Genomic DNA, 62,724 nt, shown 5'->3' with positions numbered 1-62,724 from the left:
CACACTCTCAGCTGCTGCTGCTGCCCCAAAAAGCACTGGCTGGCTTTGCTCACACAATCACAGTTGTGGTGGCATTTCTACCACACCACAGGACAGCGATGTTTTCCCTCTTCTCCTGGAAATACCTACAGCACTTGTGGGTAGCAAGGCAAACATGAGCCTCTTTTAGTGGCCCTTGAAATTGGACATGTGAAATGAGGCACACAAAGCCACAGGCCAGCTGAACCTGGCATCTCTGAATGGGTCTTTACATTCTTCCCAGGAAGATGAATGGCAATCACTATTTTGGCAGGGAGGAAAGTGCATCAGCTAGCAATTTGCTGTAGAAAATGTGCTTTCTGCTCCTCTCACAGCCAAAACTCCTACCCATTTCTTGGAAGTCCTTCTTAGATAAGGACCGTGTTCAGCTGAGTGACAGTGAAGCCAAATGGCAATGCCGCAATCAATTGTCCTGTACACAATCTCCTTCATCCACGTGGAAGGTTACTCACGGGCACACAAGAGGACGGAAGAAACCCAAATGCATCGTTGGACATAATAAAGTCAGACGTGTTGAGGGATGAAGAAATCTTGCAGAGATATGGAAAGCTGCCCTGAAAACCCAGTTCGGGGAGAGCCTGAGCTCTTTTGTGCTTCTAGGCCTGAAGATGCTCAGCAGCTTTCCCAGATGCTCAGCAGGCAGTAGGATTGTGCCTGAATCTGGCTCTGGAAATGCCAGTGCCTCAACTGAGAGCTGTGGCAAGGATTTCCATTGCATGGAGAGGGGCCACAAGAGTCCTGCAAGAGTCTTTCAGCAGAGCAAACAGCAGCCTGGAGGGTGGGCAATGCTGCATCTGGACCACTGCATGCTCATCCTTCACCACAATGCAGAGCTGCCATGGATCACTTTTTCCATTTGTCCTGTTGGATATGTTTTGGACAAGTTGTTCTAGGTGGCTTTGGATGGTGATCCAAGTAGGAAGCAGCCATTCGCCTGCTGTGATATCCTTACAACTAGTCCTAACTTCTCATTGCCTTTGGTTTGATTGGGGGTGTTTTATCTGTTTGTTTGATTGGTTTCTTTGGGTTGGTTTCTTTGTGTTTTTCTCTCTTTTGCTTGGAGTTTCTTTTCCTTTTTTAGAAATGACTGGTGAAGTTGGCACAAGCAAACTCCAGAAAACGTAAAGCAGGCTTGACTTTCCAGAAATTGCTTTTGGCTGGCTTTAGCTGCATTCCCCAGGATCACGATCAGCAGTAGATATTTGCAGGTTTTGCTCTGCATCCTCAGCCTGCCCAGGTGTTGTTCAGTGTTTCAGCAGTGGAGAAGACGATGGATATTTTGCTAAACCTCCTTTCAAACAACAGAACTTGGGTTAGCACGACAGAAAAGAAGAAAAGAAAATCTTCGCCAGTTAGAACAGAGCCAGAGTCCCACCATTTCCCCCTCCACTTCTCTTTCTTTTCTACATTTAGAGGTAAAGCTTCCATCTCCAAAAGCTTCCATCTCTCACTTCCTGATGTAGCCATTTGCTACCCTTTAGCCTTGACTGCCACGCATCGGACTGCTGTCCGTGTGGGGCTGGGGATGCTCAGCCTGGAAAGAGAAGGGGGCTGGCGAGGCCTCCCTGCAGCTCTAGGAAAGATGGGCACAGGGAGGAGAAGCCTTTCAACTGCAGGAGTGAGCTTGAAGTTGGATCTAATGAAGCTGCTCTTTTCCACTCCGGCTGCTGGGCCACTGGCCCAGGCTGTGCACAGAGGCTGGGGATGCTCCATCCTTGGCAACATCCAAGGCCAGCTGGGAGCGGGGCTCTGAGCAACCTATTCTAGGGGAAGATCGCTCCGCTTGGAACAAGATGGTCTTTAGGGTCCCTTCCAAGCCCAAGCACCCAGGGATTCCATCATTCATTCTACGGTCTCCGTTGTCCACTTCAGCCTGGGCCTGAACTCCTGGCGGTGATGTCACAGTGCACGCTCCAGCTAGAACTTCCAGCATCCAGCAACGGCCACAACACAACCCTTGGCTCCTTGTGCCAGCACGCTCTTCATTCACCCTGCTCCAAGCCTACCCCTGTCACCTTGTTGCCACCTGCTCCCTGATTCCCCCAGCAGTCCCCAAAGCTCCCCATCGCTTGGATTTTGCTCTCCATCCCTGCAGGATGTCTGCATTTGTTCCAAAAGAGCTATGGTACTATTCCACGGAGGCGGACACCCCGCAGCTGCCTGGCTGGGCTGGAGCTCTGTGGGACAGGCTGGGAAATTTTGCTACCTCTGCAGGCTGGCACAGACGGAGAGGAGGAGACGGACGTCGATACACAGACTGATAGAGAAGAAGCCATGGAAGTGGACGGAGAGGATACTGGAGAGGAAGAGATGGATGTGGATATGTACGAGACAGAGGAAGAGATGGAGGTGGAAACGAAAGATTATGTTGAAGAGATGGATATTGATCTAAAAGACAAGGAGGAAGACATGGTCTTGGGATGAAGACCGATGCCAGCAGCAGAACAGGCAGGTGCTCCCCACAGGCAGAGTGGGGCCCCTGCTGCCAGCCTGGGGCCGGGCTGGGCACTTCTTGCTCAGGGACACGCTAGCCCATGCACTGGATTCTGCTGGCCATCCCTGGCCTGGCCTGGGCTTGCTGTGGGCCACACAAGCCCTGTTCCAGTGCCTGGGCCACAGCCCCCAGCCAGGCTCCCTTCTGGCAGCAGAGTCCCACTGGGCCAGTGTCCCAGCCCGGCAGCACATGGAACACCCTTCCGTGCCTGACTGCACTGACCGTGCTACTTGTTTTTCTTGCAGGACTTAGGGACATCACAGACACAGATGCCACCCTGCTGTACATACGTTTTACAGTTGTTGTGTTCAGGATAGAGGTTTTAGAGTTTGTTTAAGTTGTCTGTAAATACGTTTCATAGAGTTTTGTTAGATCTCTTCTCAGGTAAATAGGTTCTATAGTTTGTTGTTGTTGTTGTGGTTGTTGTTGTTGTTACCAATATTCTTACAGTGTAAATATGTGGTGTAGTTCATTCTTGTTCCTTTTCTTCTACAGATAAACAGTCTTTGATTTTCACACCCCAGTTCTCTTTGCATTTTCTTCGGGCACATTTGCAAAGCTGTGGGTTGTTTCGGGAACAATGTTTGCAGGACTCTAAAAAGAGTATCACAACCGCTCTGCCACACTCTCAGCTGCTGCTGCTGCCCCAAAAAGCACTGGCTGGCTTTGCTCACACAATCACAGTTGTGGTGGCATTTCTACCACACCACAGGACAGCGATGTTTTCCCTCTTCTCCTGGAAATACCTACAGCACTTGTGGGTAGCAAGGCAAACATGAGCCTCTTTTAGTGGCCCTTGAAATTGGACATGTGAAATGAGGCACACAAAGCCACAGGCCAGCTGAACCTGGCATCTCTGAATGGGTCTTTACATTCTTCCCAGGAAGATGAATGGCAATCACTATTTTGGCAGGGAGGAAAGTGCATCAGCTAGCAATTTGCTGTAGAAAATGTGCTTTCTGCTCCTCTCACAGCCAAAACTCCAACCTATTTCTTGGAAGTCCTTCTTAGATAAGGACCGTGTTCAGCTGAGTGACAGTGAAGCCAAATGGCAATGCCGCAATCAATTGTCCTGTACACAATCTCCTTCATCCACGTGGAAGGTTACTCACGGGCACACAAGAGGACGGAAGAAACCCAAATGCATCGTTGGACATAATAAAGTCAGACGTGTTGGGGGATGAAGAAATCTTGCAGAGATATGGAAAGCTGCCCTGAAAACCCAGTTCGGGGAGAGCCTGAGCTCTTTTGTGCTTCTAGGCCTGAAGATGCTCAGCAGCTTTCCCAGATGCTCAGCAGGCAGTAGGATTGTGCCTGAATCTGGCTCTGGAAATGCCAGTGCCTCAACTGAGAGCTGTGGCAAGGATTTCCATTGCATGGAGAGGGGCCACAAGAGTCCTGCAAGAGTCTTTCAGCAGAGCAAACAGCAGCCTGGAGGGTGAGCAATGCTGCATCTGGACCACTGCATGCTCATCCTTCACCACAATGCAGAGCTGCCATGGATCACTTTTTCCATTTCTGCTGTTGGATATGTTTTGGACAAGTTGTTCTAGGTGGCTTTGGATGGTGATCCAAGTAGGAAGCAGCCATTCGCCTGCTGTGATATCCTTACAACTAGTCCTAACTTCTCATTGCCTTTGGTTTGATTGGGGGTGTTTTATCTGTTTGTTTGATTGGTTTCTTTGGGTTGGTTTCTTTGTGTTTTTCTCTGTTTTGCTTGGAGTTTCTTTTCCTTTTTTAGAAATGACTGGTGAAGTTGGCACAAGCAAACTCCAGAAAACGTAAAGCAGGCTTGACTTTCCAGAAATTGCTTTTGGCTGGCTTTAGCTGCATTCCCCAGGATCACGATCAGCAGTAGATATTTGCAGGTTTTGCTCTGCATCCTCAGCCTGCCCAGGTGTTGTTCAGTGTTTCAGCAGTGGAGAAGACGATGGATATTTTGCTAAACCTCCTTTCAAACAACAGAACTTGGGTTAGCACGACAGAAAAGAAGAAAAGAAAATCTTCGCCAGTTAGAACAGAGCCAGAGTCCCACCATTTCCCCCTCCACTTCTCTTTCTTTTCTACATTTAGAGGTAAAGCTTCCATCTCCAAAAGCTTCCATCTCTCACTTCCTGATGTAGCCATTTGCTACCCTTTAGCCTTGACTGCCACGCATCGGACTGCTGTCCGTGTGGGGCTGGGGATGCTCAGCCTGGAAAGAGAAGGGGGCTGGCGAGGCCTCCCTGCAGCTCTAGGAAAGATGGGCACAGGGAGGAGAAGCCTTTCAACTGCAGGAGTGAGCTTGAAGTTGGATCTAATGAAGCTGCTCTTTTCCACTCCGGCTGCTGGGCCACTGGCCCAGGCTGTGCACAGAGGCTGGGGATGCTCCATCCTTGGCAACATCCAAGGCCAGCTGGGAGCGGGGCTCTGAGCAACCTATTCTAGGGGAAGATCGCTCCGCTTGGAACAAGATGGTCTTTAGGGTCCCTTCCAAGCCCAAGCACCCAGGGATTCCATCATTCATTCTACGGTCTCCGTTGTCCACTTCAGCCTGGGCCTGAACTCCTGGCGGTGATGTCACAGTGCACGCTCCAGCTAGAACTTCCAGCATCCAGCAACGGCCACAACACAACCCTTGGCTCCTTGTGCCAGCACGCTCTTCATTCACCCTGCTCCAAGCCTACCCCTGTCACCTTGTTGCCACCTGCTCCCTGATTCCCCCAGCAGTCCCCAAAGCTCCCCATCGCTTGGATTTTGCTCTCCATCCCTGCAGGATGTCTGCATTTGTTCCAAAAGAGGTATGGTACTATTCCACGGAGGCGGACACCCCGCAGCTGCCTGGCTGGGCTGGAGCTCTGTGGGACAGGCTGGGAAATTTTGCTACCTCTGCAGGCTGGCACAGACGGAGAGGAGGAGACGGACGTCGATACACAGACTGATAGAGAAGAAGCCATGGAAGTGGACGGAGAGGATACTGGAGAGGAAGAGATGGATGTGGATATGTACGAGACAGAGGAAGAGATGGAGGTGGAAACGAAAGATTATGTTGAAGAGATGGATATTGATCTAAAAGACAAGGAGGAAGACATGGTCTTGGGATGAAGACCGATGCCAGCAGCAGAACAGGCAGGTGCTCCCCACAGGCAGAGTGGGGCCCCTGCTGCCAGCCTGGGGCCGGGCTGGGCACTTCTTGCTCAGGGACACGCTAGCCCATGCACTGGATTCTGCTGGCCATCCCTGGCCTGGCCTGGGCTTGCTGTGGGCCACACAAGCCCTGTTCCAGTGCCTGGGCCACAGCCCCCAGCCAGGCTCCCTTCTGGCAGCAGAGTCCCACTGGGCCAGTGTCCCAGCCCGGCAGCACATGGAACACCCTTCCGTGCCTGACTGCACTGACCGTGCTACTTGTTTTTCTTGCAGGACTTAGGGACATCACAGACACAGATGCCACCCTGCTGTACATACGTTTTACAGTTGTTGTGTTCAGGATAGAGGTTTTAGAGTTTGTTTAAGTTGTCTGTAAATACGTTTCATAGAGTTTTGTTAGATCTCTTCTCAGGTAAATAGGTTCTATAGTTTGTTGTTGTTGTTGTGGTTGTTGTTGTTGTTACCAATATTCTTACAGTGTAAATATGTGGTGTAGTTCATTCTTGTTCCTTTTCTTCTACAGATAAACAGTCTTTGATTTTCACACCCCAGTTCTCTTTGCATTTTCTTCGGGCACATTTGCAAAGCTGTGGGTTGTTTCGGGAACAATGTTTGCAGGACTCTAAAAAGAGTATCACAACCGCTCTGCCACACTCTCAGCTGCTGCTGCTGCCCCAAAAAGCACTGGCTGGCTTTGCTCACACAATCACAGTTGTGGTGGCATTTCTACCACACCACAGGACAGCGATGTTTTCCCTCTTCTCCTGGAAATACCTACAGCACTTGTGGGTAGCAAGGCAAACATGAGCCTCTTTTAGTGGCCCTTGAAATTGGACATGTGAAATGAGGCACACAAAGCCACAGGCCAGCTGAACCTGGCATCTCTGAATGGGTCTTTACATTCTTCCCAGGAAGATGAATGGCAATCACTATTTTGGCAGGGAGGAAAGTGCATCAGCTAGCAATTTGCTGTAGAAAATGTGCTTTCTGCTCCTCTCACAGCCAAAACTCCAACCTATTTCTTGGAAGTCCTTCTTAGATAAGGACCGTGTTCAGCTGAGTGACAGTGAAGCCAAATGGCAATGCCGCAATCAATTGTCCTGTACACAATCTCCTTCATCCACGTGGAAGGTTACTCACGGGCACACAAGAGGACGGAAGAAACCCAAATGCATCGTTGGACATAATAAAGTCAGACGTGTTGGGGGATGAAGAAATCTTGCAGAGATATGGAAAGCTGCCCTGAAAACCCAGTTCGGGGAGAGCCTGAGCTCTTTTGTGCTTCTAGGCCTGAAGATGCTCAGCAGCTTTCCCAGATGCTCAGCAGGCAGTAGGATTGTGCCTGAATCTGGCTCTGGAAATGCCAGTGCCTCAACTGAGAGCTGTGGCAAGGATTTCCATTGCATGGAGAGGGGCCACAAGAGTCCTGCAAGAGTCTTTCAGCAGAGCAAACAGCAGCCTGGAGGGTGAGCAATGCTGCATCTGGACCACTGCATGCTCATCCTTCACCACAATGCAGAGCTGCCATGGATCACTTTTTCCATTTCTGCTGTTGGATATGTTTTGGACAAGTTGTTCTAGGTGGCTTTGGATGGTGATCCAAGTAGGAAGCAGCCATTCGCCTGCTGTGATATCCTTACAACTAGTCCTAACTTCTCATTGCCTTTGGTTTGATTGGGGGTGTTTTATCTGTTTGTTTGATTGGTTTCTTTGGGTTGGTTTCTTTGTGTTTTTCTCTCTTTTGCTTGGAGTTTCTTTTCCTTTTTTAGAAATGACTGGTGAAGTTGGCACAAGCAAACTCCAGAAAACGTAAAGCAGGCTTGACTTTCCAGAAATTGCTTTTGGCTGGCTTTAGCTGCATTCCCCAGGATCACGATCAGCAGTAGATATTTGCAGGTTTTGCTCTGCATCCTCAGCCTGCCCAGGTGTTGTTCAGTGTTTCAGCAGTGGAGAAGACGATGGATATTTTGCTAAACCTCCTTTCAAACAACAGAACTTGGGTTAGCACGACAGAAAAGAAGAAAAGAAAATCTTCGCCAGTTAGAACAGAGCCAGAGTCCCACCATTTCCCCCTCCACTTCTCTTTCTTTTCTACATTTAGAGGTAAAGCTTCCATCTCCAAAAGCTTCCATCTCTCACTTCCTGATGTAGCCATTTGCTACCCTTTAGCCTTGACTGCCACGCATCGGACTGCTGTCCGTGTGGGGCTGGGGATGCTCAGCCTGGAAAGAGAAGGGGGCTGGCGAGGCCTCCCTGCAGCTCTAGGAAAGATGGGCACAGGGAGGAGAAGCCTTTCAACTGCAGGAGTGAGCTTGAAGTTGGATCTAATGAAGCTGCTCTTTTCCACTCCGGCTGCTGGGCCACTGGCCCAGGCTGTGCACAGAGGCTGGGGATGCTCCATCCTTGGCAACATCCAAGGCCAGCTGGGAGCGGGGCTCTGAGCAACCTATTCTAGGGGAAGATCGCTCCGCTTGGAACAAGATGGTCTTTAGGGTCCCTTCCAAGCCCAAGCACCCAGGGATTCCATCATTCATTCTACGGTCTCCGTTGTCCACTTCAGCCTGGGCCTGAACTCCTGGCGGTGATGTCACAGTGCACGCTCCAGCTAGAACTTCCAGCATCCAGCAACGGCCACAACACAACCCTTGGCTCCTTGTGCCAGCACGCTCTTCATTCACCCTGCTCCAAGCCTACCCCTGTCACCTTGTTGCCACCTGCTCCCTGATTCCCCCAGCAGTCCCCAAAGCTCCCCATCGCTTGGATTTTGCTCTCCATCCCTGCAGGATGTCTGCATTTGTTCCAAAAGAGCTATGGTACTATTCCACGGAGGCGGACACCCCGCAGCTGCCTGGCTGGGCTGGAGCTCTGTGGGACAGGCTGGGAAATTTTGCTACCTCTGCAGGCTGGCACAGACGGAGAGGAGGAGACGGACGTCGATACACAGACTGATAGAGAAGAAGCCATGGAAGTGGACGGAGAGGATACTGGAGAGGAAGAGATGGATGTGGATATGTACGAGACAGAGGAAGAGATGGAGGTGGAAACGAAAGATTATGTTGAAGAGATGGATATTGATCTAAAAGACAAGGAGGAAGACATGGTCTTGGGATGAAGACCGATGCCAGCAGCAGAACAGGCAGGTGCTCCCCACAGGCAGAGTGGGGCCCCTGCTGCCAGCCTGGGGCCGGGCTGGGCACTTCCTGCTCAGGGACACGCTAGCCCATGCACTGGATTCTGCTGGCCATCCCTGGCCTGGCCTGGGCTTGCTGTGGGCCACACAAGCCCTGTTCCAGTGCCTGGGCCACAGCCCCCAGCCAGGCTCCCTTCTGGCAGCAGAGTCCCACTGGGCCAGTGTCCCAGCCCGGCAGCACATGGAACACCCTTCCGTGCCTGACTGCACTGACCGTGCTACTTGTTTTTCTTCCAGGACTTAGGGACATCACAGACACAGATGCCACCCTGCTGTACATACGTTTTACAGTTGTTGTGTTCAGGATAGAGGTTTTAGAGTTTGTTTAAGTTGTCTGTAAATACGTTTCATAGAGTTTTGTTAGATCTCTTCTCAGGTAAATAGGTTCTATAGTTTGTTGTTGTTGTTGTTGTTGTTACCAATATTCTTACAGTGTAAATATGTGGTGTAGTTCATTCTTGTTCCTTTTCTTCTACAGATAAACAGTCTTTGATTTTCACACCCCAGTTCTCTTTGCATTTTCTTCGGGCACATTTGCAAAGCTGTGGGTTGTTTCGGGAACAATGTTTGCAGGACTCTAAAAAGAGTATCACAACCGCTCTGCCACACTCTCAGCTGCTGCTGCTGCCCCAAAAAGCACTGGCTGGCTTTGCTCACACAATCACAGTTGTGGTGGCATTTCTACCACACCACAGGACAGCGATGTTTTCCCTCTTCTCCTGGAAATACCTACAGCACTTGTGGGTAGCAAGGCAAACATGAGCCTCTTTTAGTGGCCCTTGAAATTGGACATGTGAAATGAGGCACACAAAGCCACAGGCCAGCTGAACCTGGCATCTCTGAATGGGTCTTTACATTCTTCCCAGGAAGATGAATGGCAATCACTATTTTGGCAGGGAGGAAAGTGCATCAGCTAGCAATTTGCTGTAGAAAATGTGCTTTCTGCTCCTCTCACAGCCAAAACTCCAACCTATTTCTTGGAAGTCCTTCTTAGATAAGGACCGTGTTCAGCTGAGTGACAGTGAAGCCAAATGGCAATGCCGCAATCAATTGTCCTGTACACAATCTCCTTCATCCACGTGGAAGGTTACTCACGGGCACACAAGAGGACGGAAGAAACCCAAATGCATCGTTGGACATAATAAAGTCAGACGTGTTGAGGGATGAAGAAATCTTGCAGAGATATGGAAAGCTGCCCTGAAAACCCAGTTCGGGGAGAGCCTGAGCTCTTTTGTGCTTCTAGGCCTGAAGATGCTCAGCAGCTTTCCCAGATGCTCAGCAGGCAGTAGGATTGTGCCTGAATCTGGCTCTGGAAATGCCAGTGCCTCAACTGAGAGCTGTGGCAAGGATTTCCATTGCATGGAGAGGGGCCACAAGAGTCCTGCAAGAGTCTTTCAGCAGAGCAAACAGCAGCCTGGAGGGTGGGCAATGCTGCATCTGGACCACTGCATGCTCATCCTTCACCACAATGCAGAGCTGCCATGGATCACTTTTTCCATTTGTCCTGTTGGATATGTTTTGGACAAGTTGTTCTAGGTGGCTTTGGATGGTGATCCAAGTAGGAAGCAGCCATTCGCCTGCTGTGATATCCTTACAACTAGTCCTAACTTCTCATTGCCTTTGGTTTGATTGGGGGTGTTTTATCTGTTTGTTTGATTGGTTTCTTTGGGTTGGTTTCTTTGTGTTTTTCTCTCTTTTGCTTGGAGTTTCTTTTCCTTTTTTAGAAATGACTGGTGAAGTTGGCACAAGCAAACTCCAGAAAACGTAAAGCAGGCTTGACTTTCCAGAAATTGCTTTTGGCTGGCTTTAGCTGCATTCCCCAGGATCACGATCAGCAGTAGATATTTGCAGGTTTTGCTCTGCATCCTCAGCCTGCCCAGGTGTTGTTCAGTGTTTCAGCAGTGGAGAAGACGATGGATATTTTGCTAAACCTCCTTTCAAACAACAGAACTTGGGTTAGCACGACAGAAAAGAAGAAAAGAAAATCTTCGCCAGTTAGAACAGAGCCAGAGTCCCACCATTTCCCCCTCCACTTCTCTTTCTTTTCTACATTTAGAGGTAAAGCTTCCATCTCCAAAAGCTTCCATCTCTCACTTCCTGATGTAGCCATTTGCTACCCTTTAGCCTTGACTGCCACGCATCGGACTGCTGTCCGTGTGGGGCTGGGGATGCTCAGCCTGGAAAGAGAAGGGGGCTGGCGAGGCCTCCCTGCAGCTCTAGGAAAGATGGGCACAGGGAGGAGAAGCCTTTCAACTGCAGGAGTGAGCTTGAAGTTGGATCTAATGAAGCTGCTCTTTTCCACTCCGGCTGCTGGGCCACTGGCCCAGGCTGTGCACAGAGGCTGGGGATGCTCCATCCTTGGCAACATCCAAGGCCAGCTGGGAGCGGGGCTCTGAGCAACCTATTCTAGGGGAAGATCGCTCCGCTTGGAACAAGATGGTCTTTAGGGTCCCTTCCAAGCCCAAGCACCCAGGGATTCCATCATTCATTCTACGGTCTCCGTTGTCCACTTCAGCCTGGGCCTGAACTCCTGGCGGTGATGTCACAGTGCACGCTCCAGCTAGAACTTCCAGCATCCAGCAACGGCCACAACACAACCCTTGGCTCCTTGTGCCAGCACGCTCTTCATTCACCCTGCTCCAAGCCTACCCCTGTCACCTTGTTGCCACCTGCTCCCTGATTCCCCCAGCAGTCCCCAAAGCTCCCCATCGCTTGGATTTTGCTCTCCATCCCTGCAGGATGTCTGCATTTGTTCCAAAAGAGCTATGGTACTATTCCACGGAGGCGGACACCCCGCAGCTGCCTGGCTGGGCTGGAGCTCTGTGGGACAGGCTGGGAAATTTTGCTACCTCTGCAGGCTGGCACAGACGGAGAGGAGGAGACGGACGTCGATACACAGACTGATAGAGAAGAAGCCATGGAAGTGGACGGAGAGGATACTGGAGAGGAAGAGATGGATGTGGATATGTACGAGACAGAGGAAGAGATGGAGGTGGAAACGAAAGATTATGTTGAAGAGATGGATATTGATCTAAAAGACAAGGAGGAAGACATGGTCTTGGGATGAAGACCGATGCCAGCAGCAGAACAGGCAGGTGCTCCCCACAGGCAGAGTGGGGCCCCTGCTGCCAGCCTGGGGCCGGGCTGGGCACTTCTTGCTCAGGGACACGCTAGCCCATGCACTGGATTCTGCTGGCCATCCCTGGCCTGGCCTGGGCTTGCTGTGGGCCACACAAGCCCTGTTCCAGTGCCTGGGCCACAGCCCCCAGCCAGGCTCCCTTCTGGCAGCAGAGTCCCACTGGGCCAGTGTCCCAGCCCGGCAGCACATGGAACACCCTTCCGTGCCTGACTGCACTGACCGTGCTACTTGTTTTTCTTGCAGGACTTAGGGACATCACAGACACAGATGCCACCCTGCTGTACATACGTTTTACAGTTGTTGTGTTCAGGATAGAGGTTTTAGAGTTTGTTTAAGTTGTCTGTAAATACGTTTCATAGAGTTTTGTTAGATCTCTTCTCAGGTAAATAGGTTCTATAGTTTGTTGTTGTTGTTGTGGTTGTTGTTGTTGTTACCAATATTCTTACAGTGTAAATATGTGGTGTAGTTCATTCTTGTTCCTTTTCTTCTACAGATAAACAGTCTTTGATTTTCACACCCCAGTTCTCTTTGCATTTTCTTCGGGCACATTTGCAAAGCTGTGGGTTGTTTCGGGAACAATGTTTGCAGGACTCTAAAAAGAGTATCACAACCGCTCTGCCACACTCTCAGCTGCTGCTGCTGCCCCAAAAAGCACTGGCTGGCTTTGCTCACACAATCACAGTTGTGGTGGCATTTCTACCACACCACAGGACAGCGATGTTTTCCCTCTTCTCCTGGAAATACCTACAGCACTTGTGGGTAGCAAGGCAAACATGAGCCTCTTTTAGTGGCCCTTGAAATTGGACATGTGAAATGAGGCACACAAAGCCACAGGCCAGCTGAACCTGGCATCTCTGAATGGGTCTTTACATTCTTCCCAGGAAGATGAATGGCAATCACTATTTTGGCAGGGAGGAAAGTGCATCAGCTAGCAATTTGCTGTAGAAAATGTGCTTTCTGCTCCTCTCACAGCCAAAACTCCAACCTATTTCTTGGAAGTCCTTCTTAGATAAGGACCGTGTTCAGCTGAGTGACAGTGAAGCCAAATGGCAATGCCGCAATCAATTGTCCTGTACACAATCTCCTTCATCCACGTGGAAGGTTACTCACGGGCACACAAGAGGACGGAAGAAACCCAAATGCATCGTTGGACATAATAAAGTCAGACGTGTTGGGGGATGAAGAAATCTTGCAGAGATATGGAAAGCTGCCCTGAAAACCCAGTTCGGGGAGAGCCTGAGCTCTTTTGTGCTTCTAGGCCTGAAGATGCTCAGCAGCTTTCCCAGATGCTCAGCAGGCAGTAGGATTGTGCCTGAATCTGGCTCTGGAAATGCCAGTGCCTCAACTGAGAGCTGTGGCAAGGATTTCCATTGCATGGAGAGGGGCCACAAGAGTCCTGCAAGAGTCTTTCAGCAGAGCAAACAGCAGCCTGGAGGGTGAGCAATGCTGCATCTGGACCACTGCATGCTCATCCTTCACCACAATGCAGAGCTGCCATGGATCACTTTTTCCATTTCTGCTGTTGGATATGTTTTGGACAAGTTGTTCTAGGTGGCTTTGGATGGTGATCCAAGTAGGAAGCAGCCATTCGCCTGCTGTGATATCCTTACAACTAGTCCTAACTTCTCATTGCCTTTGGTTTGATTGGGGGTGTTTTATCTGTTTGTTTGATTGGTTTCTTTGGGTTGGTTTCTTTGTGTTTTTCTCTCTTTTGCTTGGAGTTTCTTTTCCTTTTTTAGAAATGACTGGTGAAGTTGGCACAAGCAAACTCCAGAAAACGTAAAGCAGGCTTGACTTTCCAGAAATTGCTTTTGGCTGGCTTTAGCTGCATTCCCCAGGATCACGATCAGCAGTAGATATTTGCAGGTTTTGCTCTGCATCCTCAGCCTGCCCAGGTGTTGTTCAGTGTTTCAGCAGTGGAGAAGACGATGGATATTTTGCTAAACCTCCTTTCAAACAACAGAACTTGGGTTAGCACGACAGAAAAGAAGAAAAGAAAATCTTCGCCAGTTAGAACAGAGCCAGAGTCCCACCATTTCCCCCTCCACTTCTCTTTCTTTTCTACATTTAGAGGTAAAGCTTCCATCTCCAAAAGCTTCCATCTCTCACTTCCTGATGTAGCCATTTGCTACCCTTTAGCCTTGACTGCCACGCATCGGACTGCTGTCCGTGTGGGGCTGGGGATGCTCAGCCTGGAAAGAGAAGGGGGCTGGCGAGGCCTCCCTGCAGCTCTAGGAAAGATGGGCACAGGGAGGAGAAGCCTTTCAACTGCAGGAGTGAGCTTGAAGTTGGATCTAATGAAGCTGCTCTTTTCCACTCCGGCTGCTGGGCCACTGGCCCAGGCTGTGCACAGAGGCTGGGGATGCTCCATCCTTGGCAACATCCAAGGCCAGCTGGGAGCGGGGCTCTGAGCAACCTATTCTAGGGGAAGATCGCTCCGCTTGGAACAAGATGGTCTTTAGGGTCCCTTCCAAGCCCAAGCACCCAGGGATTCCATCATTCATTCTACGGTCTCCGTTGTCCACTTCAGCCTGGGCCTGAACTCCTGGCGGTGATGTCACAGTGCACGCTCCAGCTAGAACTTCCAGCATCCAGCAACGGCCACAACACAACCCTTGGCTCCTTGTGCCAGCACGCTCTTCATTCACCCTGCTCCAAGCCTACCCCTGTCACCTTGTTGCCACCTGCTCCCTGATTCCCCCAGCAGTCCCCAAAGCTCCCCATCGCTTGGATTTTGCTCTCCATCCCTGCAGGATGTCTGCATTTGTTCCAAAAGAGGTATGGTACTATTCCACGGAGGCGGACACCCCGCAGCTGCCTGGCTGGGCTGGAGCTCTGTGGGACAGGCTGGGAAATTTTGCTACCTCTGCAGGCTGGCACAGACGGAGAGGAGGAGACGGACGTCGATACACAGACTGATAGAGAAGAAGCCATGGAAGTGGACGGAGAGGATACTGGAGAGGAAGAGATGGATGTGGATATGTACGAGACAGAGGAAGAGATGGAGGTGGAAACGAAAGATTATGTTGAAGAGATGGATATTGATCTAAAAGACAAGGAGGAAGACATGGTCTTGGGATGAAGACCGATGCCAGCAGCAGAACAGGCAGGTGCTCCCCACAGGCAGAGTGGGGCCCCTGCTGCCAGCCTGGGGCCGGGCTGGGCACTTCTTGCTCAGGGACACGCTAGCCCATGCACTGGATTCTGCTGGCCATCCCTGGCCTGGCCTGGGCTTGCTGTGGGCCACACAAGCCCTGTTCCAGTGCCTGGGCCACAGCCCCCAGCCAGGCTCCCTTCTGGCAGCAGAGTCCCACTGGGCCAGTGTCCCAGCCCGGCAGCACATGGAACACCCTTCCGTGCCTGACTGCACTGACCGTGCTACTTGTTTTTCTTGCAGGACTTAGGGACATCACAGACACAGATGCCACCCTGCTGTACATACGTTTTACAGTTGTTGTGTTCAGGATAGAGGTTTTAGAGTTTGTTTAAGTTGTCTGTAAATACGTTTCATAGAGTTTTGTTAGATCTCTTCTCAGGTAAATAGGTTCTATAGTTTGTTGTTGTTGTTGTGGTTGTTGTTGTTGTTACCAATATTCTTACAGTGTAAATATGTGGTGTAGTTCATTCTTGTTCCTTTTCTTCTACAGATAAACAGTCTTTGATTTTCACACCCCAGTTCTCTTTGCATTTTCTTCGGGCACATTTGCAAAGCTGTGGGTTGTTTCGGGAACAATGTTTGCAGGACTCTAAAAAGAGTATCACAACCGCTCTGCCACACTCTCAGCTGCTGCTGCTGCCCCAAAAAGCACTGGCTGGCTTTGCTCACACAATCACAGTTGTGGTGGCATTTCTACCACACCACAGGACAGCGATGTTTTCCCTCTTCTCCTGGAAATACCTACAGCACTTGTGGGTAGCAAGGCAAACATGAGCCTCTTTTAGTGGCCCTTGAAATTGGACATGTGAAATGAGGCACACAAAGCCACAGGCCAGCTGAACCTGGCATCTCTGAATGGGTCTTTACATTCTTCCCAGGAAGATGAATGGCAATCACTATTTTGGCAGGGAGGAAAGTGCATCAGCTAGCAATTTGCTGTAGAAAATGTGCTTTCTGCTCCTCTCACAGCCAAAACTCCAACCTATTTCTTGGAAGTCCTTCTTAGATAAGGACCGTGTTCAGCTGAGTGACAGTGAAGCCAAATGGCAATGCCGCAATCAATTGTCCTGTACACAATCTCCTTCATCCACGTGGAAGGTTACTCACGGGCACACAAGAGGACGGAAGAAACCCAAATGCATCGTTGGACATAATAAAGTCAGACGTGTTGGGGGATGAAGAAATCTTGCAGAGATATGGAAAGCTGCCCTGAAAACCCAGTTCGGGGAGAGCCTGAGCTCTTTTGTGCTTCTAGGCCTGAAGATGCTCAGCAGCTTTCCCAGATGCTCAGCAGGCAGTAGGATTGTGCCTGAATCTGGCTCTGGAAATGCCAGTGCCTCAACTGAGAGCTGTGGCAAGGATTTCCATTGCATGGAGAGGGGCCACAAGAGTCCTGCAAGAGTCTTTCAGCAGAGCAAACAGCAGCCTGGAGGGTGAGCAATGCTGCATCTGGACCACTGCATGCTCATCCTTCACCACAATGCAGAGCTGCCATGGATCACTTTTTCCATTTCTGCTGTTGGATATGTTTTGGACAAGTTGTTCTAGGTGGCTTTGGATGGTGATCCAAGTAGGAAGCAGCCATTCGCCTGCTGTGATATCCTTACAACTAGTCCTAACTTCTCATTGCCTTTGGTTTGATTGGGGGTGTTTTATCTGTTTGTTTGATTGGTTTCTTTGGGTTGGTTTCTTTGTGTTTTTCTCTGTTTTGCTTGGAGTTTCTTTTCCTTTTTTAGAAATGACTGGTGAAGTTGGCACAAGCAAACTCCAGAAAACGTAAAGCAGGCTTGACTTTCCAGAAATTGCTTTTGGCTGGCTTTAGCTGCATTCCCCAGGATCACGATCAGCAGTAGATATTTGCAGGTTTTGCTCTGCATCCTCAGCCTGCCCAGGTGTTGTTCAGTGTTTCAGCAGTGGAGAAGACGATGGATATTTTGCTAAACCTCCTTTCAAACAACAGAACTTGGGTTAGCACGACAGAAAAGAAGAAAAGAAAATCTTCGCCAGTTAGAACAGAGCCAGAGTCCCACCATTTCCCCCTCCACTTCTCTTTCTTTTCTACATTTAGAGGTAAAGCTTCCATCTCCAAAAGCTTCCATCTCTCACTTCCTGATGTAGCCATTTGCTACCCTTTAGCCTTGACTGCCACGCATCGGACTGCTGTCCGTGTGGGGCTGGGGATGCTCAGCCTGGAAAGAGAAGGGGGCTGGCGAGGCCTCCCTGCAGCTCTAGGAAAGATGGGCACAGGGAGGAGAAGCCTTTCAACTGCAGGAGTGAGCTTGAAGTTGGATCTAATGAAGCTGCTCTTTTCCACTCCGGCTGCTGGGCCACTGGCCCAGGCTGTGCACAGAGGCTGGGGATGCTCCATCCTTGGCAACATCCAAGGCCAGCTGGGAGCGGGGCTCTGAGCAACCTATTCTAGGGGAAGATCGCTCCGCTTGGAACAAGATGGTCTTTAGGGTCCCTTCCAAGCCCAAGCACCCAGGGATTCCATCATTCATTCTACGGTCTCTGTTGTCCACTTCAGCCTGGGCCTGAACTCCTGGCGGTGATGTCACAGTGCACGCTCCAGCTAGAACTTCCAGCATCCAGCAACGGCCACAACACAACCCTTGGCTCCTTGTGCCAGCACGCTCTTCATTCACCCTGCTCCAAGCCTACCCCTGTCACCTTGTTGCCACCTGCTCCCTGATTCCCCCAGCAGTCCCCAAAGCTCCCCATCGCTTGGATTTTGCTCTCCATCCCTGCAGGATGTCTGCATTTGTTCCAAAAGAGGTATGGTACTATTCCACGGAGGCGGACACCCCGCAGCTGCCTGGCTGGGCTGGAGCTCTGTGGGACAGGCTGGGAAATTTTGCTACCTCTGCAGGCTGGCACAGACGGAGAGGAGGAGACGGACGTCGATACACAGACTGATAGAGAAGAAGCCATGGAAGTGGACGGAGAGGATACTGGAGAGGAAGAGATGGATGTGGATATGTACGAGACAGAGGAAGAGATGGAGGTGGAAACGAAAGATTATGTTGAAGAGATGGATATTGATCTAAAAGACAAGGAGGAAGACATGGTCTTGGGATGAAGACCGATGCCAGCAGCAGAACAGGCAGGTGCTCCCCACAGGCAGAGTGGGGCCCCTGCTGCCAGCCTGGGGCCGGGCTGGGCACTTCTTGCTCAGGGGCACGCTAGCCCATGCACTGGATTCTGCTGGCCATCCCTGGCCTGGCCTGGGCTTGCTGTGGGCCACACAAGCCCTGTTCCAGTGCCTGGGCCACAGCCCCCAGCCAGGCTCCCTTCTGGCAGCAGAGTCCCACTGGGCCAGTGTCCCAGCCCGGCAGCACATGGAACACCCTTCCGTGCCTGACTGCACTGACCGTGCTACTTGTTTTTCTTGCAGGACTTAGGGACATCACAGACACAGATGCCACCCTGCTGTACATACGTTTTACAGTTGTTGTGTTCAGGATAGAGGTTTTAGAGTTTGTTTAAGTTGTCTGTAAATACGTTTCATAGAGTTTTGTTAGATCTCTTCTCAGGTAAATAGGTTCTATAGTTTGTTGTTGTTGTTGTTGTTGTTACCAATATTCTTACAGTGTAAATATGTGGTGTAGTTCATTCTTGTTCCTTTTCTTCTACAGATAAACAGTCTTTGATTTTCACACCCCAGTTCTCTTTGCATTTTCTTCGGGCACATTTGCAAAGCTGTGGGTTGTTTCGGGAACAATGTTTGCAGGACTCTAAAAAGAGTATCACAACCGCTCTGCCACACTCTCAGCTGCTGCTGCTGCCCCAAAAAGCACTGGCTGGCTTTGCTCACACAATCACAGTTGTGGTGGCATTTCTACCACACCACAGGACAGCGATGTTTTCCCTCTTCTCCTGGAAATACCTACAGCACTTGTGGGTAGCAAGGCAAACATGAGCCTCTTTTAGTGGCCCTTGAAATTGGACATGTGAAATGAGGCACACAAAGCCACAGGCCAGCTGAACCTGGCATCTCTGAATGGGTCTTTACATTCTTCCCAGGAAGATGAATGGCAATCACTATTTTGGCAGGGAGGAAAGTGCATCAGCTAGCAATTTGCTGTAGAAAATGTGCTTTCTGCTCCTCTCACAGCCAAAACTCCTACCCATTTCTTGGAAGTCCTTCTTAGATAAGGACCGTGTTCAGCTGAGTGACAGTGAAGCCAAATGGCAATGCCGCAATCAATTGTCCTGTACACAATCTCCTTCATCCACGTGGAAGGTTACTCACGGGCACACAAGAGGACGGAAGAAACCCAAATGCATCGTTGGACATAATAAAGTCAGAGGTGTTGAGGGATGAAGAAATCTTGCAGAGATATGGAAAGCTGCCCTGAAAACCCAGTTCGGGGAGAGCCTGAGCTCTTTTGTGCTTCTAGGCCTGAAGATGCTCAGCACCTTTCCCAGATGCTCAGCAGGCAGTAGGATTGTGCCTGAATCTGGCTCTGGAAATGCCAGTGCCTCAACTGAGAGCTGTGGCAAGGATTTCCATTGCATGGAGAGGGGCCACAAGAGTCCTGCAAGAGTCTTTCAGCAGAGCAAACAGCAGCCTGGAGGGTGAGCAATGCTGCATCTGGACCACTGCATGCTCATCCTTCACCACAATGCAGAGCTGCCATGGATCACTTTTTCCATTTCTCCTGTTGGATATGTTTTGGACAAGTTGTTCTAGGTGGCTTTGGATGGTGATCCAAGTAGGAAGCAGCCATTCGCCTGCTGTGATATCCTTACAACTAGTCCTAACTTCTCATTGCCTTTGGTTTGATTGGGGGTGTTTTATCTGTTTGTTTGATTGGTTTCTTTGGGTTGGTTTCTTTGTGTTTTTCTCTCTTTTGCTTGGAGTTTCTTTTCCTTTTTTAGAAATGACTGGTGAAGTTGGCACAACCAAACTCCAGAAAACGTAAAGCAGGCTTGACTTTCCAGAAATTGCTTTTGGCTGGCTTTAGCTGCATTCCCCAGGATCACGATCAGCAGTAGATATTTGCAGGTTTTGCTCTGCATCCTCAGCCTGCCCAGGTGTTGTTCAGTGTTTCAGCAGTGGAGAAGACGATGGATATTTTGCTAAACCTCCTTTCAAACAACAGAACTTGGGTTAGCACGACAGAAAAGAAGAAAAGAAAATCTTCGCCAGTTAGAACAGAGCCAGAGTCCCACCATTTCCCCCTCCACTTCTCTTTCTTTTCTACATTTAGAGGTAAAGCTTCCATCTCCAAAAGCTTCCATCTCTCACTTCCTGATGTAGCCATTTGCTACCCTTTAGCCTTGACTGCCACGCATCGGACTGCTGTCCGTGTGGGGCTGGGGATGCTCAGCCTGGAAAGAGAAGGGGGCTGGCGAGGCCTCCCTGCAGCTCTAGGAAAGATGGGCACAGGGAGGAGAAGCCTTTCAACTGCAGGAGTGAGCTTGAAGTTGGATCTAATGAAGCTGCTCTTTTCCACTCCGGCTGCTGGGCCACTGGCCCAGGCTGTGCACAGAGGCTGGGGATGCTCCATCCTTGGCAACATCCAAGGCCAGCTGGGAGCGGGGCTCTGAGCAACCTATTCTAGGGGAAGATCGCTCCGCTTGGAACAAGATGGTCTTTAGGGTCCCTTCCAAGCCCAAGCACCCAGGGATTCCATCATTCATTCTACGGTCTCCGTTGTCCACTTCAGCCTGGGCCTGAACTCCTGGCGGTGATGTCACAGTGCACGCTCCAGCTAGAACTTCCAGCATCCAGCAACGGCCACAACACAACCCTTGGCTCCTTGTGCCAGCACGCTCTTCATTCACCCTGCTCCAAGCCTACCCCTGTCACCTTGTTGCCACCTGCTCCCTGATTCCCCCAGCAGTCCCCAAAGCTCCCCATCGCTTGGATTTTGCTCTCCATCCCTGCAGGATGTCTGCATTTGTTCCAAAAGAGGTATGGTACTATTCCACGGAGGCGGACACCCCGCAGCTGCCTGGCTGGGCTGGAGCTCTGTGGGACAGGCTGGGAAATTTTGCTACCTCTGCAGGCTGGCACAGACGGAGAGGAGGAGACGGACGTCGATACACAGACTGATAGAGAAGAAGCCATGGAAGTGGACGGAGAGGATACTGGAGAGGAAGAGATGGATGTGGATATGTACGAGACAGAGGAAGAGATGGAGGTGGAAACGAAAGATTATGTTGAAGAGATGGATATTGATCTAAAAGACAAGGAGGAAGACATGGTCTTGGGATGAAGACCGATGCCAGCAGCAGAACAGGCAGGTGCTCCCCACAGGCAGAGTGGGGCCCCTGCTGCCAGCCTGGGGCCGGGCTGGGCACTTCTTGCTCAGGGACACGCTAGCCCATGCACTGGATTCTGCTGGCCATCCCTGGCCTGGCCTGGGCTTGCTGTGGGCCACACAAGCCCTGTTCCAGTGCCTGGGCCACAGCCCCCAGCCAGGCTCCCTTCTGGCAGCAGAGTCCCACTGGGCCAGTGTCCCAGCCCGGCAGCACATGGAACACCCTTCCGTGCCTGACTGCACTGACCGTGCTACTTGTTTTTCTTGCAGGACTTAGGGACATCACAGACACAGATGCCACCCTGCTGTACATACGTTTTACAGTTGTTGTGTTCAGGATAGAGGTTTTAGAGTTTGTTTAAGTTGTCTGTAAATACGTTTCATAGAGTTTTGTTAGATCTCTTCTCAGGTAAATAGGTTCTATAGTTTGTTGTTGTTGTTGTGGTTGTTGTTGTTGTTACCAATATTCTTACAGTGTAAATATGTGGTGTAGTTCATTCTTGTTCCTTTTCTTCTACAGATAAACAGTCTTTGATTTTCACACCCCAGTTCTCTTTGCATTTTCTTCGGGCACATTTGCAAAGCTGTGGGTTGTTTCGGGAACAATGTTTGCAGGACTCTAAAAAGAGTATCACAACCGCTCTGCCACACTCTCAGCTGCTGCTGCTGCCCCAAAAAGCACTGGCTGGCTTTGCTCACACAATCACAGTTGTGGTGGCATTTCTACCACACCACAGGACAGCGATGTTTTCCCTCTTCTCCTGGAAATACCTACAGCACTTGTGGGTAGCAAGGCAAACATGAGCCTCTTTTAGTGGCCCTTGAAATTGGACATGTGAAATGAGGCACACAAAGCCACAGGCCAGCTGAACCTGGCATCTCTGAATGGGTCTTTACATTCTTCCCAGGAAGATGAATGGCAATCACTATTTTGGCAGGGAGGAAAGTGCATCAGCTAGCAATTTGCTGTAGAAAATGTGCTTTCTGCTCCTCTCACAGCCAAAACTCCAACCTATTTCTTGGAAGTCCTTCTTAGATAAGGACCGTGTTCAGCTGAGTGACAGTGAAGCCAAATGGCAATGCCGCAATCAATTGTCCTGTACACAATCTCCTTCATCCACGTGGAAGGTTACTCACGGGCACACAAGAGGACGGAAGAAACCCAAATGCATCGTTGGACATAATAAAGTCAGACGTGTTGGGGGATGAAGAAATCTTGCAGAGATATGGAAAGCTGCCCTGAAAACCCAGTTCGGGGAGAGCCTGAGCTCTTTTGTGCTTCTAGGCCTGAAGATGCTCAGCAGCTTTCCCAGATGCTCAGCAGGCAGTAGGATTGTGCCTGAATCTGGCTCTGGAAATGCCAGTGCCTCAACTGAGAGCTGTGGCAAGGATTTCCATTGCATGGAGAGGGGCCACAAGAGTCCTGCAAGAGTCTTTCAGCAGAGCAAACAGCAGCCTGGAGGGTGAGCAATGCTGCATCTGGACCACTGCATGCTCATCCTTCACCACAATGCAGAGCTGCCATGGATCACTTTTTCCATTTCTGCTGTTGGATATGTTTTGGACAAGTTGTTCTAGGTGGCTTTGGATGGTGATCCAAGTAGGAAGCAGCCATTCGCCTGCTGTGATATCCTTACAACTAGTCCTAACTTCTCATTGCCTTTGGTTTGATTGGGGGTGTTTTATCTGTTTGTTTGATTGGTTTCTTTGGGTTGGTTTCTTTGTGTTTTTCTCTGTTTTGCTTGGAGTTTCTTTTCCTTTTTTAGAAATGACTGGTGAAGTTGGCACAAGCAAACTCCAGAAAACGTAAAGCAGGCTTGACTTTCCAGAAATTGCTTTTGGCTGGCTTTAGCTGCATTCCCCAGGATCACGATCAGCAGTAGATATTTGCAGGTTTTGCTCTGCATCCTCAGCCTGCCCAGGTGTTGTTCAGTGTTTCAGCAGTGGAGAAGACGATGGATATTTTGCTAAACCTCCTTTCAAACAACAGAACTTGGGTTAGCACGACAGAAAAGAAGAAAAGAAAATCTTCGCCAGTTAGAACAGAGCCAGAGTCCCACCATTTCCCCCTCCACTTCTCTTTCTTTTCTACATTTAGAGGTAAAGCTTCCATCTCCAAAAGCTTCCATCTCTCACTTCCTGATGTAGCCATTTGCTACCCTTTAGCCTTGACTGCCACGCATCGGACTGCTGTCCGTGTGGGGCTGGGGATGCTCAGCCTGGAAAGAGAAGGGGGCTGGCGAGGCCTCCCTGCAGCTCTAGGAAAGATGGGCACAGGGAGGAGAAGCCTTTCAACTGCAGGAGTGAGCTTGAAGTTGGATCTAATGAAGCTGCTCTTTTCCACTCCGGCTGCTGGGCCACTGGCCCAGGCTGTGCACAGAGGCTGGGGATGCTCCATCCTTGGCAACATCCAAGGCCAGCTGGGAGCGGGGCTCTGAGCAACCTATTCTAGGGGAAGATCGCTCCGCTTGGAACAAGATGGTCTTTAGGGTCCCTTCCAAGCCCAAGCACCCAGGGATTCCATCATTCATTCTACGGTCTCTGTTGTCCACTTCAGCCTGGGCCTGAACTCCTGGCGGTGATGTCACAGTGCACGCTCCAGCTAGAACTTCCAGCATCCAGCAACGGCCACAACACAACCCTTGGCTCCTTGTGCCAGCACGCTCTTCATTCACCCTGCTCCAAGCCTACCCCTGTCACCTTGTTGCCACCTGCTCCCTGATTCCCCCAGCAGTCCCCAAAGCTCCCCATCGCTTGGATTTTGCTCTCCATCCCTGCAGGATGTCTGCATTTGTTCCAAAAGAGGTATGGTACTATTCCACGGAGGCGGACACCCCGCAGCTGCCTGGCTGGGCTGGAGCTCTGTGGGACAGGCTGGGAAATTTTGCTACCTCTGCAGGCTGGCACAGACGGAGAGGAGGAGACGGACGTCGATACACAGACTGATAGAGAAGAAGCCATGGAAGTGGACGGAGAGGATACTGGAGAGGAAGAGATGGATGTGGATATGTACGAGACAGAGGAAGAGATGGAGGTGGAAACGAAAGATTATGTTGAAGAGATGGATATTGATCTAAAAGACAAGGAGGAAGACATGGTCTTGGGATGAAGACCGATGCCAGCAGCAGAACAGGCAGGTGCTCCCCACAGGCAGAGTGGGGCCCCTGCTGCCAGCCTGGGGCCGGGCTGGGCACTTCTTGCTCAGGGGCACGCTAGCCCATGCACTGGATTCTGCTGGCCATCCCTGGCCTGGCCTGGGCTTGCTGTGGGCCACACAAGCCCTGTTCCAGTGCCTGGGCCACAGCCCCCAGCCAGGCTCCCTTCTGGCAGCAGAGTCCCACTGGGCCAGTGTCCCAGCCCGGCAGCACATGGAACACCCTTCCGTGCCTGACTGCACTGACCGTGCTACTTGTTTTTCTTGCAGGACTTAGGGACATCACAGACACAGATGCCACCCTGCTGTACATACGTTTTACAGTTGTTGTGTTCAGGATAGAGGTTTTAGAGTTTGTTTAAGTTGTCTGTAAATACGTTTCATAGAGTTTTGTTAGATCTCTTCTCAGGTAAATAGGTTCTATAGTTTGTTGTTGTTGTTGTTGTTGTTACCAATATTCTTACAGTGTAAATATGTGGTGTAGTTCATTCTTGTTCCTTTTCTTCTACAGATAAACAGTCTTTGATTTTCACACCCCAGTTCTCTTTGCATTTTCTTCGGGCACATTTGCAAAGCTGTGGGTTGTTTCGGGAACAATGTTTGCAGGACTCTAAAAAGAGTATCACAACCGCTCTGCCACACTCTCAGCTGCTGCTGCTGCCCCAAAAAGCACTGGCTGGCTTTGCTCACACAATCACAGTTGTGGTGGCATTTCTACCACACCACAGGACAGCGATGTTTTCCCTCTTCTCCTGGAAATACCTACAGCACTTGTGGGTAGCAAGGCAAACATGAGCCTCTTTTAGTGGCCCTTGAAATTGGACATGTGAAATGAGGCACACAAAGCCACAGGCCAGCTGAACCTGGCATCTCTGAATGGGTCTTTACATTCTTCCCAGGAAGATGAATGGCAATCACTATTTTGGCAGGGAGGAAAGTGCATCAGCTAGCAATTTGCTGTAGAAAATGTGCTTTCTGCTCCTCTCACAGCCAAAACTCCTACCCATTTCTTGGAAGTCCTTCTTAGATAAGGACCGTGTTCAGCTGAGTGACAGTGAAGCCAAATGGCAATGCCGCAATCAATTGTCCTGTACACAATCTCCTTCATCCACGTGGAAGGTTACTCACGGGCACACAAGAGGACGGAAGAAACCCAAATGCATCGTTGGACATAATAAAGTCAGAGGTGTTGAGGGATGAAGAAATCTTGCAGAGATATGGAAAGCTGCCCTGAAAACCCAGTTCGGGGAGAGCCTGAGCTCTTTTGTGCTTCTAGGCCTGAAGATGCTCAGCACCTTTCCCAGATGCTCAGCAGGCAGTAGGATTGTGCCTGAATCTGGCTCTGGAAATGCCAGTGCCTCAACTGAGAGCTGTGGCAAGGATTTCCATTGCATGGAGAGGGGCCACAAGAGTCCTGCAAGAGTCTTTCAGCAGAGCAAACAGCAGCCTGGAGGGTGGGCAATGCTGCATCTGGACCACTGCATGCTCATCCTTCACCACAATGCAGAGCTGCCATGGATCACTTTTTCCATTTGTCCTGTTGGATATGTTTTGGACAAGTTGTTCTAGGTGGCTTTGGATGGTGATCCAAGTAGGAAGCAGCCATTCGCCTGCTGTGATATCCTTACAACTAGTCCTAACTTCTCATTGCCTTTGGTTTGATTGGGGGTGTTTTATCTGTTTGTTTGATTGGTTTCTTTGGGTTGGTTTCTTTGTGTTTTTCTCTCTTTTGCTTGGAGTTTCTTTTCCTTTTTTAGAAATGACTGGTGAAGTTGGCACAAGCAAACTCCAGAAAACGTAAAGCAGGCTTGACTTTCCAGAAATTGCTTTTGGCTGGCTTTAGCTGCATTCCCCAGGATCACGATCAGCAGTAGATATTTGCAGGTTTTGCTCTGCATCCTCAGCCTGCCCAGGTGTTGTTCAGTGTTTCAGCAGTGGAGAAGACGATGGATATTTTGCTAAACCTCCTTTCAAACAACAGAACTTGGGTTAGCACGACAGAAAAGAAGAAAAGAAAATCTTCGCCAGTTAGAACAGAGCCAGAGTCCCACCATTTCCCCCTCCACTTCTCTTTCTTTTCTACATTTAGAGGTAAAGCTTCCATCTCCAAAAGCTTCCATCTCTCACTTCCTGATGTAGCCATTTGCTACCCTTTAGCCTTGACTGCCACGCATCGGACTGCTGTCCGTGTGGGGCTGGGGATGCTCAGCCTGGAAAGAGAAGGGGGCTGGCGAGGCCTCCCTGCAGCTCTAGGAAAGATGGGCACAGGGAGGAGAAGCCTTTCAACTGCAGGAGTGAGCTTGAAGTTGGATCTAATGAAGCTGCTCTTTTCCACTCCGGCTGCTGGGCCACTGGCCCAGGCTGTGCACAGAGGCTGGGGATGCTCCATCCTTGGCAACATCCAAGGCCAGCTGGGAGCGGGGCTCTGAGCAACCTATTCTAGGGGAAGATCGCTCCGCTTGGAACAAGATGGTCTTTAGGGTCCCTTCCAAGCCCAAGCACCCAGGGATTCCATCATTCATTCTACGGTCTCCGTTGTCCACTTCAGCCTGGGCCTGAACTCCTGGCGGTGATGTCACAGTGCACGCTCCAGCTAGAACTTCCTGCATCCAGCAACGGCCACAACACAACCCTTGGCTCCTTGTGCCAGCACGCTCTTCATTCACCCTGCTCCAAGCCTACCCCTGTCACCTTGTTGCCACCTGCTCCCTGATTCCCCCAGCAGTCCCCAAAGCTCCCCATCACTTGGATTTTGCTCTCCATCCCTGCAGGATGTCTGCATTTGTTCCAAAAGAGGTATGGTACTATTCCACGGAGGCGGACACCCCGCAGCTGCCTGGCTGGGCTGGAGCTCTGTGGGACAGGGTGGGAAATTTTGCTACCTCTGCAGGCTGGCACAGACGGAGAGGAGGAGACGGACGTCGATACACAGACTGATAGAGAAGAAGCCATGGAAGTGGACGGAGAGGATACTGGAGAGCAAGAGATGGATGTGGATATGTACGAGACAGAGGAAGAGATGGAGGTGGAAACGAAAGATTATGTTGAAGAGATGGATATTGATCTAAAAGACAAGGAGGAAGACATGGTCTTGGGATGAAGACCGATGCCAGCAGCAGAACAGGCAGGTGCTCCCCACAGGCAGAGTGGGGCCCCTGCTGCCAGCCTGGGGCCGGGCTGGGCACTTCCTGCTCAGGGACACGCTAGCCCATGCACTGGATTCTGCTGGCCATCCCTGGCCTGGCCTGGGCTTGCTGTGGGCCACACAAGCCCTGTTCCAGTGCCTGGGCCACAGCCCCCAGCCAGGCTCCCTTCTGGCAGCAGAGTCCCACTGGGCCAGTGTCCCAGCCCGGCAGCACATGGAACACCCTTCCGTGCCTGACTGCACTGACCGTGCTACTTGTTTTTCTTCCAGGACTTAGGGACATCACAGACACAGATGCCACCCTGCTGTACATACGTTTTACAGTTGTTGTGTTCAGGATAGAGGTTTTAGAGTTTGTTTAAGTTGTCTGTAAATACGTTTCATAGAGTTTTGTTAGATCTCTTCTCAGGTAAATAGGTTCTATAGTTTGTTGTTGTTGTTGTTGTTGTTACCAATATTCTTACAGTGTAAATATGTGGTGTAGTTCATTCTTGTTCCTTTTCTTCTACAGATAAACAGTCTTTGATTTTCACACCCCAGTTCTCTTTGCATTTTCTTCGGGCACATTTGCAAAGCTGTGGGTTGTTTTGGGAACAATGTTTGCAGGACTCTAAAAAGAGTATCACAACCGCTCTGCCACACTCTCAGCTGCTGCTGCTGCCCCAAAAAGCACTGGCTGGCTTTGCTCACACAATCACAGTTGTGGTGGCATTTCTACCACACCACAGGACAGCGATGTTTTCCCTCTTCTCCTGGAAATACCTACAGCACTTGTGGGTAGCAAGGCAAACATGAGCCTCTTTTAGTGGCCCTTGAAATTGGACATGTGAAATGAGGCACACAAAGCCACAGGCCAGCTGAACCTGGCATCTCTGAATGGGTCTTTACATTCTTCCCAGGAAGATGAATGGCAATCACTATTTTGGCAGGGAGGAAAGTGCATCAGCTAGCAATTTGCTGTAGAAAATGTGCTTTCTGCTCCTCTCACAGCCAAAACTCCTACCCATTTCTTGGAAGTCCTTCTTAGATAAGGACCGTGTTCAACTGAGTGACAGTGAAGCCAAATGGCAATGCCGCAATCAATTGTCCTGTACACAATCTCCTTCATCCACGTGGAAGGTTACTCACGGACACACAAGAGGACGGAAGAAACCCAAATGCATCGTTGGACATAATAAAGTCAGACGTGTGGAGGGATGAAGAAATCTTGCAGAGATATGGAAAGCTGCCCTGAAAACCCAGTTCGGGGAGAGCCTGAGCTCTTTTGTGCTTCTAGGCCTGAAGATGCTCAGCACCTTTCCCAGATGCTCAGCAGGCAGTAGGATTGTGCCTGAATCTGGCTCTGGAAATGCCAGTGCCTCAACTGAGAGCTGTGGCAAGGATTTCCATTGCATGGAGAGGGGCCACAAGAGTCCTGCAAGAGTCTTTCAGCAGAGCAAACAGCAGCCTGGAGGGTGGGCAATGCTGCATCTGGACCACTGCATGCTCATCCTTCACCACAATGCAGAGCTGCCATGGATCACTTTTTCCATTTGTCCTGTTGGATATGTTTTGGACAAGTTGTTCTAGGTGGCTTTGGATGGTGATCCAAGTAGGAAGCAGCCATTCGCCTGCTGTGATATCCTTACAACTAGTCCTAACTTCTCATTGCCTTTGGTTTGATTGGGGGTGTTTTATCTGTTTGTTTGATTGGTTTCTTTGGGTTGGTTTCTTTGTGTTTTTCTCTCTTTTGCTTGGAGTTTCTTTTCCTTTTTTAGAAATGACTGGTGAAGTTGGCACAAGCAAACTCCAGAAAACGTAAAGCAGGCTTGACTTTCCAGAAATTGCTTTTGGCTGGCTTTAGCTGCATTCCCCAGGATCACGATCAGCAGTAGATATTTGCAGGTTTTGCTCTGCATCCTCAGCCTGCCCAGATGTTGTTCAGTGTTTCAGCAGTGGAGAAGACGATGGATATTTTGCTAAACCTCCTTTCAAACAACAGAACTTGGGTTAGCACGACAGAAAAGAAGAAAAGAAAATCTTCGCCAGTTAGAACAGAGCCAGAGTCCCACCATTTCCCCCTCCACTTCTCTTTCTTTTCTACATTTAGAGGTAAAGCTTCCATCTCCAAAAGCTTCCATCTCTCACTTCCTGATGTAGCCATTTGCTACCCTTTAGCCTTGACTGCCACGCATCGGACTGCTGTCCGTGTGGGGCTGGGGATGCTCAGCCTGGAAAGAGAAGGGGGCTGGCGAGGCCTCCCTGCAGCTCTAGGAAAGATGGGCACAGGGAGGAGAAGCCTTTCAACTGCAGGAGTGAGCTTGAAGTTGGATCTAATGAAGCTGCTCTTTTCCACTCCGGCTGCTGGGCCACTGGCCCAGGCTGTGCACAGAGGCTGGGGATGCTCCATCCTTGGCAACATCCAAGGCCAGCTGGGAGCGGGGCTCTGAGCAACCTATTCTAGGGGAAGATCGCTCCGCTTGGAACAAGATGGTCTTTAGGGTCCCTTCCAAGCCCAAGCACCCAGGGATTCCATCATTCATTCTACGGTCTCCGTTGTCCACTTCAGCCTGGGCCTGAACTCCTGGCGGTGATGTCACAGTGCACGCTCCAGCTAGAACTTCCAGCATCCAGCAACGGCCACAACACAACCCTTGGCTCCTTGTGCCAGCACGCTCTTCATTCACCCTGCTCCAAGCCTACCCCTGTCACCTTGTTGCCACCTGCTCCCTGATTCCCCCAGCAGTCCCCAAAGCTCCCCATCGCTTGGATTTTGCTCTCCATCCCTGCAGGATGTCTGCATTTGTTCCAAAAGAGCTATGGTACTATTCCACGGAGGCGGACACCCCGCAGCTGCCTGGCTGGGCTGGAGCTCTGTGGGACAGGCTGGGAAATTTTGCTACCTCTGCAGGCTGGCACAGACGGAGAGGAGGAGACGGACGTCGATACACAGACTGATAGAGAAGAAGCCATGGAAGTGGACGGAGAGGATACTGGAGAGGAAGAGATGGATGTGGATATGTACGAGACAGAGGAAGAGATGGAGGTGGAAACGAAAGATTATGTTGAAGAGATGGATATTGATCTAAAAGACAAGGAGGAAGACATGGTCTTGGGATGAAGACCGATGCCAGCAGCAGAACAGGCAGGTGCTCCCCACAGGCAGAGTGGGGCCCCTGCTGCCAGCCTGGGGCCGGGCTGGGCACTTCTTGCTCAGGGGCACGCTAGCCCATGCACTGGATTCTGCTGGCCATCCCTGGCCTGGCCTGGGCTTGCTGTGGGCCACACAAGCCCTGTTCCAGTGCCTGGGCCACAGCCCCCAGCCAGGCTCCCTTCTGGCAGCAGAGTCCCACTGGGCCAGTGTCCCAGCCCGGCAGCACATGGAACACCCTTCCGTGCCTGACTGCACTGACCGTGCTACTTGTTTTTCTTGCAGGACTTAGGGACATCACAGACACAGATGCCACCCTGCTGTACATACGTTTTACAGTTGTTGTGTTCAGGATAGAGGTTTTAGAGTTTGTTTAAGTTGTCTGTAAATACGTTTCATAGAGTTTTGTTAGATCTCTTCTCAGGTAAATAGGTTCTATAGTTTGTTGTTGTTGTTGTTGTTGTTACCAATATTCTTACAGTGTAAATATGTGGTGTAGTTCATTCTTGTTCCTTTTCTTCTACAGATAAACAGTCTTTGATTTTCACACCCCAGTTCTCTTTGCATTTTCTTCGGGCACATTTGCAAAGCTGTGGGTTGTTTCGGGAACAATGTTTGCAGGACTCTAAAAAGAGTATCACAACCGCTCTGCCACACTCTCAGCTGCTGCTGCTGCCCCAAAAAGCACTGGCTGGCTTTGCTCACACAATCACAGTTGTGGTGGCATTTCTACCACACCACAGGACAGCGATGTTTTCCCTCTTCTCCTGGAAATACCTACAGCACTTGTGGGTAGCAAGGCAAACATGAGCCTCTTTTAGTGGCCCTTGAAATTGGACATGTGAAATGAGGCACACAAAGCCACAGGCCAGCTGAACCTGGCATCTCTGAATGGGTCTTTACATTCTTCCCAGGAAGATGAATGGCAATCACTATTTTGGCAGGGAGGAAAGTGCATCAGCTAGCAATTTGCTGTAGAAAATGTGCTTTCTGCTCCTCTCACAGCCAAAACTCCTACCCATTTCTTGGAAGTCCTTCTTAGATAAGGACCGTGTTCAACTGAGTGACAGTGAAGCCAAATGGCAATGCCACAATCAATTGTCCTGTACACAATCTCCTTCATCCACGTGGAAGGTTACTCACGGGCACACAAGAGGACGGAAGAAACCCAAATGCATCGTTGGACATAATAAAGTCAGACGTGTTGAGGGATGAAGAAATCTTGCAGAGATATGGAAAGCTGCCCTGAAAACCCAGTTCGGGGAGAGCCTGAGCTCTTTTGTGCTTCTAGGCCTGAAGATGCTCAGCAGCTTTCCCAGATGCTCAGCAGGCAGTAGGATTGTGCCTGAATCTGGCTCTGGAAATGCCAGTGCCTCAACTGAGAGCTGTGGCAAGGATTTCCATTGCATGGAGAGGGGCCACAAGAGTCCTGCAAGAGTCTTTCAGCAGAGCAAACAGCAGCCTGGAGGGTGGGCAATGCTGCATCTGGACCACTGCATGCTCATCCTTCACCACAATGCAGAGCTGCCATGGATCACTTTTTCCATTTGTCCTGTTGGATATGTTTTGGACAAGTTGTTCTAGGTGGCTTTGGATGGTGATCCAAGTAGGAAGCAGCCATTCGCCTGCTGTGATATCCTTACAACTAGTCCTAACTTCTCATTGCCTTTGGTTTGATTGGGGGTGTTTTATCTGTTTGTTTGATTGGTTTCTTTGGGTTGGTTTCTTTGTGTTTTTCTCTCTTTTGCTTGGAGTTTCTTTTCCTTTTTTAGAAATGACTGGTGAAGTTGGCACAAGCAAACTCCAGAAAACGTAAAGCAGGCTTGACTTTCCAGAAATTGCTTTTGGCTGGCTTTAGCTGCATTCCCCAGGATCACGATCAGCAGTAGATATTTGCAGGTTTTGCTCTGCATCCTCAGCCTGCCCAGGTGTTGTTCAGTGTTTCAGCAGTGGAGAAGACGATGGATATTTTGCTAAACCTCCTTTCAAACAACAGAACTTGGGTTAGCACGACAGAAAAGAAGAAAAGAAAATCTTCGCCAGTTAGAACAGAGCCAGAGTCCCACCATTTCCCCCTCCACTTCTCTTTCTTTTCTACATTTAGAGGTAAAGCTTCCATCTCCAAAAGCTTCCATCTCTCACTTCCTGATGTAGCCATTTGCTACCCTTTAGCCTTGACTGCCACGCATCGGACTGCTGTCCGTGTGGGGCTGGGGATGCTCAGCCTGGAAAGAGAAGGGGGCTGGCGAGGCCTCCCTGCAGCTCTAGGAAAGATGGGCACAGGGAGGAGAAGCCTTTCAACTGCAGGAGTGAGCTTGAAGTTGGATCTAATGAAGCTGCTCTTTTCCACTCCGGCTGCTGGGCCACTGGCCCAGGCTGTGCACAGAGGCTGGGGATGCTCCATCCTTGGCAACATCCAAGGCCAGCTGGGAGCGGGGCTCTGAGCAACCTATTCTAGGGGAAGATCGCTCCGCTTGGAACAAGATGGTCTTTAGGGTCCCTTCCAAGCCCAAGCACCCAGGGATTCCATCATTCATTCTACGGTCTCCGTTGTCCACTTCAGCCTGGGCCTGAACTCCTGGCGGTGATGTCACAGTGCACGCTCCAGCTAGAACTTCCAGCATCCAGCAACGGCCACAACACAACCCTTGGCTCCTTGTGCCAGCACGCTCTTCATTCACCCTGCTCCAAGCCTACCCCTGTCACCTTGTTGCCACCTGCTCCCTGATTCCCCCAGCAGTCCCCAAAGCTCCCCATCGCTTGGATTTTGCTCTCCATCCCTGCAGGATGTCTGCATTTGTTCCAAAAGAGCTATGGTACTATTCCACGGAGGCGGACACCCCGCAGCTGCCTGGCTGGGCTGGAGCTCTGTGGGACAGGCTGGGAAATTTTGCTACCTCTGCAGGCTGGCACAGACGGAGAGGAGGAGACGGACGTCGATACACAGACTGATAGAGAAGAAGCCATGGAAGTGGACGGAGAGGATACTGGAGAGCAAGAGATGGATGTGGATATGTACGAGACAGAGGAAGAGATGGAGGTGGAAACGAAAGATTATATTGAAGAGATGGATATTGATCTAAAAGACAAGGAGGAAGACATGGTCTTGGGATGAAGACCGATGCCAGCAGCAGAACAGGCAGGTGCTCCCCACAGGCAGAGTGGGGCCCCTGCTGCCAGCCTGGGGCCGGGCTGGGCACTTCCTGCTCAGGGACACGCTAGCCCATGCACTGGATTCTGCTGGCCATCCCTGGCCTGGCCTGGGCTTGCTGTGGGCCACACAAGCCCTGTTCCAGTGCCTGGGCCACAGCCCCCAGCCAGGCTCCCTTCTGGCAGCAGAGTCCCACTGGGCCAGTGTCCCAGCCCGGCAGCACATGGAACACCCTTCCGTGCCTGACTGCACTGACCGTGCTACTTGTTTTTCTTGCAGGACTTAGGGACATCACAGACACAGATGCCACCCTGCTGTACATACGTTTTACAGTTGTTGTGTTCAGGATAGAGGTTTTAGAGTTTGTTTAAGTTGTCTGTAAATACGTTTCATAGAGTTTTGTTAGATCTCTTCTCAGGTAAATAGGTTCTATAGTTTGTTGTTGTTGTTGTGGTTGTTGTTGTTGTTACCAATATTCTTACAGTGTAAATATGTGGTGTAGTTCATTCTTGTTCCTTTTCTTCTACAGATAAACAGTCTTTGATTTTCACACCCCAGTTCTCTTTGCATTTTCTTCGGGCACATTTGCAAAGCTGTGGGTTGTTTCGGGAACAATGTTTGCAGGACTCTAAAAAGAGTATCACAACCGCTCTGCCACACTCTCAGCTGCTGCTGCTGCCCCAAAAAGCACTGGCTGGCTTTGCTCACACAATCACAGTTGTGGTGGCATTTCTACCACACCACAGGACAGCGATGTTTTCCCTCTTCTCCTGGAAATACCTACAGCACTTGTGGGTAGCAAGGCAAACATGAGCCTCTTTTAGTGGCCCTTGAAATTGGACATGTGAAATGAGGCACACAAAGCCACAGGCCAGCTGAACCTGGCATCTCTGAATGGGTCTTTACATTCTTCCCAGGAAGATGAATGGCAATCACTATTTTGGCAGGGAGGAAAGTGCATCAGCTAGCAATTTGCTGTAGAAAATGTGCTTTCTGCTCCTCTCACAGCCAAAACTCCTACCCATTTCTTGGAAGTCCTTCTTAGATAAGGACCGTGTTCAACTGAGTGACAGTGAAGCCAAATGGCAATGCCGCAATCAATTGTCCTGTACACAATCTCCTTCATCCACGTGGAAGGTTACTCACGGACACACAAGAGGACGGAAGAAACCCAAATGCATCGTTGGACATAATAAAGTCAGACGTGTTGAGGGATGAAGAAATCTTGCAGAGATATGGAAAGCTGCCCTGAAAACCCAGTTCGGGGAGAGCCTGAGCTCTTTTGTGCTTCTAGGCCTGAAGATGCTCAGCAGCTTTCCCAGATGCTCAGCAGGCAGTAGGATTGTGCCTGAATCTGGCTCTGGAAATGCCAGTGCCTCAACTGAGAGCTGTGGCAAGGATTTCCATTGCATGGAGAGGGGCCACAAGAGTCCTGCAAGAGTCTTTCAGCAGAGCAAACAGCAGCCTGGAGGGTGAGCAATGCTGCATCTGGACCACTGCATGCTCATCCTTCACCACAATGCAGAGCTGCCATGGATCACTTTTTCCATTTCTCCTGTTGGATATGTTTTGGACAAGTTGTTCTAGGTGGCTTTGGATGGTGATCCAAGTAGGAAGCAGCCATTCGCCTGCTGTGATATCCTTACAACTAGTCCTAACTTCTCATTGCCTTTGGTTTGATTGGGGGTGTTTTATCTGTTTGTTTGATTGGTTTCTTTGGGTTGGTTTCTTTGTGTTTTTCTCTCTTTTGCTTGGAGTTTCTTTTCCTTTTTTAGAAATGACTGGTGAAGTTGGCACAAGCAAACTCCAGAAAACGTAAAGCAGGCTTGACTTTCCAGAAATTGCTTTTGGCTGGCTTTAGCTGCATTCCCCAGGATCACGATCAGCAGTAGATATTTGCAGGTTTTGCTCTGCATCCTCAGCCTGCCCAGGTGTTGTTCAGTGTTTCAGCAGTGGAGAAGACGATGGATATTTTGCTAAACCTCCTTTCAAACAACAGAACTTGGGTTAGCACGACAGAAAAGAAGAAAAGAAAATCTTCGCCAGTTAGAACAGAGCCAGAGTCCCACCATTTCCCCCTCCACTTCTCTTTCTTTTCTACATTTAGAGGTAAAGCTTCCATCTCCAAAAGCTTCCATCTCTCACTTCCTGATGTAGCCATTTGCTACCCTTTAGCCTTGACTGCCACGCATCGGACTGCTGTCCATGTGGGGCTGGGGATGCTCAGCCTGGAAAGAGAAGGGGGCTGGCGAGGCCTCCCTGCAGCTCTAGGAAAGATGGGCACAGGGAGGAGAAGCCTTTCAACTGCAGGAGTGAGCTTGAAGTTGGATCTAATGAAGCTGCTCTTTTCCACTCCGGCTGCTGGGGCACTGGCCCAGGCTGTGCACAGAGGCTGGGGATGCTCCATCCTTGGCAACATCCAAGGCCAGCTGGGAGCGGGGCTCTGAGCAACCTATTCTAGGGGAAGATCGCTCCGCTTGGAACAAGATGGTCTTTAGGGTCCCTTCCAAGCCCAAGCACCCAGGGATTCCATCATTCATTCTACGGTCTCCGTTGTCCACTTCAGCCTGGGCCTGAACTCCTGGCGGTGATGTCACAGTGCACGCTCCAGCTAGAACTTCCAGCATCCAGCAACGGCCACAACACAACCCTTGGCTCCTTGTGCCAACACGCTCTTCATTCACCCTGCTCCAAGCCTACCCCTGTCACCTTGTTGCCACCTGCTCCCTGATTCCCCCAGCAGTCCCCAAAGCTCCCCATCGCTTGGATTTTGCTCTCCATCCCTGCAGGATGTCTGCATTTGTTCCAAAAGAGCTATGGTACTATTCCACGGAGGCGGACACCCCGCAGCTGCCTGGCTGGGCTGGAGCTCTGTGGGACAGGCTGGGAAATTTTGCTACCTCTGCAGGCTGGCACAGACGGAGAGGAGGAGACGGACGTCGATACACAGACTGATAGAGAAGAAGCCATGGAAGTGGACGGAGAGGATACTGGAGAGCAAGAGATGGATGTGGATATGTACGAGACAGAGGAAGAGATGGAGGTGGAAACGAAAGATTATGTTGAAGAGATGGATATTGATCTAAAAGACAAGGAGGAAGACATGGTCTTGGGATGAAGACCGATGCCAGCAGCAGAACAGGCAGGTGCTCCCCACAGGCAGAGTGGGGCCCCTGCTGCCAGCCTGGGGCCGGGCTGGGCACTTCCTGCTCAGGGACACGCTAGCCCATGCACTGGATTCTGCTGGCCATCCCTGGCCTGGCCTGGGCTTGCTGTGGGCCACACAAGCCCTGTTCCAGTGCCTGGGCCACAGCCCCCAGCCAGGCTCCCTTCTGGCAGCAGAGTCCCACTGGGCCAGTGTCCCAGCCCGGCAGCACATGGAACACCCTTCCGTGCCTGACTGCACTGACCGTGCTACTTGTTTTTCTTCCAGGACTTAGGGACATCACAGACACAGATGCCACCCTGCTGTACATACCTTTTACAGTTGTTGTGTTCAGGATAGAGGTTTTAGAGTTTGTTTAAGTTGTCTGTAAATACGTTTCATAGAGTTTTGTTAGATCTCTTCTCAGGTAAATAGGTTCTATAGTTTGTTGTTGTTGTTGTTGTTGTTACCAATATTCTTACAGTGTAAATATGTGGTGTAGTTCATTCTTGTTCCTTTTCTTCTACAGATAAACAGTCTTTGATTTTCACACCCCAGTTCTCTTTGCATTTTCTTCGGGCACATTTGCAAAGCTGTGGGTTGTTTCGGGAACAATGTTTGCAGGACTCTAAAAAGAGTATCACAACCGCTCTGCCACACTCTCAGCTGCTGCTGCTGCCCCAAAAAGCACTGGCTGGCTTTGCTCACACAATCACAGTTGTGGTGGCATTTCTACCACACCACAGGACAGCGATGTTTTCCCTCTTCTCCTGGAAATACCTACAGCACTTGTGGGTAGCAAGGCAAACATGAGCCTCTTTTAGTGGCCCTTGAAATTGGACATGTGAAATGAGGCACACAAAGCCACAGGCCAGCTGAACCTGGCATCTCTGAATGGGTCTTTACATTCTTCCCAGGAAGATGAATGGCAATCACTATTTTGGCAGGGAGGAAAGTGCATCAGCTAGCAATTTGCTGTAGAAAATGTGCTTTCTGCTCCTCTCACAGCCAAAACTCCTACCCATTTCTTGGAAGTCCTTCTTAGATAAGGACCGTGTTCAGCTGAGTGACAGTGAAGCCAAATGGCAATGCCGCAATCAATTGTCCTGTACACAATCTCCTTCATCCACGTGGAAGGTTACTCACGGGCACACAAGAGGACGGAAGAAACCCAAATGCATCGTTGGACATAATAAAGTCAGACGTGTTGAGGGATGAAGAAATCTTGCAGAGATATGGAAAGCTGCCCTGAAAACCCAGTTCGGGGAGAGCCTGAGCTCTTTTGTGCTTCTAGGCCTGAAGATGCTCAGCACCTTTCCCAGATGCTCAGCAGGCAGTAGGATTGTGCCTGAATCTGGCTCTGGAAATGCCAGTGCCTCAACTGAGAGCTGTGGCAAGGATTTCCATTGCATGGAGAGGGGCCACAAGAGTCCTGCAAGAGTCTTTCAGCAGAGCAAACAGCAGCCTGGAGGGTGAGCAATGCTGCATCTGGACCACTGCATGCTCATCCTTCACCACAATGCAGAGCTGCCATGGATCACTTTTTCCATTTCTCCTGTTGGATATGTTTTGGACAAGTTGTTCTAGGTGGCTTTGGATGGTGATCCAAGTAGGAAGCAGCCATTCGCCTGCTGTGATATCCTTACAACTAGTCCTAACTTCTCATTGCCTTTGGTTTGATTGGGGGTGTTTTATCTGTTTGTTTGATTGGTTTCTTTGGGTTGGTTTCTTTGTGTTTTTCTCTCTTTTGCTTGGAGTTTCTTTTCCTTTTTTAGAAATGACTGGTGAAGTTGGCACAAGCAAACTCCAGAAAACGTAAAGCAGGCTTGACTTTCCAGAAATTGCTTTTGGCTGGCTTTAGCTGCATTCCCCAGGATCACGATCAGCAGTAGATATTTGCAGGTTTTGCTCTGCATCCTCAGCCTGCCCAGGTGTTGTTCAGTGTTTCAGCAGTGGAGAAGACGATGGATATTTTGCTAAACCTCCTTTCAAACAACAGAACTTGGGTTAGCACGACAGAAAAGAAGAAAAGAAAATCTTCGCCAGTTAGAACAGAGCCAGAGTCCCACCATTTCCCCCTCCACTTCTCTTTCTTTTCTACATTTAGAGGTAAAGCTTCCATCTCCAAAAGCTTCCATCTCTCACTTCCTGATGTAGCCATTTGCTACCCTTTAGCCTTGACTGCCACGCATCGGACTGCTGTCCGTGTGGGGCTGGGGATGCTCAGCCTGGAAAGAGAAGGGGGCTGGCGAGGCCTCCCTGCAGCTCTAGGAAAGATGGGCACAGGGAGGAGAAGCCTTTCAACTGCAGGAGTGAGCTTGAAGTTGGATCTAATGAAGCTGCTCTTTTCCACTCCGGCTGCTGGGCCACTGGCCCAGGCTGTGCACAGAGGCTGGGGATGCTCCATCCTTGGCAACATCCAAGGCCAGCTGGGAGCGGGGCTCTGAGCAACCTATTCTAGGGGAAGATCGCTCCGCTTGGAACAAGATGGTCTTTAGGGTCCCTTCCAAGCCCAAGCACCCAGGGATTCCATCATTCATTCTACGGTCTCCGTTGTCCACTTCAGCCTGGGCCTGAACTCCTGGCGGTGATGTCACAGTGCACGCTCCAGCTAGAACTTCCTGCATCCAGCAACGGCCACAACACAACCCTTGGCTCCTTGTGCCAGCACGCTCTTCATTCACCCTGCTCCAAGCCTACCCCTGTCACCTTGTTGCCACCTGCTCCCTGATTCCCCCAGCAGTCCCCAAAGCTCCCCATCGCTTGGATTTTGCTCTCCATCCCTGCAGGATGTCTGCATTTGTTCCAAAAGAGCTATGGTACTATTCCACGGAGGCGGACACCCCGCAGCTGCCTGGCTGGGCTGGAGCTCTGTGGGACAGGCTGGGAAATTTTGCTACCTCTGCAGGCTGGCACAGACGGAGAGGAGGAGACGGACGTCGATACACAGACTGATAGAGAAGAAGCCATGGAAGTGGACGGAGAGGATACTGGAGAGCAAGAGATGGATGTGGATATGTACGAGACAGAGGAAGAGATGGAGGTGGAAACGAAAGATTATGTTGAAGAGATGGATATTGATCTAAAAGACAAGGAGCAAGACATGGTCTTGGGATGAAGACCGATGCCAGCAGCAGAACAGGCAGGTGCTCCCCACAGGCAGAGTGGGGCCCCTGCTGCCAGCCTGGGGCCGGGCTGGGCACTTCCTGCTCAGGGACACGCTAGCCCATGCACTGGATTCTGCTGGCCATCCCTGGCCTGGCCTGGGCTTGCTGTGGGCCACACAAGCCCTGTTCCAGTGCCTGGGCCACAGCCCCCAGCCAGGCTCCCTTCTGGCAGCAGAGTCCCACTGGGCCAGTGTCCCAGCCCGGCAGCACATGGAACACCCTTCCGTGCCTGACTGCACTGACCGTGCTACTTGTTTTTCTTGCAGGACTTAGGGACATCACAGACACAGATGCCACCCTGCTGTACATACGTTTTACAGTTGTTGTGTTCAGGATAGAGGTTTTAGAGTTTGTTTAAGTTGTCTGTAAATACGTTTCATAGAGTTTTGTTAGATCTCTTCTCAGGTAAATAGGTTCTATAGTTTGTTGTTGTTGTTGTGGCTGTTGTTGTTGTTGTTACCAATATTCTTACAGTGTAAATATGTGGTGTAGTTCATTCTTGTTCCTTTTCTTCTACAGATAAACAGTCTTTGATTTTCACACCCCAGTTCTCTTTGCATTTTCTTCGGGCACATTTGCAAAGCTGTGGGTTGTTTCGGGAACAATGTTTGCAGGACTCTAAAAAGAGTATCACAACCGCTCTGCCACACTCTCAGCTGCTGCTGCTGCCCCAAAAAGCACTGGCTGGCTTTGCTCACACAATCACAGTTGTGGTGGCATTTCTACCACACCACAGGACAGCGATGTTTTCCCTCTTCTCCTGGAAATACCTACAGCACTTGTGGGTAGCAAGGCAAACATGAGCCTCTTTTAGTGGCCCTTGAAATTGGACATGTGAAATGAGGCACACAAAGCCACAGGCCAGCTGAACCTGGCATCTCTGAATGGGTCTTTACATTCTTCCCAGGAAGATGAATGGCAATCACTATTTTGGCAGGGAGGAAAGTGCATCAGCTAGCAATTTGCTGTAGAAAATGTGCTTTCTGCTCCTCTCACAGCCAAAACTCCAACCCATTTCTTGGAAGTCCTTCTTAGATAAGGACCGTGTTCAGCTGAGTGACAGTGAAGCCAAATGGCAATGCCGCAATCAATTGTCCTGTACACAATCTCCTTCATCCACGTGGAAGGTTACTCACGGGCACACAAGAGGACGGAAGAAACCCAAATGCATCGTTGGACATAATAAAGTCAGACGTGTTGAGGGATGAAGAAATCTTGCAGAGATATGGAAAGCTGCCCTGAAAACCCAGTTCGGGGAGAGCCTGAGCTCTTTTGTGCTTGTAGGCCTGAAGATGCTCAGCACCTTTCCCAGATGCTCAGCAGGCAGTAGGATTGTGCCTGAATCTGGCTCTGGAAATGCCAGTGCCTCAACTGAGAGCTGTGGCAAGGATTTCCATTGCATGGAGAGGGGCCACAAGAGTCCTGCAAGAGTCTTTCAGCAGAGCAAACAGCAGCCTGGAGGGTGGGCAATGCTGCATCTGGACCACTGCATGCTCATCCTTCACCACAATGCAGAGCTGCCATGGATCACTTTTTCCATTTGTCCTGTTGGATATGTTTTGGACAAGTTGTTCTAGGTGGCTTTGGATGGTGATCCAAGTAGGAAGCAGCCATTCGCCTGCTGTGATATCCTTACAACTAGTCCTAACTTCTCATTGCCTTTGGTTTGATTGGGGGTGTTTTATCTGTTTGTTTGATTGGTTTCTTTGGGTTGGTTTCTTTGTGTTTTTCTCTCTTTTGCTTGGAGTTTCTTTTCCTTTTTTAGAAATGACTGGTGAAGTTGGCACAAGCAAACTCCAGAAAACGTAAAGCAGGCTTGACTTTCCAGAAATTGCTTTTGGCTGGCTTTAGCTGCATTCCCCAGGATCACGATCAGCAGTAGATATTTGCAGGTTTTGCTCTGCATCCTCAGCCTGCCCAGGTGTTGTTCAGTGTTTCAGCAGTGGAGAAGACGATGGATATTTTGCTAAACCTCCTTTCAAACAACAGAACTTGGGTTAGCACGACAGAAAAGAAGAAAAGAAAATCTTCGCCAGTTAGAACAGAGCCAGAGTCCCACCATTTCCCCCTCCACTTCTCTTTCTTTTCTACATTTAGAGGTAAAGCTTCCATCTCCAAAAGCTTCCATCTCTCACTTCCTGATGTAGCCATTTGCTACCCTTTAGCCTTGACTGCCACGCATCGGACTGCTGTCCGTGTGGGGCTGGGGATGCTCAGCCTGGAAAGAGAAGGGGGCTGGCGAGGCCTCCCTGCAGCTCTAGGAAAGATGGGCACAGGGAGGAGAAGCCTTTCAACTGCAGGAGTGAGCTTGAAGTTGGATCTAATGAAGCTGCTCTTTTCCACTCCGGCTGCTGGGCCACTGGCCCAGGCTGTGCACAGAGGCTGGGGATGCTCCATCCTTGGCAACATCCAAGGCCAGCTGGGAGCGGGGCTCTGAGCAACCTATTCTAGGGGAAGATCGCTCCGCTTGGAACAAGATGGTCTTTAGGGTCCCTTCCAAGCCCAAGCACCCAGGGATTCCATCATTCATTCTACGGTCTCCGTTGTCCACTTCAGCCTGGGCCTGAACTCCTGGCGGTGATGTCACAGTGCACGCTCCAGCTAGAACTTCCAGCATCCAGCAACGGCCACAACACAACCCTTGGCTCCTTGTGCCAGCACGCTCTTCATTCACCCTGCTCCAAGCCTACCCCTGTCACCTTGTTGCCACCTGCTCCCTGATTCCCCCAGCAGTCCCCAAAGCTCCCCATCGCTTGGATTTTGCTCTCCATCCCTGCAGGATGTCTGCATTTGTTCCAAAAGAGCTATGGTACTATTCCACGGAGGCGGACACCCCGCAGCTGCCTGGCTGGGCTGGAGCTCTGTGGGACAGTGTGGGAAATTTTGCTACCTCTGCAGGCTGGCACAGACGGAGAGGAGGAGACGGACGTCGATACACAGACTGATAGAGAAGAAGCCATGGAAGTGGACGGAGAGGATACTGGAGAGGAAGAGATGGATGTGGATATGTACGAGACAGAGGAAGAGATGGAGGTGGAAACGAAAGATTATGTTGAAGAGATGGATATTGATCTAAAAGACAAGGAGGAAGACATGGTCTTGGGATGAAGACCGATGCCAGCAGCAGAACAGGCAGGTGCTCCCCACAGGCAGAATGGGGCCCCTGCTGCCAGCCTGGGGCCGGGCTGGGCACTTCCTGCTCAGGGACACGCTAGCCCATGCACTGGATTCTGCTGGCCATCCCTGGCCTGGCCTGGGCTTGCTGTGGGCCACACAAGCCCTGTTCCAGTGCCTGGGCCACAGCCCCCAGCCAGGCTCCCTTCTGGCAGCAGAGTCCCACTGGGCCAGTGTCCCAGCCCGGCAGCACATGGAACACCCTTCCGTGCCTGACTGCACTGACCGTGCTACTTGTTTTTCTTCCAGGACTTAGGGACATCACAGACACAGATGCCACCCTGCTGTACATACGTTTTACAGTTGTTGTGTTCAGGATAGAGGTTTTAGAGTTTGTTTAAGTTGTCTGTAAATACGTTTCATAGAGTTTTGTTAGATCTCTTCTCAGGTAAATAGGTTCTATAGTTTGTTGTTGTTGTTGTGGCTGTTGTTGTTGTTGTTACCAATATTCTTACAGTGTAAATATGTGGTGTAGTTCATTCTTGTTCCTTTTCTTCTACAGATAAACAGTCTTTGATTTTCACACCCCAGTTCTCTTTGCATTTTCTTCGGGCACATTTGCAAAGCTGTGGGTTGTTTCGGGAACAATGTTTGCAGGACTCTAAAAAGAGTATCACAACCGCTCTGCCACACTCTCAGCTGCTGCTGCTGCCCCAAAAAGCACTGGCTGGCTTTGCTCACACAATCACAGTTGTGGTGGCATTTCTACCACACCACAGGACAGCGATGTTTTCCCTCTTCTCCTGGAAATACCTACAGCACTTGTGGGTAGCAAGGCAAACATGAGCCTCTTTTAGTGGCCCTTGAAATTGGACATGTGAAATGAGGCACACAAAGCCACAGGCCAGCTGAACCTGGCATCTCTGAATGGGTCTTTACATTCTTCCCAGGAAGATGAATGGCAATCACTATTTTGGCAGGGAGGAAAGTGCATCAGCTAGCAATTTGCTGTAGAAAATGTGCTTTCTGCTCCTCTCACAGCCAAAACTCCAACCCATTTCTTGGAAGTCCTTCTTAGATAAGGACCGTGTTCAGCTGAGTGACAGTGAAGCCAAATGGCAATGCCGCAATCAATTGTCCTGTACACAATCTCCTTCATCCACGTGGAAGGTTACTCACGGGCACACAAGAGGACGGAAGAAACCCAAATGCATCGTTGGACATAATAAAGTCAGACGTGTTGAGGGATGAAGAAATCTTGCAGAGATATGGAAAGCTGCCCTGAAAACCCAGTTCGGGGAGAGCCTGAGCTCTTTTGTGCTTGTAGGCCTGAAGATGCTCAGCACCTTTCCCAGATGCTCAGCAGGCAGTAGGATTGTGCCTGAATCTGGCTCTGGAAATGCCAGTGCCTCAACTGAGAGCTGTGGCAAGGATTTCCATTGCATGGAGAGGGGCCACAAGAGTCCTGCAAGAGTCTTTCAGCAGAGCAAACAGCAGCCTGGAGGGTGGGCAATGCTGCATCTGGACCACTGCATGCTCATCCTTCACCACAATGCAGAGCTGCCATGGATCACTTTTTCCATTTGTCCTGTTGGATATGTTTTGGACAAGTTGTTCTAGGTGGCTTTGGATGGTGATCCAAGTAGGAAGCAGCCATTCGCCTGCTGTGATATCCTTACAACTAGTCCTAACTTCTCATTGCCTTTGGTTTGATTGGGGGTGTTTTATCTGTTTGTTTGATTGGTTTCTTTGGGTTGGTTTCTTTGTGTTTTTCTCTCTTTTGCTTGGAGTTTCTTTTCCTTTTTTAGAAATGACTGGTGAAGTTGGCACAAGCAAACTCCAGAAAACGTAAAGCAGGCTTGACTTTCCAGAAATTGCTTTTGGCTGGCTTTAGCTGCATTCCCCAGGATCACGATCAGCAGTAGATATTTGCAGGTTTTGCTCTGCATCCTCAGCCTGCCCAGGTGTTGTTCAGTGTTTCAGCAGTGGAGAAGACGATGGATATTTTGCTAAACCTCCTTTCAAACAACAGAACTTGGGTTAGCACGACAGAAAAGAAGAAAAGAAAATCTTCGCCAGTTAGAACAGAGCCAGAGTCCCACCATTTCCCCCTCCACTTCTCTTTCTTTTCTACATTTAGAGGTAAAGCTTCCATCTCCAAAAGCTTCCATCTCTCACTTCCTGATGTAGCCATTTGCTACCCTTTAGCCTTGACTGCCACGCATCGGACTGCTGTCCGTGTGGGGCTGGGGATGCTCAGCCTGGAAAGAGAAGGGGGCTGGCGAGGCCTCCCTGCAGCTCTAGGAAAGATGGGCACAGGGAGGAGAAGCCTTTCAACTGCAGGAGTGAGCTTGAAGTTGGATCTAATGAAGCTGCTCTTTTCCACTCCGGCTGCTGGGCCACTGGCCCAGGCTGTGCACAGAGGCTGGGGATGCTCCATCCTTGGCAACATCCAAGGCCAGCTGGGAGCGGGGCTCTGAGCAACCTATTCTAGGGGAAGATCGCTCCGCTTGGAACAAGATGGTCTTTAGGGTCCCTTCCAAGCCCAAGCACCCAGGGATTCCATCATTCATTCTACGGTCTCCGTTGTCCACTTCAGCCTGGGCCTGAACTCCTGGCGGTGATGTCACAGTGCACGCTCCAGCTAGAACTTCCAGCATCCAGCAACGGCCACAACACAACCCTTGGCTCCTTGTGCCAGCACGCTCTTCATTCACCCTGCTCCAAGCCTACCCCTGTCACCTTGTTGCCACCTGCTCCCTGATTCCCCCAGCAGTCCCCAAAGCTCCCCATCGCTTGGATTTTGCTCTCCATCCCTGCAGGATGTCTGCATTTGTTCCAAAAGAGGTATGGTACTATTCCACGGAGGCGGACACCCCGCAGCTGCCTGGCTGGGCTGGAGCTCTGTGGGACAGGCTGGGAAATTTTGCTACCTCTGCAGGCTGGCACAGACGGAGAGGAGGAGACGGACGTCGATACACAGACTGATAGAGAAGAAGCCATGGAAGTGGACGGAGAGGATACTGGAGAGGAAGAGATGGATGTGGATATGTACGAGACAGAGGAAGAGATGGAGGTGGAAACGAAAGATTATGTTGAAGAGATGGATATTGATCTAAAAGACAAGGAGGAAGACATGGTCTTGGGATGAAGACCGATGCCAGCAGCAGAACAGGCAGGTGCTCCCCACAGGCAGAATGGGGCCCCTGCTGCCAGCCTGGGGCCGGGCTGGGCACTTCCTGCTCAGGGACACGCTAGCCCATGCACTGGATTCTGCTGGCCATCCCTGGCCTGGCCTGGGCTTGCTGTGGGCCACACAAGCCCTGTTCCAGTGCCTGGGCCACAGCCCCCAGCCAGGCTCCCTTCTGGCAGCAGAGTCCCACTGGGCCAGTGTCCCAGCCCGGCAGCACATGGAACACCCTTCCGTGCCTGACTGCACTGACCGTGCTACTTGTTTTTCTTCCAGGACTTAGGGACATCACAGACACAGATGCCACCCTGCTGTACATACGTTTTACAGTTGTTGTGTTCAGGATAGAGGTTTTAGAGTTTGTTTAAGTTGTCTGTAAATACGTTTCATAGAGTTTTGTTAGATCTCTTCTCAGGTAAATAGGTTCTATAGTTTGTTGTTGTTGTTGTGGTTGTTGTTGTTGTTGTTACCAATATTCTTACAGTGTAAATATGTGGTGTAGTTCATTCTTGTTCCTTTTCTTCTACAGATAAACAGTCTTTGATTTTCACACCCCAGTTCTCTTTGCATTTTCTTCGGGCACATTTGCAAAGCTGTGGGTTGTTTCGGGAACAATGTTTGCAGGACTCTAAAAAGAGTATCACAACTGCTCTGCCACACTCTCAGCTGCTGCTGCTGCCCCAAAAAGCACTGGCTGGCTTTGCTCACACAATCACAGTTGTGGTGGCATTTCTACCACACCACAGGACAGCGATGTTTTCCCTCTTCTCCTGGAAATACCTACAGCACTTGTGGGTAGCAAGGCAAACATGAGCCTCTTTTAGTGGCCTTTGAAATTGGACATGTGAAATGAGGCACACAAAGCCACAGGCCAGCTGAACCTGGCATCTCTGAATGGGTCTTTACATTCTTCCCAGGAAGATGAATGGCAATCACTATTTTGGCAGGGAGGAAAGTGCATCAGCTAGCAATTTGCTGTAGAAAATGTGCTTTCTGCTCCTCTCACAGCCAAAACTCCTACCCATTTCTTGGAAGTCCTTCTTAGATAAGGACCGTGTTCAACTGAGTGACAGTGAAGCCAAATGGCAATGCCGCAATCAATTGTCCTGTACACAATCTCCTTCATCCACGTGGAAGGTTACTCACGGGCACACAAGAGGACGGAAGAAACCCAAATGCATCGTTGGACATAATAAAGTCAGACGTGTGGAGGGATGAAGAAATCTTGCAGAGATATGGAAAGCTGCCCTGAAAACCCAGTTCGGGGAGAGCCTGAGCTCTTTTGTGCTTCTAGGCCTGAAGATGCTCAGCACCTTTCCCAGATGCTCAGCAGGCAGTAGGATTGTGCCTGAATCTGGCTCTGGAAATGCCAGTGCCTCAACTGAGAGCTGTGGCAAGGATTTCCATTGCATGGAGAGGGGCCACAAGAGTCCTGCAAGAGTCTTTCAGCAGAGCAAACAGCAGCCTGGAGGGTGGGCAATGCTGCATCTGGACCACTGCATGCTCATCCTTCACCACAATGCAGAGCTGCCATGGATCACTTTTTCCATTTGTCCTGTTGGATATGTTTTGGACAAGTTGTTCTAGGTGGCTTTGGATGGTGATCCAAGTAGGAAGCAGCCATTCGCCTGCTGTGATATCCTTACAACTAGTCCTAACTTCTCATTGCCTTTGGTTTGATTGGGGGTGTTTTATCTGTTTGTTTGATTGGTTTCTTTGGGTTGGTTTCTTTGTGTTTTTCTCTCTTTTGCTTGGAGTTTCTTTTCCTTTTTTAGAAATGACTGGTGAAGTTGGCACAACCAAACTCCAGAAAACGTAAAGCAGGCTTGACTTTCCAGAAATTGCTTTTGGCTGGCTTTAGCTGCATTCCCCAGGATCACCATCAGCAGTAGATATTTGCAGGTTTTGCTCTGCATCCTCAGCCTGCCCAGGTGTTGTTCAGTGTTTCAGCAGTGGAGAAGACGATGGATATTTTGCTAAACCTCCTTTCAAACAACAAAACTTGGGTTAGCACGACAGAAAAGAAGAAAAGAAAATCTTCGCCAGTTAGAACAGAGCCAGAGTCCCACCATTTCCCCCTCCACTTCTCTTTCTTTTCTACATTTAGAGGTAAAGCTTCCATCTCCAAAAGCTTCCATCTCTCACTTCCTGATGTAGCCATTTGCTACCCTTTAGCCTTGACTGCCACGCATCGGACTGCTGTCCGTGTGGGGCTGGGGATGCTCAGCCTGGAAAGAGAAGGGGGCTGGCGAGGCCTCCCTGCAGCTCTAGGAAAGATGGGCACAGGGAGGAGAAGCCTTTCAACTGCAGGAGTGAGCTTGAAGTTGGATCTAATGAAGCTGCTCTTTTCCACTCCGGCTGCTGGGCCACTGGCCCAGGCTGTGCACAGAGGCTGGGGATGCTCCATCCTTGGCAACATCCAAGGCCAGCTGGGAGCGGGGCTCTGAGCAACCTATTCTAGGGGAAGATCGCTCCGCTTGGAACAAGACGGTCTTTAGGGTCCCTTCCAAGCCCAAGCACCCAGGGATTCCATCATTCATTCTACGGTCTCCGTTGTCCACTTCAGCCTGGGCCTGAACTCCTGGCGGTGATGTCACAGTGCACGCTCCAGCTAGAACTTCCAGCATCCAGCAACGGCCACAACACAACCCTTGGCTCCTTGTGCCAGCACGCTCTTCATTCACCCTGCTCCAAGCCTACCCCTGTCACCTTGTTGCCACCTGCTCCCTGATTCCCCCAGCAGTCCCCAAAGCTCCCCATCGCTTGGATTTTGCTCTCCATCCCTGCAGGATGTCTGCATTTGTTCCAAAAGAGGTATGGTACTATTCCACGGAGGCGGACACCCCGCAGCTGCCTGGCTGGGCTGGAGCTCTGTGGGACAGACTGGGAAATTTTGCTACCTCTGCAGGCTGGCACAGACGGAGAGGAGGAGAAGGACGTCGATACACAGACTGATAGAGAAGAAGCCATGGAAGTGGACGGAGAGGATACTGGAGAGCAAGAGATGGATGTGGATATGTACGAGACAGAGGAAGAGATGGAGGTGTAAACGAAAGATTATATTGAAGAGATGGATATTGATCTAAAAGACAAGGAGGAAGACATGGTCTTGGGATGAAGACCGATGCCAGCAGCAGAACAGGCAGGTGCTCCCCACAGGCAGAGTGGGGCCCCTGCTGCCAGCCTGGGGCCGGGCTGGGCACTTCCTGCTCAGGGGCACACTAGCCCATGCACTGGATTCTGCTGGCCATCCCTGGCCTGGCCTGGGCTTGCTGTGGGCCACACAAGCCCTGTTCCAGTGCCTGGGCCACAGCCCCCAGCCAGGCTCCCTTCTGGCAGCAGAGTCCCACTGGGCCAGTGTCCCAGCCCGGCAGCACATGGAACACCCTTCCGTGCCTGACTGCACTGACCGTGCTACTTGTTTTTCTTCCAGGACTTAGGGACATCACAGACACAGATGCCACCCTGCTGTACATACGTTTTACAGTTGTTGTGTTCAGGATAGAGGTTTTAGAGTTTGTTTAAGTTGTCTGTAAATACGTTTCATAGAGTTTTGTTAGATCTCTTCTCAGGTAAATAGGTTCTATAGTTTGTTGTTGTTGTTGTGGCTGTTGTTGTTGTTGTTACCAATATTCTTACAGTGTAAATATGTGGTGTAGTTCATTCTTGTTCCTTTTCTTCTACAGATAAACAGTCTTTGATTTTCACACCCCAGTTCTCTTTGCATTTTCTTCGGGCACATTTGCAAAGCTGTGGGTTGTTTCGGGAACAATGTTTGCAGGACTCTAAAAAGAGTATCACAACCGCTCTGCCACACTCTCAGCTGCTGCTGCTGCCCCAAAAAGCACTGGCTGGCTTTGCTCACACAATCACAGTTGTGGTGGCATTTCTACCACACCACAGGACAGCGATGTTTTCCCTCTTCTCCTGGAAATACCTACAGCACTTGTGGGTAGCAAGGCAAACATGAGCCTCTTTTAGTGGCCCTTGAAATTGGACATGTGAAATGAGGCACACAAAGCCACAGGCCAGCTGAACCTGGCATCTCTGAATGGGTCTTTACATTCTTCCCAGGAAGATGAATGGCAATCACTATTTTGGCAGGGAGGAAAGTGCATCAGCTAGCAATTTGCTGTAGAAAATGTGCTTTCTGCTCCTCTCACAGCCAAAACTCCTACCCATTTCTTGGAAGTCCTTCTTAGATAAGGACCGTGTTCAACTGAGTGACAGTGAAGCCAAATGGCAATGCCGCAATCAATTGTCCTGTACACAATCTCCTTCATCCACGTGGAAGGTTACTCACGGGCACACAAGAGGACGGAAGAAACCCAAATGCATCGTTGGACATAATAAAGTCAGACGTGTTGAGGGATGAAGAAATCTTGCAGAGATATGGAAAGCTGCCCTGAAAACCCAGTTCGGGGAGAGCCTGAGCTCTTTTGTGCTTCTAGGCCTGAAGATGCTCAGCAGCTTTCCCAGATGCTCAGCAGGCAGTAGGATTGTGCCTGAATCTGGCTCTGGAAATGCCAGTGCCTCAACTGAGAGCTGTGGCAAGGATTTCCATTGCATGGAGAGGGGCCACAAGAGTCCTGCAAGAGTCTTTCAGCAGAGCAAACAGCAGCCTGGAGGGTGGGCAATGCTGCATCTGGACCACTGCATGCTCATCCTTCACCACAATGCAGAGCTGCCATGGATCACTTTTTCCATTTGTCCTGTTGGATATGTTTTGGACAAGTTGTTCTAGGTGGCTTTGGATGGTGATCCAAGTAGGAAGCAGCCATTCGCCTGCTGTGATATCCTTACAACTAGTCCTAACTTCTCATTGCCTTTGGTTTGATTGGGGGTGTTTTATCTGTTTGTTTGATTGGTTTCTTTGGGTTGGTTTCTTTGTGTTTTTCTCTCTTTTGCTTGGAGTTTCTTTTCCTTTTTTAGAAATGACTGGTGAAGTTGGCACAAGCAAACTCCAGAAAACGTAAAGCAGGCTTGACTTTCCAGAAATTGCTTTTGGCTGGCTTTAGCTGCATTCCCCAGGATCACGATCAGCAGTAGATATTTGCAGGTTTTGCTCTGCATCCTCAGCCTGCCCAGGTGTTGTTCAGTGTTTCAGCAGTGGAGAAGACGATGGATATTTTGCTAAACCTCCTTTCAAACAACAGAACTTGGGTTAGCACGACAGAAAAGAAGAAAAGAAAATCTTCGCCAGTTAGAACAGAGCCAGAGTCCCACCATTTCCCCCTCCACTTCTCTTTCTTTTCTACATTTAGAGGTAAAGCTTCCATCTCCAAAAGCTTCCATCTCTCACTTCCTGATGTAGCCATTTGCTACCCTTTAGCCTTGACTGCCACGCATCGGACTGCTGTCCGTGTGGGGCTGGGGATGCTCAGCCTGGAAAGAGAAGGGGGCTGGCGAGGCCTCCCTGCAGCTCTAGGAAAGATGGGCACAGGGAGGAGAAGCCTTTCAACTGCAGGAGTGAGCTTGAAGTTGGATCTAATGAAGCTGCTCTTTTCCACTCCGGCTGCTGGGCCACTGGCCCAGGCTGTGCACAGAGGCTGGGGATGCTCCATCCTTGGCAACATCCAAGGCCAGCTGGGAGCGGGGCTCTGAGCAACCTATTCTAGGGGAAGATCGCTCCGCTTGGAACAAGATGGTCTTTAGGGTCCCTTCCAAGCCCAAGCACCCAGGGATTCCATCATTCATTCTACGGTCTCCGTTGTCCACTTCAGCCTGGGCCTGAACTCCTGGCGGTGATGTCACAGTGCACGCTCCAGCTAGAACTTCCAGCATCCAGCAACGGCCACAACACAACCCTTGGCTCCTTGTGCCAGCACGCTCTTCATTCACCCTGCTCCAAGCCTACCCCTGTCACCTTGTTGCCACCTGCTCCCTGATTCCCCCAGCAGTCCCCAAAGCTCCCCATCGCTTGGATTTTGCTCTCCATCCCTGCAGGATGTCTGCATTTGTTCCAAAAGAGGTATGGTACTATTCCACGGAGGCGGACACCCCGCAGCTGCCTGGCTGGGCTGGAGCTCTGTGGGACAGGCTGGGAAATTTTGCTACCTCTGCAGGCTGGCACAGACGGAGAGGAGGAGACGGACGTCGATACACAGACTGATAGAGAAGAAGCCATGGAAGTGGACGGAGAGGATACTGGAGAGCAAGAGATGGATGTGGATATGTACGAGACAGAGGAAGAGATGGAGGTGGAAACGAAAGATTATGTTGAAGAGATGGATATTGATCTAAAAGACAAGGAGGAAGACATGGTCTTGGGATGAAGACCGATGCCAGCAGCAGAACAGGCAGGTGCTCCCCACAGGCAGAATGGGGCCCCTGCTGCCAGCCTGGGGCCGGGCTGGGCACTTCCTGCTCAGGGACACGCTAGCCCATGCACTGGATTCTGCTGGCCATCCCTGGCCTGGCCTGGGCTTGCTGTGGGCCACACAAGCCCTGTTCCAGTGCCTGGGCCACAGCCCCCAGCCAGGCTCCCTTCTGGCAGCAGAGTCCCACTGGGCCAGTGTCCCAGCCCGGCAGCACATGGAACACCCTTCCGTGCCTGACTGCACTGACCGTGCTACTTGTTTTTCTTCCAGGACTTAGGGACATCACAGACACAGATGCCACCCTGCTGTACATACGTTTTACAGTTGTTGTGTTCAGGATAGAGGTTTTAGAGTTTGTTTAAGTTGTCTGTAAATACGTTTCATAGAGTTTTGTTAGATCTCTTCTCAGGTAAATAGGTTCTATAGTTTGTTGTTGTTGTTGTGGCTGTTGTTGTTGTTGTTACCAATATTCTTACAGTGTAAATATGTGGTGTAGTTCATTCTTGTTCCTTTTCTTCTACAGATAAACAGTCTTTGATTTTCACACCCCAGTTCTCTTTGCATTTTCTTCGGGCACATTTGCAAAGCTGTGGGTTGTTTCGGGAACAATGTTTGCAGGACTCTAAAAAGAGTATCACAACCGCTCTGCCACACTCTCAGCTGCTGCTGCTGCCCCAAAAAGCACTGGCTGGCTTTGCTCACACAATCACAGTTGTGGTGGCATTTCTACCACACCACAGGACAGCGATGTTTTCCCTCTTCTCCTGGAAATACCTACAGCACTTGTGGGTAGCAAGGCAAACATGAGCCTCTTTTAGTGGCCCTTGAAATTGGACATGTGAAATGAGGCACACAAAGCCACAGGCCAGCTGAACCTGGCATCTCTGAATGGGTCTTTACATTCTTCCCAGGAAGATGAATGGCAATCACTATTTTGGCAGGGAGGAAAGTGCATCAGCTAGCAATTTGCTGTAGAAAATGTGCTTTCTGCTCCTCTCACAGCCAAAACTCCAACCCATTTCTTGGAAGTCCTTCTTAGATAAGGACCGTGTTCAGCTGAGTGACAGTGAAGCCAAATGGCAATGCCGCAATCAATTGTCCTGTACACAATCTCCTTCATCCACGTGGAAGGTTACTCACGGGCACACAAGAGGACGGAAGAAACCCAAATGCATCGTTGGACATAATAAAGTCAGACGTGTTGAGGGATGAAGAAATCTTGCAGAGATATGGAAAGCTGCCCTGAAAACCCAGTTCGGGGAGAGCCTGAGCTCTTTTGTGCTTCTAGGCCTGAAGATGCTCAGCAGCTTTCCCAGATGCTCAGCAGGCAGTAGGATTGTGCCTGAATCTGGCTCTGGAAATGCCAGTGCCTCAACTGAGAGCTGTGGCAAGGATTTCCATTGCATGGAGAGGGGCCACAAGAGTCCTGCAAGAGTCTTTCAGCAGAGCAAACAGCAGCCTGGAGGGTGAGCAATGCTGCATCTGGACCACTGCATGCTCATCCTTCACCACAATGCAGAGCTGCCATGGATCACTTTTTCCATTTGTCCTGTTGGATATGTTTTGGACAAGTTGTTCTAGGTGGCTTTGGATGGTGATCCAAGTAGGAAGCAGCCATTCGCCTGCTGTGATATCCTTACAACTAGTCCTAACTTCTCATTGCCTTTGGTTTGATTGGGGGTGTTTTATCTGTTTGTTTGATTGGTTTCTTTGGGTTGGTTTCTTTGTGTTTTTCTCTCTTTTGCTTGGAGTTTCTTTTCCTTTTTTAGAAATGACTGGTGAAGTTGGCACAAGCAAACTCCAGAAAACGTAAAGCAGGCTTGACTTTCCAGAAATTGCTTTTGGCTGGCTTTAGCTGCATTCCCCAGGATCACGATCAGCAGTAGATATTTGCAGGTTTTGCTCTGCATCCTCAGCCTGCCCAGGTGTTGTTCAGTGTTTCAGCAGTGGAGAAGACGATGGATATTTTGCTAAACCTCCTTTCAAACAACAGAACTTGGGTTAGCACGACAGAAAAGAAGAAAAGAAAATCTTCGCCAGTTAGAACAGAGCCAGAGTCCCACCATTTCCCCCTCCACTTCTCTTTCTTTTCTACATTTAGAGGTAAAGCTTCCATCTCCAAAAGCTTCCATCTCTCACTTCCTGATGTAGCCATTTGCTACCCTTTAGCCTTGACTGCCACGCATCGGACTGCTGTCCGTGTGGGGCTGGGGATGCTCAGCCTGGAAAGAGAAGGGGGCTGGCGAGGCCTCCCTGCAGCTCTAGGAAAGATGGGCACAGGGAGGAGAAGCCTTTCAACTGCAGGAGTGAGCTTGAAGTTGGATCTAATGAAGCTGCTCTTTTCCACTCCGGCTGCTGGGCCACTGGCCCAGGCTGTGCACAGAGGCTGGGGATGCTCCATCCTTGGCAACATCCAAGGCCAGCTGGGAGCGGGGCTCTGAGCAACCTATTCTAGGGGAAGATCGCTCCGCTTGGAACAAGATGGTCTTTAGGGTCCCTTCCAAGCCCAAGCACCCAGGGATTCCATCATTCATTCTACGGTCTCCGTTGTCCACTTCAGCCTGGGCCTGAACTCCTGGCGGTGATGTCACAGTGCACGCTCCAGCTAGAACTTCCAGCATCCAGCAACGGCCACAACACAACCCTTGGCTCCTTGTGCCAGCACGCTCTTCATTCACCCTGCTCCAAGCCTACCCCTGTCACCTTGTTGCCACCTGCTCCCTGATTCCCCCAGCAGTCCCCAAAGCTCCCCATCGCTTGGATTTTGCTCTCCATCCCTGCAGGATGTCTGCATTTGTTCCAAAAGAGCTATGGTACTATTCCACGGAGGCGGACACCCCGCAGCTGCCTGGCTGGGCTGGAGCTCTGTGGGACAGGCTGGGAAATTTTGCTACCTCTGCAGGCTGGCACAGACGGAGAGGAGGAGACGGACGTCGATACACAGACTGATAGAGAAGAAGCCATGGAAGTGGACGGAGAGGATACTGGAGAGGAAGAGATGGATGTGGATATGTACGAGACAGAGGAAGAGATGGAGGTGGAAACGAAAGATTATGTTGAAGAGATGGATATTGATCTAAAAGACAAGGAGGAAGACATGGTCTTGGGATGAAGACCGATGCCAGCAGCAGAACAGGCAGGTGCTCCCCACAGGCAGAATGGGGCCCCTGCTGCCAGCCTGGGGCCGGGCTGGGCACTTCTTGCTCAGGGACACGCTAGCCCATGCACTGGATTCTGCTGGCCATCCCTGGCCTGGCCTGGGCTTGCTGTGGGCCACACAAGCCCTGTTCCAGTGCCTGGGCCACAGCCCCCAGCCAGGCTCCCTTCTGGCAGCAGAGTCCCACTGGGCCAGTGTCCCAGCCCGGCAGCACATGGAACACCCTTCCGTGCCTGACTGCACTGACCGTGCTACTTGTTTTTCTTCCAGGACTTAGGGACATCACAGACACAGATGCCACCCTGCTGTACATACGTTTTACAGTTGTTGTGTTCAGGATAGAGGTTTTAGAGTTTGTTTAAGTTGTCTGTAAATACGTTTCATAGAGTTTTGTTAGATCTCTTCTCAGGTAAATAGGTTCTATAGTTTGTTGTTGTTGTTGTGGCTGTTGTTGTTGTTGTTACCAATATTCTTACAGTGTAAATATGTGGTGTAGTTCATTCTTGTTCCTTTTCCTCTACAGATAAACAGTCTTTGATTTTCACACCCCAGTTCTCTTTGCATTTTCTTCGGGCACATTTGCAAAGCTGTGGGTTGTTTCGGGAACAATGTTTGCAGGACTCTAAAAAGAGTATCACAACCGCTCTGCCACACTCTCAGCTGCTGCTGCTGCCCCAAAAAGCACTGGCTGGCTTTGCTCACACAATCACAGTTGTGGTGGCATTTCTACCACACCACAGGACAGCGATGTTTTCCCTCTTCTCCTGGAAATACCTACAGCACTTGTGGGTAGCAAGGCAAACATGAGCCTCTTTTAGTGGCCCTTGAAATTGGACATGTGAAATGAGGCACACAAAGCCACAGGCCAGCTGAACCTGGCATCTCTGAATGGGTCTTTACATTCTTCCCAGGAAGATGAATGGCAATCACTATTTTGGCAGGGAGGAAAGTGCATCAGCTAGCAATTTGCTGTAGAAAATGTGCTTTCTGCTCCTCTCACAGCCAAAACTCCTACCCATTTCTTGGAAGTCCTTCTTAGATAAGGACCGTGTTCAACTGAGTGACAGTGAAGCCAAATGGCAATGCCGCAATCAATTGTCCTGTACACAATCTCCTTCATCCACGTGGAAGGTTACTCACGGGCACACAAGAGGACGGAAGAAACCCAAATGCATCGTTGGACATAATAAAGTCAGACGTGTTGAGGGATGAAGAAATCTTGCAGAGGTATGGAAAGCTGCCCTGAAAACCCAGTTCGGGGAGAGCCTGAGCTCTTTTGTGCTTCTAGGCCTGAAGATGCTCAGCAGCTTTCCCAGATGCTCAGCAGGCAGTAGGATTGTGCCTGAATCTGGCTCTGGAAATGCCAGTGCCTCAACTGAGAGCTGTGGCAAGGATTTCCATTGCATGGAGAGGGGCCACAAGAGTCCTGCAAGAGTCTTTCAGCAGAGCAAACAGCAGCCTGGAGGGTGAGCAATGCTGCATCTGGACCACTGCATGCTCATCCTTCACCACAATGCAGAGCTGCCATGGATCACTTTTTCCATTTCTCCTGTTGGATATGTTTTGGACAAGTTGTTCTAGGTGGCTTTGGATGGTGATCCAAGTAGGAAGCAGCCATTCGCCTGCTGTGATATCCTTACAACTAGTCCTAACTTCTCATTGCCTTTGGTTTGATTGGGGGTGTTTTATCTGTTTGTTTGATTGGTTTCTTTGGGTTGGTTTCTTTGTGTTTTTCTCTCTTTTGCTTGGAGTTTCTTTTCCTTTTTTAGAAATGACTGGTGAAGTTGGCACAACCAAACTCCAGAAAACGTAAAGCAGGCTTGACTTTCCAGAAATTGCTTTTGGCTGGCTTTAGCTGCATTCCCCAGGATCACGATCAGCAGTAGATATTTGCAGGTTTTGCTCTGCATCCTCAGCCTGCCCAGGTGTTGTTCAGTGTTTCAGCAGTGGAGAAGACGATGGATATTTTGCTAAACCTCCTTTCAAACAACAGAACTTGGGTTAGCACGACAGAAAAGAAGAAAAGAAAATCTTCGCCAGTTAGAACAGAGCCAGAGTCCCACCATTTCCCCCTCCACTTCTCTTTCTTTTCTACATTTAGAGGTAAAGCTTCCATCTCCAAAAGCTTCCATCTCTCACTTCCTGATGTAGCCATTTGCTACCCTTTAGCCTTGACTGCCACGCATCGGACTGCTGTCCGTGTGGGGCTGGGGATGCTCAGCCTGGAAAGAGAAGGGGGCTGGCGAGGCCTCCCTGCAGCTCTAGGAAAGATGGGCACAGGGAGGAGAAGCCTTTCAACTGCAGGAGTGAGCTTGAAGTTGGATCTAATGAAGCTGCTCTTTTCCACTCCGGCTGCTGGGCCACTGGCCCAGGCTGTGCACAGAGGCTGGGGATGCTCCATCCTTGGCAACATCCAAGGCCAGCTGGGAGCGGGGCTCTGAGCAACCTATTCTAGGGGAAGATCGCTCCGCTTGGAACAAGATGGTCTTTAGGGTCCCTTCCAAGCCCAAGCACCCAGGGATTCCATCATTCATTCTACGGTCTCCGTTGTCCACTTCAGCCTGGGCCTGAACTCCTGGCGGTGATGTCACAGTGCACGCTCCAGCTAGAACTTCCAGCATCCAGCAACGGCCACAACACAACCCTTGGCTCCTTGTGCCAGCACGCTCTTCATTCACCCTGCTCCAAGCCTACCCCTGTCACCTTGTTGCCACCTGCTCCCTGATTCCCCCAGCAGTCCCCAAAGCTCCCCATCGCTTGGATTTTGCTCTCCATCCCTGCAGGATGTCTGCATTTGTTCCAAAAGAGCTATGGTACTATTCCACGGAGGCGGACACCCCGCAGCTGCCTGGCTGGGCTGGAGCTCTGTGGGACAGTGTGGGAAATTTTGCTACCTCTGCAGGCTGGCACAGACGGAGAGGAGGAGACGGACGTCGATACACAGACTGATAGAGAAGAAGCCATGGAAGTGGACGGAGAGGATACTGGAGAGCAAGAGATGGATGTGGATATGTACGAGACAGAGGAAGAGATGGAGGTGGAAACGAAAGATTATGTTGAAGAGATGGATATTGATCTAAAAGACAAGGAGGAAGACATGGTCTTGGGATGAAGACCGATGCCAGCAGCAGAACAGGCAGGTGCTCCCCACAGGCAGAGTGGGGCCCCTGCTGCCAGCCTGGGGCCGGGCTGGGCACTTCCTGCTCAGGGACACGCTAGCCCATGCACTGGATTCTGCTGGCCATCCCTGGCCTGGCCTGGGCTTGCTGTGGGCCACACAAGCCCTGTTCCAGTGCCTGGGCCACAGCCCCCAGCCAGGCTCCCTTCTGGCAGCAGAGTCCCACTGGGCCAGTGTCCCAGCCCGGCAGCACATGGAACACCCTTCCGTGCCTGACTGCACTGACCGTGCTACTTGTTTTTCTTCCAGGACTTAGGGACATCACAGACACAGATGCCACCCTGCTGTACATACGTTTTACAGTTGTTGTGTTCAGGATAGAGGTTTTAGAGTTTGTTTAAGTTGTCTGTAAATACGTTTCATAGAGTTTTGTTAGATCTCTTCTCAGGTAAATAGGTTCTATAGTTTGTTGTTGTTGTTGTGGTTGTTGTTGTTGTTGTTACCAATATTCTTACAGTGTAAATATGTGGTGTAGTTCATTCTTGTTCCTTTTCTTCTACAGATAAACAGTCTTTGATTTTCACACCCCAGTTCTCTTTGCATTTTCTTCGGGCACATTTGCAAAGCTGTGGGTTGTTTCGGGAACAATGTTTGCAGGACTCTAAAAAGAGTATCACAACCGCTCTGCCACACTCTCAGCTGCTGCTGCTGCCCCAAAAAGCACTGGCTGGCTTTGCTCACACAATCACAGTTGTGGTGGCATTTCTACCACACCACAGGACAGCGATGTTTTCCCTCTTCTCCTGGAAATACCTACAGCACTTGTGGGTAGCAAGGCAAACATGAGCCTCTTTTAGTGGCCCTTGAAATTGGACATGTGAAATGAGGCACACAAAGCCACAGGCCAGCTGAACCTGGCATCTCTGAATGGGTCTTTACATTCTTCCCAGGAAGATGAATGGCAATCACTATTTTGGCAGGGAGGAAAGTGCATCAGCTAGCAATTTGCTGTAGAAAATGTGCTTTCTGCTCCTCTCACAGCCAAAACTCCTACCCATTTCTTGGAAGTCCTTCTTAGATAAGGACCGTGTTCAACTGAGTGACAGTGAAGCCAAATGGCAATGCCGCAATCAATTGTCCTGTACACAATCTCCTTCATCCACGTGGAAGGTTACTCACGGGCACACAAGAGGACGGAAGAAACCCAAATGCATCGTTGGACATAATAAAGTCAGACGTGTTGAGGGATGAAGAAATCTTGCAGAGATATGGAAAGCTGCCCTGAAAACCCAGTTCGGGGAGAGCCTAAGCTCTTTTGTGCTTCTAGGCCTGAAGATGCTCAGCACCTTTCCCAGATGCTCAGCAGGCAGTAGGATTGTGCCTGAATCTGGCTCTGGAAATGCCAGTGCCTCAACTGAGAGCTGTGGCAAGGATTTCCATTGCATGGAGAGGGGCCACAAGAGTCCTGCAAGAGTCTTTCAGCAGAGCAAACAGCAGCCTGGAGGGTGAGCAATGCTGCATCTGGACCACTGCATGCTCATCCTTCACCACAATGCAGAGCTGCCATGGATCACTTTTTCCATTTGTCCTGTTGGATATGTTTTGGAGAAGTTGTTCTAGGTGGCTTTGGATGGTGATCCAAGTAGGAAGCAGCCATTCGCCTGCTGTGATATCCTTACAACTAGTCCTAACTTCTCATTGCCTTTGGTTTGATTGGGGGTGTTTTATCTGTTTGTTTGATTGGTTTCTTTGGGTTGGTTTCTTTGTGTTTTTCTCTCTTTTGCTTGGAGTTTCTTTTCCTTTTTTAGAAATGACTGGTGAAGTTGGCACAAGCAAACTCCAGAAAACGTAAAGCAGGCTTGACTTTCCAGAAATTGCTTTTGGCTGGCTTTAGCTGCATTCCCCAGGATCACGATCAGCAGTAGATATTTGCAGGTTTTGCTCTGCATCCTCAGCCTGCCCAGGTGTTGTTCAGTGTTTCAGCAGTGGAGAAGACGATGGATATTTTGCTAAACCTCCTTTCAAACAACAGAACTTGGGTTAGCACGACAGAAAAGAAGAAAAGAAAATCTTCGCCAGTTAGAACAGAGCCAGAGTCCCACCATTTCCCCCTCCACTTCTCTTTCTTTTCTACATTTAGAGGTAAAGCTTCCATCTCCAAAAGCTTCCATCTCTCACTTCCTGATGTAGCCATTTGCTACCCTTTAGCCTTGACTGCCACGCATCGGACTGCTGTCCGTGTGGGGCTGGGGATGCTCAGCCTGGAAAGAGAAGGGGGCTGGCGAGGCCTCCCTGCAGCTCTAGGAAAGATGGGCACAGGGAGGAGAAGCCTTTCAACTGCAGGAGTGAGCTTGAAGTTGGATCTAATGAAGCTGCTCTTTTCCACTCCGGCTGCTGGGCCACTGGCCCAGGCTGTGCACAGAGGCTGGGGATGCTCCATCCTTGGCAACATCCAAGGCCAGCTGGGAGCGGGGCTCTGAGCAACCTATTCTAGGGGAAGATCGCTCCGCTTGGAACAAGATGGTCTTTAGGGTCCCTTCCAAGCCCAAGCACCCAGGGATTCCATCATTCATTCTACGGTCTCCGTTGTCCACTTCAGCCTGGGCCTGAACTCCTGGCGGTGATGTCACAGTGCACGCTCCAGCTAGAACTTCCAGCATCCAGCAACGGCCACAACACAACCCTTGGCTCCTTGTGCCAGCACGCTCTTCATTCACCCTGCTCCAAGCCTACCCCTGTCACCTTGTTGCCACCTGCTCCCTGATTCCCCCAGCAGTCCCCAAAGCTCCCCATCGCTTGGATTTTGCTCTCCATCCCTGCAGGATGTCTGCATTTGTTCCAAAAGAGCTATGGTACTATTCCACGGAGGCGGACACCCCGCAGCTGCCTGGCTGGGCTGGAGCTCTGTGGGACAGGCTGGGAAATTTTGCTACCTCTGCAGGCTGGCACAGACGGAGAGGAGGAGACGGACGTCGATACACAGACTGATAGAGAAGAAGCCATGGAAGTGGACGGAGAGGATACTGGAGAGGAAGAGATGGATGTGGATATGTACGAGACAGAGGAAGAGATGGAGGTGGAAACGAAAGATTATGTTGAAGAGATGGATATTGATCTAAAAGACAAGGAGGAAGACATGGTCTTGGGATGAAGACCGATGCCAGCAGCAGAACAGGCAGGTGCTCCCCACAGGCAGAATGGGGCCCCTGCTGCCAGCCTGGGGCCGGGCTGGGCACTTCCTGCTCAGGGACACGCTAGCCCATGCACTGGATTCTGCTGGCCATCCCTGGCCTGGCCTGGGCTTGCTGTGGGCCACACAAGCCCTGTTCCAGTGCCTGGGCCACAGCCCCCAGCCAGGCTCCCTTCTGGCAGCAGAGTCCCACTGGGCCAGTGTCCCAGCCCGGCAGCACATGGAACACCCTTCCGTGCCTGACTGCACTGACCGTGCTACTTGTTTTTCTTCCAGGACTTAGGGACATCACAGACACAGATGCCACCCTGCTGTACATACGTTTTACA

General features: G+C 50.4%; 3 long non-coding RNA genes across 3 annotated transcripts in view; all 3 read left to right on the top strand.

The window, feature by feature from the left end:
• The first annotated feature begins 14,112 nt into the window (after window positions 1-14,112).
• Window positions 14,113-18,801, top strand: LOC147649973 (uncharacterized). The gene is made up of 3 exons (XR_015277172.1): window positions 14,113-17,920; window positions 18,015-18,248; window positions 18,540-18,801. It is a non-coding gene; the product is annotated as an uncharacterized LOC147649973 (long non-coding RNA).
• A 22,568-nt stretch (window positions 18,802-41,369) lies between these two features.
• LOC147649972 (uncharacterized) lies at window positions 41,370-59,789 on the top strand. Its single transcript, XR_015277244.1, has 7 exons — window positions 41,370-43,115; window positions 43,205-43,438; window positions 43,730-46,267; window positions 46,362-46,595; window positions 46,887-49,424; window positions 55,833-56,066; window positions 59,515-59,789. It is a non-coding gene; the product is annotated as an uncharacterized LOC147649972 (long non-coding RNA).
• A 2,087-nt stretch (window positions 59,790-61,876) lies between these two features.
• The window catches only part of LOC147649971 (uncharacterized), a 4,228-nt gene continuing 3,380 nt past the window's right edge, over window positions 61,877-62,724 (top strand). The window contains exons 1-3 of the long non-coding RNA XR_015277247.1: window positions 61,877-62,057; window positions 62,147-62,380; window positions 62,672-62,724. The exon at window positions 62,672-62,724 is cut by the window's right edge and continues 2,485 nt beyond it. This is a non-coding gene — a long non-coding RNA (uncharacterized LOC147649971). The remainder of the gene's footprint in view (window positions 62,058-62,146; window positions 62,381-62,671) is intronic.

Source organism: Cyanistes caeruleus, chromosome 17 (genome assembly GCF_971803275.1).
Source record: "Cyanistes caeruleus chromosome 17, bCyaCae1.hap1.1, whole genome shotgun sequence".
NCBI lineage: Eukaryota > Metazoa > Chordata > Aves > Passeriformes > Paridae > Cyanistes > Cyanistes caeruleus.
The sequence above is the reverse complement of the archived record's forward strand: the minus strand, read 5'-3'. Positions and strand labels throughout refer to the sequence as shown.